The sequence below is a fragment of the Thalia democratica genome, chromosome 2 (genome assembly GCF_965202585.1).
Source record: "Thalia democratica chromosome 2, ktThaDemo2.hap1.1, whole genome shotgun sequence".
Taxonomy (NCBI): Eukaryota; Metazoa; Chordata; class Thaliacea; order Salpida; family Salpidae; genus Thalia; species Thalia democratica.
The window spans coordinates 51,497,838-51,569,926 of NC_139166.1; the positions used below are offsets into that span (position 1 = coordinate 51,497,838).

At 28.1% G+C, this 72,089-nt stretch overlaps 5 protein-coding genes across 5 annotated transcripts in view; 3 read left to right on the forward strand and 2 right to left on the reverse strand.

The window, feature by feature from the left end:
- The first annotated feature begins 9,652 nt into the window (after positions 1–9,652).
- On the forward strand, positions 9,653–22,415 carry LOC145849904 (uncharacterized). Its single transcript, XM_082955007.1, has 11 exons — positions 9,653–9,780; positions 9,988–10,216; positions 13,790–14,157; positions 14,377–14,592; positions 14,785–14,957; positions 16,226–16,357; positions 16,461–16,580; positions 17,802–17,918; positions 18,330–18,450; positions 19,418–19,489; positions 19,602–22,415. Exons 1-11 carry the CDS (start codon positions 9,729–9,731, stop codon positions 19,757–19,759), a joined length of 1,758 nt encoding a protein of 585 aa, XP_082811133.1. The 5' UTR covers positions 9,653–9,728; the 3' UTR covers positions 19,760–22,415.
- A 9,402-nt stretch (positions 22,416–31,817) lies between these two features.
- LOC145828678 (solute carrier family 2, facilitated glucose transporter member 7-like) lies at positions 31,818–37,605 on the forward strand. Its single transcript, XM_082936433.1, has 8 exons — positions 31,818–31,952; positions 32,442–32,566; positions 32,725–32,935; positions 33,034–33,339; positions 33,852–34,032; positions 34,608–34,781; positions 35,040–35,254; positions 37,513–37,605. Exons 1-8 carry the CDS (start codon positions 31,818–31,820, stop codon positions 37,603–37,605), a joined length of 1,440 nt encoding a protein of 479 aa, XP_082792559.1.
- A 487-nt stretch (positions 37,606–38,092) lies between these two features.
- On the reverse strand, positions 38,093–43,476 carry LOC145849981 (dual adapter for phosphotyrosine and 3-phosphotyrosine and 3-phosphoinositide-like). The gene is made up of 7 exons (XM_082955109.1): positions 43,425–43,476; positions 42,828–42,947; positions 40,959–41,092; positions 40,450–40,586; positions 40,230–40,340; positions 39,807–39,980; positions 38,093–38,674 (listed from the first exon to the last, which is right to left on the reverse strand). Exons 1-7 carry the CDS (start codon positions 43,445–43,447, stop codon positions 38,648–38,650), a joined length of 726 nt encoding a protein of 241 aa, XP_082811235.1. The 5' UTR covers positions 43,448–43,476; the 3' UTR covers positions 38,093–38,647.
- Positions 43,477–58,598: 15,122 nt separating this feature from the next.
- On the forward strand, positions 58,599–59,882 carry LOC145828680 (uncharacterized). Its single transcript, XM_082936434.1, has one exon. The coding sequence runs from the start codon at positions 58,599–58,601 to the stop codon at positions 59,880–59,882; it is 1,284 nt and encodes a 427-aa protein (XP_082792560.1).
- Positions 59,883–71,730: 11,848 nt separating this feature from the next.
- Positions 71,731–72,089, reverse strand: part of LOC145828681 (sulfotransferase 1C2-like) — a 4,916-nt gene continuing 4,557 nt past the window's right edge. The window contains exon 7 of the mRNA XM_082936435.1: positions 71,731–71,843. Coding sequence (XP_082792561.1) covers positions 71,731–71,843 — 113 coding nt within the window. The remainder of the gene's footprint in view (positions 71,844–72,089) is intronic.

Sequence of the window (72,089 nt, forward strand, 5' to 3'; positions counted from 1 at the left end):
TCTAGATTATTTTAAGTCGCCCTTGCAAAATGACAGTAAATTTATTAAGTTAAGTTTATTTTTCTGAACTTTTTCGGTTAACCATCTAACAGAGTTTTAAGCCGTGTTTTTTGTCATTGATTTTTTGTTATTTGTTTCACAATGTTTAAAGTAAAGTACTTTAATTTCAATCTACAATATTTCACTGTAAAACAGTTAATCAGGGTATAAATAAAAAAGGTTTTGACCATTGCAATCCATTGAGATTGTCACTCATAAAGTAAAAGTATGTTATCATTAATGTTATTTTCATTGGCTTGCCGGCAGCGAACAATCAATTTGTATGTGTGGCTGGCCACTGACACATTACACCTTGTTAATTAGCTTTGGGGACTTTATAATAGAAACAGTCACACGCACCAGCACAAGTGAACTCTGCGAGCCACCTTGCATTGCAATTGCATGTTTTATTGTTTTACTGTTGATGACAAAGCCAATACGTCAGCTTTTATTCACTTGCCTTTGCAGCAGGCATCATGAACGGAAGCTGACTGATGCTTCCCTTTTACAAAACTAAAGCACAGTCAATTCAGTGCGTGTTTTTTGCTACTTTAGCTTGCTCAAAAAGTAGTTTTTTTACCTTTCTTTTGTCCGTTTTTAGAATTTTGTTTTGCTTTGATCGGCTTTGAAGTCTGTTGTTGTAATTTTTACTCTACCTCTCTGTTACAATACATAATGTTGTTTTCATTGCTCCCATAGAAAAGTTTCCGCGTCGCCAAAACGAAAAAGTTTACTTTTGATGCCATTAAGCACGTTCAGGCTTTTAAAAGAGAAACTGTTTGGCCGTCAACAAGAATTGTAATTGAAAAAACGTTGGCAACGCGGAAACACTTGCGAAAAGCGTTTTTTGCGAGCTGATAAAAACAGCTGTGCTTTTTTCCTGTTCCTTGTTTATTACTCATGTACAACTCTGCCGGTGCTTCCGTTAATTAGTTTCTCGATGTTCAAAAAAAGCTAGCACCTTCTCGTTACTGCGATGGCCCGGCGCCGTTGAAAGTGTAATATAAGCTCGTTGAAAGGTTTAACGATGCGTCTTAAAAAACGCGCTCATGGTTTTGCGTTTGCAAGCAGAGAAAAAGTTGCTTGTGTTTGCCGAACATCATGCCCAGTTCGCCTCTGTTTTTGACCAAAGTTATTTCGTCTGAATTTAAACACACAATGCGCGCTCTCATTCCAATGTTTGCTTCCTAGCAGCTTCTATTGTGTACGCTTCAAGCTACTTAAACTTTCACCTAAACTTCGGTTTCAGCAAACTTGTGTGCTTCATTGTGTTCGAATGACCTTAATTGCCGCTTTCGTTTGCTCGCTCTGCAAAACACGACATTATTCTGTAATCTTAAATGGTCGTCTCAATGCACGGCTTTTGTACACACGAGCTCTCATATGCGAGCACTGGTAATTACTTGCATGTAAATCTTAGTTTGCTCGTGCGAATTTGCTCGCCATTAACGTGTTGGGTTTCGTTGTGTTCTGTGTACAAAGGCTTGGCTAATTCTCGAAATCAAAGATAGAATTGAGAATGAGCTAATCTTTTTTGCAGTACTTAGTGACAGATAATTTAGGGTTGCAATGTTGAAAAAGTGTTTTATTTCAGGCAGAAGATGAGATAGTAATAATATGTGCCACACCAAAGTAATTTATTTTTTTAAACATATTATCACAGTGATACTTGAAAACTGGTTTTAAATATTTTAAGTTTAATTGATCCTAAGTTTCACAACAAGTAAGTTAGTTTGCTAGCTTTGCATCATATTGTGCAGCTAACAGGAAGTGCATCTTTTTTTGCTGCTTAGCTATCATTCTCTGCTCTTTTTACAAAATGTAGTTAAATAAAATTTCTTAAAGAAAAAAAATAGCAAAGCCTGTATGACTTATTTAAATATTCATGAAAAAATTAGTATCTGAAATACCTTAATTAAATATTAAAGCTCTCGAAGCATTAAAGTTTCAAAGTGCGCTCTTAAAAACTTTTACAATCAACAAGCAATCTTTTATCTTGTCGCCTCGACCAACTGAAACAAACATTAGCTACAAACGGTCAGCGTTTGCTAAACAAACAGCTTTAAAGTTAAGTCGTTTAATTTGTATATTTAGCTCATCGCGACTGTTGAAAACACCCTCACTTATGGACTTCAGATTTTTTCCTTAAATAAACCTCTAAATGGCAAATAGCAGCTTTGATCTGTTTTCGTTTTTTTTTTGCAAAAGTAGAAAACAAAACTAATACAATTATAGAAATAGGCCTGGCAGGTAACAGTAGGGTATTAGAGCAGAGCACAGAGCAATGCTGTTGTATTATCTCAGGCAAATGGAATTTTGTTGTTGTCGGCTTTTGCACCCGTCTTACGTGTTGTTTTGCTCGCATTTTCACACACACAGGCTTTCTTGTCTCCGTGAACCCACATTGAAGATTTTCACGGCCGGAAAAGCAAGTCAGTGCTTTTATTTTTATCACATGCATACACGGGTGTGGCTGTTGTTTTGTAGAAATCCAGTTGTTTGTGCGCCTCGCAGTTGAATTTCCGCGTTTCGATAATAAGTGTTCGGCGCCCAGCTCCTTTAAATTTCACTGCGAAATGTAAAGAATCAGATAAATGTGTAGGAACACTGAGTTTTTTATTTCAAACCACACCCTGATAAATTTGCATGTTGTTGCACGTGTGGCCTGCGCTGAATTATTATCCTTAAGAAATTTACCAAAGTGTATCTTGTAATTTTAAGATGAATTATCTCTAGCAACGAACTCAAAAGATTTGCGCGCCATTAAAACTTTAATTTAAAAACCTACTATTGTTTTTGCAACGTGAACCATTATTCAGCCATTATCGGCAGAATTTTTATGTGCAAAGTTTTGATAACAAACTGAAGTCTTATTGCTTATCCTCATATTAAGCCACGTTAAATTGACTATGAATGTTTGAATACGGAGATTAATTAGTTAAAGATGTTTTCGCCGCGGCGTTTCGAAAAAGCAGCTCAGGCATTTCAGCAATTCGCTGCCGCTTTTTGTTTTCGTTGATAGCTCACCATCAAAAATACGCTTCTGTAAAACGAAATTCGTCGAAAACAAAAAAAAAACATTTTGGTGCAGCCAGGTTCAATGTTCCATTGTTTTTGTTGCTCTGATTTTTTTTTTCTCTCTTACTAAATATAAATAATAATATGAATTAATGAATTTATTCATTTCGCTACGAGCGCACAAGCTGTCCGCCTTATCGGGTTTTCGTTGGCACAAACCAAAAAGCTGCTCTGCGCCTCGCTCTTTCGTTTCTCTATCTTGTTTTCCACCAGCCTTCTTCCCTCTCTCTCATTTTTCTGACAACAACACGTTCTGCGAAAATGTATTTTAATGAGCAGTCTAGGCCGTGTAGATCAGCAGTAGCTCTCGCTAGTAGCAAATACTAGATGAACAGTATCAAAGTAATATTTGTTATACTTTAGAGTGATTGAAGTTGGTTTGCAGAAGTTGAAAATATTTTAGTTAGAGTTTAGCTATTTGTAATAAGTTTGTATCAAGCGGTTTTTTAAGTAGAAATGTCACGCTTATTTATTGAGATTTATTTATGATACCTGTGGTTTTCGTCTACTAGTTTAAATACTTCAGTCGAGAAATGAGTTTTTATTTTCATTATAAATATATTTCACTCTAAAAACTACTGTTAAGTTAACTTTAATGATTTTTGATTATAAAAAGTTGAACTGAAGTTTTTACTTGATATAATTGCTAAAATAGATATAACTTAATAATATGAAAAAAATATATTGTTCATTATAATTCATGTTTTACTATTAAAAAAAAGAGTTTAAAATTAAACTCTGTTTGTTTTTTAAGGTTTTTATTTTCATCTTTATTATATTTTAACAATCTTAGCTATAATAAATTTATAGTTTTTAAAACTTGACTGTGCATAAATTTCATATTACTTAGCACATAAGTATATCAATAAAGTTTATTTACTGAGGCCGTAAATAAATTTAAAATCTAGTTTTTTGGTGTTGTCGACTGAAAACAAGTCTAGCTCGTATTAAGTTTAAAGGCGCGCACCGGATTACAGGTGTAGAGTAACTGGAAAATTCAACACCTCGCCGAAAGTTTTCTTTTTCTAAATTTAAACGAATATTCAAGCAAAAATAAGCCTTATTATTTCTCCACGATCAATTTGCACGCATGGTCAGCTATTCAATCAATTAGCCGCTTCCCTCCAACATCTGCCCTTCTCTCTCTCTGCTTTTCTTTCAAAAGCCCGTATACTCATCCAGTTTTTTTATTTAATATCGTGGCCGACATCTGCTCTGTGCTTTGGAGTTGTGTCGTTTTTCTTCAGCGCGCTGACCAACTCGAGTGAAGCCTTTCTTTAGAAAATCGAGTTTATTTCAGCCCCAGCAATTTCCTAATTAAGAATGCGCCTTATTTTTAGAGCTGCTCAACGCTTGGCACATTTCAGATAATCTGCTTAGATAAGCAAGCCGCTGTTTTTGATCCCCACAGTATGACTGCGGCTTACTGAGCGCCGAGGCACGTTTTCATAATTCAGAATTCTTGATACGTTTTTGTGTTCAAGTTTGCCAGCCGCTTTTGCAGAATGCTGCAATGGCCTCTACTGCCACGTATGTGCGCTTGTGTCTCGTAAAAAAGCGGGTTAAGAGTTGAGCATGACGCACAGCCAGGAGCATATGTGCTGAGAACGACCGAGTTGTGCGAGAAATTTTATTAAGATTTGTACGAATGCTCCGAGTGACCCCGCCCCGCAGCAATGCAACTTTTTCACGCCGCTTGAGTCTGACTGCCCAGCATGCATTATCCCATGCCACTTGATGTTTATAGCTGTTTTAAAAATTTTATTTATAAAAGCGATATAATCCATCGCTCGAGCTCCCCGATTACCTCGGCGCGAATTTCGCTGGTAAGAAAAATTGAATAATTGTCCGATTCACGCGCGCGTGTGTGGCAGAGTTTCTTCTGTTGCCAACTGGCTACTTCATTATGTATAATCATCTCGCGCAACGCTTGTTTATTAGTCATTTTCGGCTGCGACCGACCTTTTACCAATAAATAATTGCCCATTATTACGTTGGAGTCTCGCAAGGCAACGCTCCACTGCGGGAGTTCTTTTTAGTCATAGTTCAGCATTGTAAAAAAATTAAAAGCTTCTCGTTATGCAAGAAATTTTTGAATAAAAATGTAAATTGTTATTGCGGTTTTCAAACGTTGCACAAGTCATGACTTACTGCGTCAAGCATCACGATATTTTGTTTCTCATGCGCTGTTGTGCTAAATAAAGCAAATGTTATGTGACCGCGTTGAATAACAGCAGAGAAAATAAATTAAATTATCAACCAAACTCGTGTAAAGCAACTCAAAAATGCTGAATTTCATTCAAGCAAACGTGTGTGAAGCGCCGTGTACAGAGAATTCTCCGTGTTTCGTTTAAATTTAACAACCCCGCTGTTTACCGAAATAAACAGAACAAAAAAGTATTGATCGTTTTGTTTTGCTACGGACGTCAGCTTTAATGCCTTTGTTGTTGTCGTCGAAAAACCGGCCTTTGTGTATTTAATGGTGAAAGGCATAAGTCACGCGCTTGTTTGTTTGTTTGTTCTAGCAAATGTTCGGCGGTGGGGCGAAGTTACCGCCGCTTGTTAAACACCACCTTGTTAAAAAGAGAGCGAGTTTTTCTGTTTCCATGGCGACTAAATGGCCCCTTTCACAGCACAGATCCACACCTCATTAACAAGCTCCACCCTCTTGTTGTTCTTGTCTTGTGACTGGGCGCTCAATGTCCAACACCTTTTGTGTGTTTTTCTCTCTCTATACATTACGTTGGTACTCAATATAATGGCAGTTGAGTCGTTGGCGGTTAGCAAATAACAGCGAAGCTTTTTCAATGTTTTTTGTTGGCTTTTCACTGTGAAGATTTGACGGCTCGTTATCTCTTTTGCTTACTCTCGCAAAAACTTCACAGAGCTTTTCACAGTTGAGATGCGCCTCGGCGGCGACTTTGCTTTCATCTGCAAAAAGCTTTTTTTTTTGTTGCGGAGGTCACGAGAAGTTGTTGAGAGTTGTTACTGTCGACTTGCTTTTGACTTTGCGCTTTTGTTTGTTTGTTTAACCAGCAATCACTTAAGTGACTAGTGTCAGCTAAACAGCTTTGATGTGAGACGCTTGAAAGCCGTGTAAGACGCGCTGCCGAAACCTTTGATTTCTTTGTTCAACTTCTCAAGCCGATGCTTGGCGCGCAGAAAACAAAAAATAAAGCTTTTCAAAAGGAATTTTCAATACGCGTTCTGGTTGCATCGTCACGAGTTTCAAGAAAAGAAAAGTTAAGCCCGTGCATAATGATGTTTGAAACGGGCTGTCTTTCTTGTCAAACACTCTCAGCATCTCCCCGCAGTACACCTTTCCACAATATGTTATTGCACGCACCCTCTTTTCTGTGTGAGCTGTTTTCGTGGGAGAAAACAAAAGCAGAGCGTGTACGGGCTTGTTAGTCGCCAGGCTCAAGGCCGGTGCTTCCTCGTCGCCATAACAACGTCACACATCTCGTTATTCGTTTCGAAGGCTTCTTCCGGTGTTTGTCTCGAAAACATGGCGAGGGAAAATTCAAAGTTGTTTTGCGAGGATGGAATGAAAATACGATTTTGAACGAGAGAGCGAGCCACTCTAAAAAATTCTCAACAAGCTCACACGCCCATTGCAATAAGAAGGCCGCCATACAACCAGCTAAGCTGCCAACATCGCTCTAAGACTAACGAATGAATTGTCTCATTTCCCTTCATTGTATTGAGCTTTAGCGTTTGTTATTGGTTTCTGCAGGAAGCAATAGAAAGTCGTGAAGTTTATTTGAGGAAAGAATAATAAATGGTTTGAGAGCTAAGGACGAACGTATTATTTTACTTAATATGGCTTGATTTGTTATATGTGGCTCATTGTTGTTTGTTTACTCTTTGTATAGCAAAAGCAGAAGAGATTGATAGAAGTAAAAAACTTTTTTTTTCTGGGAAAATCCGGAAATTTGCTGTTGTGAAATCATGTAGCCGTTGATGTTTATGGAAATTTTTGACGGAAAGTCCGCATTATTTTGTTTGATTTTCGTTTTCATCTGCTTTTTAAACATTTCAGAACTCTTTGTTTTATGCTGCACTTCAGCGCTGATAAACGTAAAACCACAGAAAAGATTTCTTTATTTAAAAATAAATCAATGGGAGTTGGTTTTATAATTTTTGCTTTTACTGCTTCATTTATAGTGATAAAATTTTTGCCAAAATTGTAATACGAAAGCTGTGGCTTTAAAAGTTTATTATTAGACCATTAAGTTTTACAGTCAGACTGTCTCAGAAAATTTTACATAAAAAAGACTGTAAAATATTTATTACGTTTGTTTGAAAGCAGTTTTTTTCTGTTGAACCTCGACACAAAGGCTCAGTGTCCATTTAGTTTAAAAAAAAAAAAGAATAAGAGAAATCGCGCAATCAAGCCGAAGAAAAGTTGAAAACAAAAGCTTCCTTGTTAGTCGCTCACGAGTTAACACAATAACGCGCACTGTTGATTTGCTCGAAGTTCGAAACATCCGTGTTTCCATGCGTTAGCTTGCTTTTGGATGGTTGTTTTTTGTTACATAAAAGCAAGTGGAAGCAGGAGGTTGTATAACGTTAGAAAAATTGATTAAAAACAAGAATTGGCAGGCTTATTTGTTTAAATGTAAATTTTGTTGCGAGCATAAAAGAGAAAGGTGCAGCAGTTCTGACCATAACACGCATTGTTTCTTTTCTTGTTAATTTTTTATCAGATCGCAAATCCTTGCATGTCTATTTATAAAACAACAGCGGCCGCTGTGTCTCAATTGCACTCAGCTGACTTTAGGGAACAGGCGGGGTTTAGAGCAGGAGAGCGGCGAGTGAGTTGGTCAGTGCAGTCGAATTTGATAAAAATTTCTTTGTTTGTGCGAACTACTAGTTAAAATTGTAGTTAGTTTGAGCGTCGAAACTAGTTCTGCGCCTTTGCATCGTTGACATTCATCGCCTTAAGGTTTTACTACTAGAAAACAAATGTGCGCAGAGGTAAAGCAGAGCACAAGATATTTTGACACACAAACCTCGTTAACCTTGATTCACTTCAGCTAGTTTAAAGTATGCCTCTGCTCTGCGTTGGTAGTTCAAAGCCGAAATGCCAGCGCTCGATGATGCCAGCAGCGCTGACGTCACGGCAAGTTGTTTTTGTTTATTTATGCTTCGTCTCTCAGAAACTCCCGGGCTCAAACCTCAAGCTCTGAGCTTTTTTTGTGCGCCAATGGCAAATGTCAGAACGGTTTCTTTTTAAACGAACCGGTGGATCTGTTTACCATCTCGAAGTTGTCTGACTGCTTGTTGTTGTCGAGCACAAATTAATTAATGGCTGATTGATTGACGAAGTCATTTAGTTTTTTTAAGTTCATTGTAGTTAAATAACTTTTTGCTCAGACCTTTGCTTTCTTTTTAAGATGTATTTTGTTGTATTTTTTCCTAGATGTTTTCGTTAAAGTATTTTCAAAATAATTATCTTGTTTTTTTTAATACCAGTTAGTACAAGGTAAGTAACAGTTGCTTCAGCCATGTTTACTTTTTTCTGCTGGCTGTGCAAACAAATTTTTGCCTCTTCGCAAATGTAGGTTAAGTAGGACAGAAGTCAACCCTTTCGTGTAAACAAAACCTTAACATAACAAATTATCTAAGAGTTTATGTAATTGTAAAAAAAGACCTCACATGACCGCGGTTTTAAAACAAGGCTCTCAAAAAAGTTTTGTCCATGCGCTTGGTTATGAAATGTTCTCATTTCTGCTCAATTAGGTGAAAGGTGGGGTGAATGCGGCATCATGAAGCTCCATTCCATCACCACATCGATCGTCAATTGCTGCAGAATGCGGTCAGTTTTGCAGTTTGCCTTTCGGTTTTTGTAGCCAGTACGTGATTTTTTGAGTAGTTTGTTGAACTAAGTGTTTTTATTGCACCTGTTTTGACAGACATGGTCAGTTTATTGAAAGCAGTATGGTTTTTCACATTAATCTAGCTTACCAGCAGATTTTATCTGCTAAAAGTTTGTGGTTGTAAATTTATACATTAGGGTAGTCAGGTTAACAAAAAATGTCAACTTTTACGTGTTAATTTGAAAGTTAAAACTATTAGCAGACTTTTTGGCAAAACTTTTTGACCTTCTTAAGGGCAAAAAAGTTTGAAATCGAAATGTTACAAAGTTTTTAAGAATATTTAATATTTACAAATTCAAATTTTAATACGTGATGTTTTTTACAATACCAGTACCTTGTGTTGTTCACACATGCGAGAGAACAAATAATTATTCTTACGTCATAGAGTGACTAGATATATACTTATGCTTATGTAAAAGCCTAATGTTAAGTGTTTTTTTTATCTCGTGATGTTAGTCTAGTTCTACTTTTTTTTCTAGGCTAATATTTACCAACAGTTTTATTACGAGTAATGTTCACGTAGCATTAATTGAATGTAAAAGTTTTGTGTTATTTAATGTTGCTTAGTTTAGATAATAAATTATAGTAAAAACAAATTAATCAAATACTTTTGAACTAGTATAACTGTTTTCTTTATATATAGTTATTTATAGTTGACTTTGTTTAACAATACTATTTTTTTAGATTTTAATTAAAATAGTTTAATTTGATAGTCAATAACAATAAAATATGAGCGCAACCTTATACTCCACTCAGCAGTCTTCTCAACCTTGGTCTACTGGTTAGTAATATCTTTTATTATTAACGATTAATATAAATATATTTTTTTATCTTTATTTACATTGTGTATTTAAAAAAATTGTAAGTATTTACTAGTCTTCTGGTGAGTAATTTTTTTTTATAAAAAACAATTAACATAAATTTTTGATATACAGTTATAAACTTCTAAAATAATATTTTTTCTGTATTTTAAAAGTTTTGTAAACAGGAACTCTGAGCACCACGGGAAGCAAAAAGTCCAACCAATCGCAATTCAAAATGAACGGCGAACTGACGCTGAGCTCGTCGTCCTCGACAGCTTCGGGGAGCAGCAGCTCGAGGGGAGGCAGCCCGACAGACTCTTCAGGATCACCCAACTCTGGCACGATGATGCACAGCAACGTGAATACTATCGGCCAGTTTCAGCCCCGGAGCCAGAACAAGCCCATTCCAAACCAGTTAGTTATTTTTTATCGTTATTAGAAAAAAAACTGCTTGATAAGAATCATAGTTTGATAATCTGTTAAGCGGTGAAACTTAGCAACGGTCTGAATTTGTAATATAAATTTTTTCAATTAGAAAAAAGTGTATTAACAAACTAGTTTTAACTGCTAAAGCGCTTTCATACTAGCTAAAGCTCGTTTTGTTTATGTTTTGTGCATGTTTCTCTCAGCAGCGTCATTCAGCATAAAATCGATATCAAAATGCTAACCGTGACAAAATTGTTTTACAACAAGTGTTAGAGGAAATTATATGCTTAAATCTAAATGTTAAAGCTTTATTTTACTTATACGTAAATGTACCGAATATGAGAAAATTCGTATTACTTGACTGTTATGTAATTAGAAAAAAAAATTAACAAGAAACTTTTAAAATTTGTATTCAAATGTTTTCATATTAAGTTTTTGGATACCCAACGGCTCTATTTTACAGTGGTTGAAATTTACTGACAACAAAGCCAGTATTTCGGCTTTGAATAAATTTGGAACATAAACGCGTTTAAGCCTACTGTAGTTTTGTTTGCCGTCAAATACGTTGCTAAATCGTTAAAAAATCACAAAGGAAAAGTTATATCGAGAACGCTAACGATTACGGTCAACGGCAAAAATTAAAATCACTGTTTATTTAGCACAAATATGATACAAATTCTCCTTCTTTCTTTTTCATATCGTATTTACCTAAAGGGATTTCACCGAACAAATTTTTTATAGATAAATTCCTTTTCAGCCACGTTTACAAATCATTTATTCTATCTTAAGTAATCAGCTTTTAGCATAAAAAATTGTTTTTTGTTCTAAGGTTTTGCTAGCAAGAAGCATATGGTTTTAGTGCAAAGCAAAGTAATTTTTTTGTTGTTGTTTAATAATGACACAAGTGTTATACGCAAAGTTTTTAAAAACTGTTTACAATAAAGCTTATATTGAGAGATATTTGCAAAACTATATATAAAAGCATACTGGTTAAAAAATTAAGTCTTTCTTTTCAATAAAGTTAAGCAATTTTATTTGGGCAAAGCAAGACTTGCCCTTTAATAGCAGGTGCTAGAAAACTTTGTTTGTATAGAAATATTTTGGCCTTTCAGATAGCTTTGTTAACATTAAACAGAACGTTTTAGTTGAAGTTTAGTTCGTGATTAGTTTTTGGTTTTTGAGATAATAATATCTTTTTATACTATTTAGATAAGATTTCCAGGAAAACTATAAATATTTTATAATTTTATAGAATTAAGCTAGTCATATATATTTATTATTATTAGACTGATTAAAATTTATAATAAACTATCAATACCTTGTAAATATAAAACATAAAAAAATAGAGATAAAAATTTACAAAGCTTTCCTAACATCTTTTAAAGCTGTTTTTCTCTTTCGAAACTAGCTTCTAGCACAAAATCATTGCTTCTTACTCTCTTTTAGTACCATGAAATATTGATTTTTATTTAAACAGTTTTTGTTCTTTTATTTTATTTTTGTTTCATAAGAGCTTGAATTTGAAAGTACATGGTTTTGTTAGAGAACATTTAATTAATCTATTTTGAATCAAAATTTGCGTTTTGGTTTATTGAAAAATGATAATTTAAAGCTTTTGCTAATTTTATTTTTATTATTTTATAATCACTCCATTTTAGTTTAATATTGGTTAATTAAGCCATTGTTTAAAAGATTCAAATAAAAACATACAAAAAGCCTATAATTAATGCCTAAACAAAAAATAATTAAGCCATTTAAAGCGGTTTAATTAGTATTGTTTAATTAAGCAAAGCATATATAAGGCAGCAGAAAAATTACCAAATTACATTAGTCAATTTTTTGTGTTACAGCACACAACTAACTTTTAGGCAACTTTTGTTTGAATTAATAGGCAAATATTTCGAATTATCATGAGTAGTTTAATCCCACTCAAAATGCAACAGTAAGTGTTTTTCATCTCTGTTTTTCAAAAAGTAGTATAATTATACTGACATTTGATGTGTTATTTTGAACAGATATTTGTTGGTATTATTTTTTGAAAGTAATAGCATAAAATTTAAGCTTAATGTTTCATACCATTAAGATTGTTGAAATATTTTTATTTTGCAGATTAAAAAGTCGTTAGCCTCGTGCTGTGTATGCAATTACTTTAATGCGGCTACTCAGAACATTTATATTTATTTAATAACAATTAGATATTGACGGTTAGATAATTTTATGTAAAAGTTTTATATCAGCAACTTTTGTAAAAACACCTCGAATAGATTAACAAGTTCATCTGCAATAATATTCGCTTACCAGCAAAAATTCAAGTAGTTTATTGCAGAACAGCATTTTTTCGATATATTTCAACATCTACATTTAGTTTAAACAACCAAACTGCTATCTGTTACGCAAAATCATCAAAACTGGGCCATAAAATAGCTTGAGCATAAGTGATAATTAAATAAACTTAACGAGGAACTAAACTACATTTTAGCTTGAACAAACAAAAGTGTTTGCTTTTTTTTTTATAAAGCTCAGCAAATAAAAGTTGTTATTAAACCACAGGAGTGTACGTATGTCACAAAAACATTTTCATTTTTACTGCCTTTAGTTAATATTTTATAGCTTTTTATTCACAGCCACACACGTACAACTGCATATATAGAAATTCAGCATGCATTGAAATTTGTGTTTATGATTTTTTTGTTTTGAATAGCTTTTTAACAGTGTGGTAGAAAGCGCAGTGATTCACCATACAGCAGCTATATAGCAGCAGTAGCAGAATGAGAAATGCTCACAACGCTCACTTCCGTCTCTGTCATATGATGGTGGTGAGCAGCTTGCTCCATTCGTGCGTTTGTTCACAACTGCAGCTGGCTTGTACACGCACTGCACGACATGTGTGTGTGGATAAATAGCCATTATTAGAAAAAAGTTCAATTTATTGAAATTTGTTTACATGTCGAGCTTGTATTGAAAACACAGCGAATTCAGAGCGTATTAAATAGCCCTAGGAAAGCAGGAAATAAATAGGACTATGTCAATTTCATAATTGAATTTTTGTTGCAGCGGTTTGTATTAAAGGCTAAAGGCTAATTAAGGCCGTTTTGTAGTGTCCTTCAAGTGAAAGTTGTTTAGTTGGTAAAAGCTTGTAAGTAGTGCAGTTACACGAAACTTTCGTGACTTGTATATAGGTTTGCCTTGGCGAAAAGTAATTTAAATCGAGGTTATTGCAGATCGTTCGTTTGAGTAATTATGTCATTTTAATTAAGCTGTCAAGTAAAATCTAGATAAGAGATAGTTACGAGCAGCAGATAATAATGTTTTATCTCCTGTTTTTCAAATTAGCTAGTTTTTAATTATATGTTTAAATTATCTTGTGTGCTTGAATACATTTAAAACTTGGGTTCACCGCAATCTATTTATTTTCAGCATTAAGCTATTTTAAAACACCATCATTTCTTTGCTTAATGTGTCAGCAACTCCTTTTGTGTTAAGTAAGGAGTTTTCAAGGTGTGTTTATTTATAATGTTTAAATCTTTTTGACAATCAAGTAAAACTGTTTTTATTTTGCAGAACGCAGCTGAGGTACAAAACGAACCAGGCCGCCTTTTCAACCGGAAGCCAGTTCTCCGATCACGGTTACGCCAGCGCCAGTCCCGCCGACTGCTTCAGAAAGGCCCAATACCAGCAGCAGAACATTTCTTTTGCCAACGATGACCAGTTGAACCTGGTGAAGGACTACTTCAAGTCACACAGCAGCAAGCAGCAGATGGTGCAAAACAACGAGATGCGCCAGGAGCCGCCGCAACTGATTCCCGACGAGGAGCTGCCAGCGTCTCAGGCCATGGTCGGGTCATCGATGGTCGGCTCCAACCTCAACGCCATCGCTCCCGTGTTCCAGCCCTCCGCGCAGTACCACCAGCACAACGCAATGGCCAACGGTCAGTTTTCACTTCAATTTTGAATAAATTCCATTAATTGTTAATATTGTTGTTTGATGTGTTACGTTGGACTCTGGCATCAACACCTGAACCGCTTAAACAGATGGACACATGAGGAGTAAAAACGAAAAGCGACAGATTATTTTTGACTTATAAATTTATATTAAATAAAAATTTCAAAGTAAAGTCATTAAGTTTCAACTGTTTTTGTTCAACCAGGATTCAGCCCACCGTTTTCGCCGGAACACCACCAGCACCACCAGAACAGGTCGGCTTCGTTCTTCCTCAACAGGGGCCAGCAGCCGCTCGAGTCGGTGAAGGAGTCGGTGATGATTTCCCAGTTCAGCAACAACCAGCTGTTCAACAGTGCCGCTTTCGGCCAGCTCAACCAAGACTTCGGCCAGATGAACATGCAAGAAAGCCAGCAACCAGACGGTGGGTGGTCACTTTAATAATATTGTTTTAGTTTTATTTAATGTTTTAGGTTTTACTTTTAGTTTTACTTCCTTTAAAAAAAAAAGTTTTAAATTATAAACTAAATTAAATTAAAAAAAGTATTAAGTATACGAAAGCAAAACGGTTTATGTTGATCTATGCTATTATATTAAACATGAATAAATTACGCAGCTTTCGGTTCGAATAGAAACAAGAAGAACTTTGGCGAGATCATCGGGCCGGACGGCAAGCGAGTTGGAAACACGACGTTCATGATCACGCAGGAGCTGAGAATGCTCAGGGACAGGGACGTCGACCGTCAGATGGACAACGGAAGCAGCTTTGTGGCGGTGCCCGGACACAAGGTTCGTAAATTTGAATATATGAACAATTTCTGTGATTTTCCTTCTATTGTGAAAGTTTAAACCATCACCTAATGATCTGCTGTTTGTCATGACAAGCATTCATAAGTAACAACAAAGGTAGTTCTTAATTTGAATTTTTCGTATAAGAAACACAATGGCATTTTTGTTGCATAAGAACAAAGTAAATTTTGTGATAACAACATGTGACTGCCCTTTATCATAGTTTGCAAAAACAAAGTAGATTATTAATGTAATAAAACACATGTTTGAAAATTGATGTTACTTGTGATAAAGAAAAACTATAGAATATACTTTTTTGCTTATAATTTTTAACTAATATATTTTTTAATAAAACAAGAGCTAGAAAAATTGTACAATCTCTTAAACTTAAAGTGGAGTTTTAGATTAGTTAAGTAAATTACTCTAATGTTCTGTAAGCTATTGTTGTAATGTATTTTATTTTTTCTTAATCAATAGGTTAGATAATTGTTAAAAGGTTTTATAGATTTAAAATACAATGGTTAAGATTTAGTATAAGTAACTTAATTATTATATAATTAACTTTTAGTTGTAGTTTAATTTATTTAGAAGGTAAAAAACCTCAAAAATACTATTATTTGCACTTTTAATTTTTACTTATAAATATAAAAATTAAGTTTATAATGTCTAGCAATAGCTTTAGAAAGCTTGATAAAAATTAAATTACCTACATGTTTAAACAAACAGTCAGCTCAAGGATTATTATTTGCTTTAATTACTTCAATTAATTGAAAAACCAGAAGTATTTAGCCCAAAAAAAGAGAAATTTTCAGTAATGAACGCATAATTCAGTGAAGCAAAGCTCATTCAGAATTAAAATGCAAATCAAGTGCAAATCAGATTACATTCTTTTTCTGTTTAGCTGATGACAGTAAGCTCGTTTAGCTGATAAATTGAAAATGACATTTAATTCGTTTAAGTGGAAAGGCAAAAATGATATCGCACGATTTTAAGGCAGTAAGTTGATAATAATAGAAACAAAGACGGGGCATAAAGAAGCTATTTGTTCGCGAATTTTGGCTAAATTCTCCATAAAACGTATGGTTTCACAGTCATATGATTTATCGGCTATTGATGAATTAAAGTGATAAAAGCAACCTGCGTCAGTAAAAATATTTTTAGTTCACAAAAGAGTTAAGTTATTTAAAAAATTGACAATTCAAGAATTATATTTATATTTTTCAACAAGATTATCGAAACTTTAAAATTTTTTTTTTTTGTTTTAACAGCAACACCATGGTCAACGCACAAAGATGGTTGCATTAAATGGACGCGGTCAGCCGAAACAGACGACTGCATTCAAGCTGGTCAATCTCAGATACACTCAGTTTTCCCAGAGATTTTCTTTCGACTCGTTCATCGTGAGTTTTTTTTTTCCTTTTTTTGGCTCAACACTTGATAAGCAATAAGCATTTTTGTTTTATCAAAATATAATTTTTGTTAAAAAGTGAATTCTTTTTGCAGAAAGTCTTGCCTCGCCAGAAAGTAAACCCCTACCACATAAAGATGGAAGGCGAAGGTTACGGTTCTGATGATTTGAGAAATTTCATCTTGTCTCAACTTTCAATGGCTTCATGCAACATGGTAAGTGTTTTGTTGAGAATTGTTTCAATACGATGCCAAAGCAATTAATCATTGAATTAATATTTTGAAACATTAAACTGTAGCGTATAGTTTTGTTCAACAATGACTAAGCGATTGTGTAATGCCATTATATTGAGTATTGAGGTGTGTAATATAAAATTTCAAAGAGAAAGTGTGTTGTTGCTAACAGAGAATATTTTACTTCCTTAACGAAAAAGTGCTTTAGAAGGAAGTTTGCGTACCAGCTTAAAGTTTACCTTTTATGACATCACAGCACGTCATTCACGTTTATCATTAATTTGCTACTTTATTTTATTTCTTTTCAGCAGCACATAACAAATTCGCGTTATTATTGCTATTCGGTTCGTAGTATTTCAGTTCGGCTTCAATTGCAAAGCTACTTTTGTTGTTATCTGTTTCAGATCTTGTAAAATGATATAACTTTTAAAGCCCGTTGTTTTCCGTACAACGCCCTAAAGTACATGATTTTTTTTAATGATGCAAGCCAAAATGCGCCGCAGTAGTCTAAAAATACACCGAATGTAACTCGCCCCATTGTTGTATCTTCTTCACAAAAACTTTGAAAGAGCAAACAGACTTGAGTGTAGACTTGTGGTGATTTGAGCAATCACACACTCACATTTCAATATTACCCAATGTATATTGGTCACGCGCCTCCAGTCTAGCCGAATTCCATCACAAAAATATGTGGTTCAGCTGCGTCGCCGCCTCTCACTTACTCGCAACTCTGCCGTGTGTGGATGACGAAAACAGCTTCTTGTTATGAAATTTGTTTTCGTGCCCGGGCAACCTTGTATCAGTTTTTTTTTTGCAGACGCCCATGCCACTTAGCGGTCGCCTTGTGTATTGTTCGCCGCTAATGGCTTGTGCTGGTTGTGTTTTGAGTTTCTTTTTTTCCACTGTGTGTATACAGAGTTTTTTGAAGCAAACTTGTTATGTAAGGTGACCGCTAAGTGCCATGTTGGCATACTTTTATGTAATGTATTTAGGCCAATTAGCGGTAGTTACAAAACTGTAAAGTTAAGTCGTAAGTTAATTTTGTAAGTCGTGAATTAACTCTCACCTTATTATGTAAGCTGAAAAACATTTTCAATCGTTAAACTACTTTCCATATTATGCCACAGATCAATTGAACAATTAAACACTCAAATTAAAACACAATTCCTTATAATTAATATTACCTGAATAATATTTTTTCAGATGAACTGCGTGACTTGTGGAGTGGAGCTTCCAGTGTACGATCACTTCCCGCTGGTCGATGGCACCATGTTTCTCAGCCCAGAGCGAAACCCTTCGCAGACCAAGCGAGCTGTAAAGGTTAGTGTTGTGACGTCATAATATTACCATTAATTAGAACTTATTGTGTTAACAAATATAATTTTTTGGGACTACACAAATAGGAAAGTTTAAGGTCGCGTGCAAAGTAGACTTACTACTTGACTTAATTACACCCGCAAGCTATTACGGCATTCAGATAATTTCTAAACAGCTTTTTCATAGTCAACAAGTAAATAAAATCAAAGTATGTATTCTATCTCGTGAGCCTTATCAGCAATAAAAATTTCTAATTTGGCTCGATGTAAAAGAAGATTAACTTTAATTCCCATACTTAGATATTGCTAAGTTATGCAACGAAGTAAACTTGAGAGGAATTTTGTTATTTGTGTTAGAATTAATCTACGACAAGTGAACATTTTACATAATTTAAATATTTATTTTCAAATACAGATTAGCAGCGAAGGCAAGTGCGAATTCGTGCACGCGTGCTGCGTTGCTTGCTTGGAAGGTTTGAACACCATCACTTGCACTTACTGCAGCAAGTACTGGCAAGGAAGCCATCTCACTCTTGGTTGGTTTTTGAGAACGTTTGGCTGTAGTCCAATAAAAAAAATTGAAAATAAGTTTTTAGGCAATTTAAAAATGTTTTACGATTTTAAATGTACTTAAAAAGCGCGTTTAATAAATTTTACTTTTCTTTATCCTAGTTTTTACAATTATTTAACTGTTCGTTATATAATGAGCTGCTCGTTATTCAAAACATTGTTAAAACTTTGTTTTTGCAGCTTTGCAATCCACATTCCCACTCTCCTCAATGTTATTTGTGCGCTCGTTTTTCACTCCTGTTGTGTTTGCACTCGGCTAACCGCAGAGGCAGGCACATGACCTCTTACAGCGCGACCCCTCCCCCTAGCACACGCTTCTCTCTTTCAAATAAACGGTGTGCCGAACTCGCAGTGTGGATTTTTTTACTCAAAAACGACCATAACAATATTTTCAAGTTCGAAATTGTTTCAACTTTTTTGGAGATCTTATCTCGAACGAGGCGAGATAAGAAGCGATAACGTTTTGAAAGCAGAAAGTCGCTCGCTGTTCAAATCTTTCTGTTAGCAAAGAAAAATTAAATATTTTTTTTTGCTTTTCAACGAGCGAAAACAGTTTGCTTTGCGCAAATAAACTCGGCGATTCAACGGAGGGCGCGTTTGTCTTTCGGGCAAACATTTGCTTTTCGTATCGGCTAATTCGGTAAACTTTCAGTAATTTCAGTTTTATTTTCTTTCTTTTTGTTTTTTATTGTTTGCACGCCCCCACGGCGCACCGCGCGGTGACCGGTCGCAAATTTTTTGTTTTAAAGTTTGCTTTATTTTGCTAAAAAAATTCTAAAGCCCAGCCTGTTTGCCGTTGTCCTTCAAATTTCCAGCCGCATTCTTCATTGTTTCAGTATTTTATTTTTTTTTTGTTTGCGGTTGAACAAATACTCAATAAAATTTCACTTTAAAATGTCAATTCAATTATTTAATTTTGTTGTATTTTTACAGGAACGTTGTACATGTACGACATTTTTGCTGCAAGCCCATGCTGCAACAACAGGCTGACCTGCAAGAACTGCAGTGAGTTTTTATTGATGAATTAAAATTTTATATAAAAAAGTATGTATCTGAAAGTTGCTAGCCAATGCACAGCAATATTATCAGTAAAATAAATTAAATTTAAAATTTTCAGATGTTGCAATTCACGACGTGATGTACACGAGGAAGATGAACTTCAGCGACTTCTCGCGCAAGAACCCGTGCCCGAGCTGCGGCGCAGTGGACCACCACTTTGTCCGGCCCGCCAACAGCTTCAAGGTACGAGGCCTCGTCCACGACCAGAACGCTTAGAAAGCTCAGCAGCGCGGCCTCGTCCAAATTTTTAGTTACAATTTGCGAGGCCTCGCAGTGAGTTGGCTGCCGTCGGCTCAATACGTTCCGAGTAGGCGGTTTTGGCTCATCGTTGTTGACTCTTGTATGTCAAAACACACACATTTTTTGAAAAAAAAGTTATTTAGCAGATGAAGAATTTTTATAGATTTTGTTTATCTGAATCTTTCATTTTTTCTATCATCAACAAAAAAATTCTGGCTCGTTTTTTGTTAATATGTTATTTTATTTCTTGTTGGGTATTTTTCCCCACTTCCTTTTTGTGTTCCTTGGTTGTTTTACGCTGTGATCGGCTTTTAACGTTTGTGTTAAGTTTCAAGTTATGTTTACCCTTTAAGTTTACACCGATTCTCCTTGTATATTATTATAGTTAGATTAATGGGCTATTAAATTATATAGGCATATTTTCTACACTGCCTAAGTTTTCTAGCCCGAGTAAAAGTTATCCCACAATAGTTATCATTCTTACTTAATCAGTTTTTTTAATTAACAAAAAGAAAATATAACCCGTTTACCTCCCTTTTAGCCCTCCACTTTTAGGTAGGATTTTTTTAATTTTTGTTTTTTTTTTAATAGTAGTGGTATTTATACCGGTTAATATTTAGTATTTTTTTGTAGGGATTTCGTGTAGGTTGAATTAATGATCCCTCAAGTTTTATAAAAATTTTATTTAAAGTTTAACCGGAGTAGTAATTCTGTGTAGGTAACTCTTTTCTGTACAAAAAATATGAAAAAAATCTAAATTTGTCTTTGGCTCTTTCGAATTAAATCTCTACCAGTAGGTTTTCATTCCTACGATTTTATATAACTCTTTGTTTTCGTTCTTTTGAATACATATATATCAAAATTTCACACAGCTTGCGTGGATCTTCGATTAAAAGCTTTGCTCTGGAAGTTGTTGAAGTTGCCGGTTATTTTATGTTGCCTGGTGGATTTGACATCCGAAGTCCGACAGTTTTGTTTGACGCTGAAAAAAACATCTGAGTTTTCAACTCAACCATTTTTTCGCTAGAAATTGTTAGGCAGACGTTGTCAGGCTGTGTTCGATTCAAAATAACTTTCAGATATCTTTTTCTAAGCTTGCTTTTATATAATTTTAAATTATTACGAACAGTATATTATCACAATTGCAGTTTTTTATTCCATTTGTGTTTTCATATGCTATTTTATCAACTTCTATATTGTATGTGTATATAAATTTCTTGTTTTTATACATTTCTGAAATACTTTTAAGATAGATCTTGCTACAGTTATATACATGATAAGGTAAATACTTGTGGCTTGTAACTTTTCAGCTCTGACCTATTTTTGTAAGTTAAAGTTGTTCACTATTATAAATTGCTTTAGTTATATAGTCTTTAGTCTTTGTATGGCACACATGTAAGTGTTCTGAGTACAAGTTTGCTTTTAATGTTTTTTATTTGTTTTTATCTTGTAAAGTCGCGTGCTGTAAAGCACTAAATTCAGTATATGTAGGTAATTTAATATATAAAACAGTTATAAAATATGTAAAAATTGTATATAAAAAACTAATAAATTTTTTGTTTTGTCCTTCAGTTCAAGTTTGTTTTTGTTCAATTTTATTAAAAACTTTCCTGAAATTCTAACAAGGTCTCAAAATTGTAACTGCTTTGTTCCAAGCCATGTTGCTTTGTCAGGACTTAACGGAATTTAAACCACCACAGAAGGCATTATTAAAGTGTGGAGTGTTTAGAGCGAGTTGATTTTTGTTTTGCTGTTTTGGAAGGTTGCAAATTATATTGCGTTGTTCTGTTGTTGATGTTTTTTTTTCAATGGTTTTTGTTGCGTTTTACATTTTGATATATTTTTTTGCGTGTATTGCTTTCTTTTCCGGAACTAACACACCATTTTAGGACGAGAAGGCGGCACATGTATATCTGTGTGGAGTGAAAATAAGAAATGAGGGAAAAATCGTGAAGCTCTATAAATCTGCTGTGACGTTTTCTCACAAAGTTATACAGCAAAATTTCGGGTTTGTCTTGGGAAGTTTTTAAGAATCTTGACCCAGTTGTCTCACACACAGCGATGAAAAAGCCGGTCACAAAACCCATATTTGTACCTATTTTTACTGTAAACTTCCCCACGACCCCAGTTTGCCCTTCGAGCGTCTGTTGTACTTCTGATTCGAAGTATTCGAAGCAAGCTTTTCAACAAAAAAACAAGCATACACACTAGCTAATTCACCAGTAGACTACATTGAATTTCTCACAAAGTTCCATTATTTATTTTTTTTTGTTACATGTTATATAAACTCATTGGAAAGCTTGTTACGAGCCGAGAAACTGATAAAACGGAAACGCATTCGCTTGAACATTCGTATATATATTTTCTATTGTTAAATCCAAGTTAGTATAAAGTTAACTGTTTAGAAAATTCTATCCCTTCCTTTCTCTCCCCATTTCGCTACTACTTAATGCCCAATAAACAGGATTTATATAGTTGTCGTATTTTTTCTCATTTCTTTTCATATATACCACTCTCTTCTTGAAAAAATTGAGCACGTATTTTATTATTATATTCTAGTTAAGTAACATTTATTATAGTTCTTCTTAGAAGCAATTCGCGAATTAGTTAATTGTTCAAATAAAATTCTAACTGCAAATATGTGTTTTTTATATTTATGTTAAAGTTTTTTTTAAATAACCACTAAGACTGGTAGTTCTATTAAGTTTTAATATATTCATTATGTAAAGTTAATATTCTGAAAATTCAAGTTAATTATTTTCGAATAAAAAAACTCCACTTTAAAAAAATAAGTTTTGAAAATCTCAAGTAGTTTTCAATCCTGAAAATTTTATAACATTTACTGTTAAAGAGATAAAAAAACTTGATTTTTAATAATTGTAAAATAAATGAAATGTTATTTAATTTCAAAAACTTAATCACCAAAATAGTTAATTTTAGAAAGAACTGTAAATTCAAAAATAATTACATATGAATCATTTTTTAAAACTTTTAGTAGAAGTTTGAGATAAATTCTAAAAACGTAATCGTTTCAAATAATTCAAGTATTTAAAAATTGTACATCTAAAGTATTTAAGTTGTTTTTATTTGTTTCATTGGAATCAAAATAGGATTTTAAATTAAAAGAACAAAAATTTAGTAATTCAAATAACACTGACAAAACCAAAGTTAATGACTTTTCAACAACGAAAAGCTAATAGTTTAAGACATAATAATTTTTTTAGACATTATAGTTTTATAAGATATAATTTTTGTGTGTATGTTCATTAAATATTAAAACTTCACGTTGTAAAGCATTTGTTATTTTTTTAAAACTTTAGGGTTTTTACTGTACGAAATTCAGGTTATTATAATATTTAACAAAATACTTACAAAACAAATGTTTTAAGGATCATTAATAGTTGTATTATGATGTTTAAAAATCATCATAAATGCATAGTTAGACTGTCCTTATACACTTGATAAACTGATTTTAACTTCAAAGGGTTAAATGAAAAATTTTAAACAAAAAAAGTTTAATATGAAAATTGCATAATTAGAATTTTAATTTGAAACAAATGCAGCTGAAATTGTCACTAACATAAAAACAAATTGTAGTTGACAAGCTTATAATTATAAAACAAAACTTGTGTTCAGGTTTACTTTTTTTTAAACATATAATGTACACTTTAAAAATTTAAATATAAGATAACTTAACAAAATTAGATTCTTCTTGCTGCCACAAAAGTAGCCTTACTTTTAAAACGGATTTTGTTAAAAGAAATACTATAAAATAACTAGAAGAATGATAATAAATTAAGTACTTTATTATTTTTAATCAGTTTTCGGCACTAAAAAGTACTTTTTACATTGCTAGGTATGTAAAATATGTTAACACATTTAAAAAAATAAATTCTTAAGTTATAATTTCATTATTTAACAGTTTATCATCTATATAACTTAGTTTAGAGTAAAAATTTAAAAATAGTAATCATACAGTATATTGAATAATTTTACGCTAACATAAAATAATTATATTTGGCAACTTGAATAAAAATTATTACATCTTTTTTTCTTTTCAAAAAATATTTAATTCTAACTTATTTTAAATACCATACTGGAATTTTTATTTATTTTTTCTTAATTCTATTTGGTTGTAAACCATCTTTTTTGACATAATTTTTTTTATTTAAAACTTAGCTTAATTTTATTTTACTAAACTAATTATATTTAAAAAATCATTTGAGTTTTTTGTTCAAAACACAAAATAAATACTTTAAAATGAATAGCTGATAGTAAAAAAAAATTTTTTTATTTTATTTTTTTCAACCGTGTTAGGAATTCAGCATGATTAATGTCAAACACTTGTACAGTACTTATGCCGCGCAATCTAAGCCCATTTGAATCAAACAATGCGAATAAGTTTAGACGAGTTTGTTTACTACAAAATAAAAAAACAAGGGGTAGATGCCTCGGTCCCCAACAAACTGGGCAGGGTCCATTGTGGGGGCGTGAGTCAAGTGTGAGGGGGTCTGTGCGGAGCGTGGCAAACAACAAGCCACTTAATCATTGTTGTACAAATTGAACGTGACAAACGGTCACTTGTCAACCTGCCCTGAATGTCAATTGTTTTCGCGATTAGACCAGCATGACAATGGAGCTGAGAGGCCTCTCGACGGCATTGTGTTGTTTATCAAAAATTTGGGCTAATTTTGTGCCGTGCGCTTTTACCGCGCTTACAGCTTTATTGAAAAACTAAAAATCAAAAGTTGATATAAAAAGAAAAACGGTTATAAAGGGTTATTTTTATTTTTTAGTTATTAGCGTTTTAAAAAGAAGAAGTTTGAGTTTTGACATAAAAAATGTTTGCAGCTGAGGTGAGTGGCTTAGTTTTGATAACAGCTGAGAATTAACTACAAGATATTAAAACTTTTTTCAAAAGATGCAAGCTCACAACATAAAGTTTGCATTAGTCTTAGTCGGATTTATTACAAAAAAAAACGTTTGTTAATTTCAATTATAGATAACTTGAAAATAAGTGTGTCTCGAGAAGTCGACACAATGTAAAAAATAAACCGACAAACTAAAAACGTGTAAAGTTGTTTGTAAACAGTTTTAGTACATTAGATTTATCTATACTTTAAATAAAAATAGAACATTTTATCTTACAAAAAGTAAATTTTGATTCATGTAGTATCATAGCACAGGAAAACAATTAAAGAGAGGTTTTTAGATATTAAACAAAACTAATTAAACTTTGTTAAACAATATATCTTTATCATAAACAATTTTTATACATACAAGTTTGTACACATGACTCAGAAGTACAAGCTAATGTATTAAAGCTAATAACAAGATGTTATAACACGTTTTGTAACTAGTATAACGTCTCTTATGATAATTATTTACAACAAAATCTTTTGTTTTAAAGACTAGTTCTTACCTTAGAACTTAATAAAACTAAAAAAAAACCTAAATCAAATTTAATTTTGGTTTTAGTATTATTTTGACATACAACTTTATTTTACTTGAATTAAAACATCTTATTTAGAAAAAAAATATTAAAAAAGTTGTCAACAATTTAAACTTTACATAAAAATCAACAGTTTTATATTGGTCCTCATGTAGATTAAAAAAAAATTATGTAAGTGAAGTGAGAACATGGGGTATTTAAAATAAAGGTTGACAAGAAAACTTGTTTAATAAAAGTTTATCGTTTATAAAGTTATTCAAAAAAGATTAAAACAGTTTGATTTTCTTAAAAACTAAAAAGTTATCAAATAATTGTACTTTCGAATATTAATTAAAATAAACAAAACAGAGCTTTATTTTTAAAAACTTTAATTCAAAGATAATCCTTTTTTAATACTAATATATTACTCAACAATACCTAAAAAAACCAAGACTAAAAATTTCATAACATTTTTTACAAACCTTCCTTACTTATCAAATTTAATTTTTAATAGTAGTTTAAAAAAAGTTAGCATATGTTTGAGAGATGTTGTCAGTAAATGAAAAATTTTAACTATCTTAATGTAGTATGTACATAATATTAAGTACATAAGCATGATACAAACAAAGTTTAAAATATGATTATCTCACAACACGTATAAGAAGTTGCAAAAAAAAGTTATTCAACTAAACGTGGTTTAATGGTGACCACAAAACGCACTTACTATAGTACATAGTTTACTTGGCAGTTATTTTTCAACATTGTATAGAATTAAGAAGTTTTTTAATGAAAACTAATATGTTTAGTTTAATTTTTCACATCAGCTAATTTAAATCTTCTAGTTTCTTCTAAAAAGTTAAAGCTTTTTACGAGTTCCTCTTCAAAGAAAACTTGTTTCATTTTTATCTGACACAATTAAAAAAGTAACTTTTGTTAAGACAATAGTAAAGTTTATAAGTTTTACGTTTCAAATTTTTCTAATGTAAAATATAAATGGTTTAAAGATTTCTTTTACATAATTGTTATTTATAGTTTACGTAAAATTATCTTAACAGATTTTTTATAATGATTTTTTTTACAAAGACTTTTTTAAATGTTTTATAAAAGGGTCTAGTAATACTTTCAATCAGCTTTTGTTCAAAGTTAAGTTTCATAGCTTTCCAAAAAAATGCGGTTTTCAATTCCATTTAAGAATAAATTTACTTTGAATTCAACTGTGTTACAATTTATGACACATCAACAAAAACATCACTCCAAACGTGTGACCTAGTTCTATTTTTAACTTTCTTCTAAACTCAATGAAATAATCGCACGATTTAAAATTTTCTATGGCTACTTAAAAGATTAACAAATTGGATTGTTTTAGGCAAAATATACAAAAGTAAGAAAATACATTTAAGTAAAATAAAGAATATCAAGATATAGACTATTGCTGTAAAAAACACTATAATCTGTAAAAAACTGCAGCTATCTTTTAGTTGATATGTCTAATTTTTAAATGTCTTTTCATTAAAAGATCTATTGTTTTTTTGCATTTAAAACAAGAATAGCCACATTGATATAAAAAACATAATTAGGATCAAAAGTTAGTTTTTAGTAGAAATATTTTTTAAAGAAATATAAGTTTTAATTTTATATTTTTCTTTATGGTAACATCATTTCAAAAAATATTTCTTATAAAGTTACGACACTAATACAGTGAAGTTTTGTGATCTATAGTTACAAAATACTAATATACTAACTTTTATATTTTTTCAAATATAGTCTACAATAGTTTAATTTTTCAACTATAAAGATATATATAACAAAAATTTACATTTAACTTATACTTTTTAAATTACACTTAAGTTTATTCGCCACAACTGATTTACAACGTGCTAATTCTTTAAATTTTATTATTTGTAATAATCCGTATAGCTAGTTGGATCGTGCAAAATGAACCCTGTAAACAATTAAGACTCTGAAATCGTCATCTTTTGTAGCTTAATAAAAACAAAATTTGTTTCGTATATTTAGTTACTGAGCTAACAAATCATGTATAATCGGTAAAAAAGATTAAACATGTTTTTTTTTGTACTGTCAGTAATTCACTAACGCAGGTAAATTAGCTAGGTTAATTCAATTTAAAAGTTTTAAAACTATAATACTGGGAAATTTTAAGAATTCAAAGTAGTTTAACTTTCAATATTAGATAACAATATTTATTTAAAACTATTTTTTTTTTACTTTTCTACCCGAACCGCAAATTCCGTGAAGCTGTAAAACAACATCAATCGGTTTTGAGTTCACATGAACTTTATGACTACAGGTTAGTTAATTACAGCACGACTATTCATGTTCAGATAAATCAAGTTGTTATAATTTTGTGTTAACAAATGAAAAAAGAAAAATATTTCACTACCTTATTTTTATCAGTTACATCCACATGGTCATTTTTTAATTTCTAAAAGTTAAAACTATTTTTTAAAGCATGGCTAATTCAAATTTAAAATGCATTAATTTGTAGTAACTTTTAAAATTCTTATTCAATAACACTTTTCTAAACTTCTCCTACTGTCATTATCATATTTATTAGACCTACAAGAGCTTTTTTTAGTTTTTTGTTTCAACATATATTAATTTTTTAAGTGTCGTCCCTTAAATATTTTTTAATATTTTAAAAGTCAGAGTTTTCGGTGTAACCATTTTACGATATACATGCATATAGAATATATTTAAACATTTTCTTACTAGAGTAAAGTAATTTATGTGTTTAATGTTTTTGAGTACACTAACTATTTCATACTTATTTTTATGCGAATACAGTTAAACTTTTATCAACATTTGAACCTAGATAGTTTTTATAAGTTACTACCTTTTGAAGCAAATTAATATCTAAGTTATTAATCAATGACTTAATAAGTGTTTCATTAAATTTGAAAGAATAAACGAAGTTTAATAACTATATATTTAAGTTCAATACGGATGTAAATGTCATTTTAAAAAATATAAAAAAACTAAAAACTGAAAAAATTAATAAATACAAAATATTTTTTGAAACTAAATACGAAAATCACTAGTTTTAGTAAAAACTTCTTTGTTCAAAAATGCTTGAAAATATGGAAAGATAAAAAGCTGTTGTTTACTTTCTACTTTTTATAGACTCAAAATTAAATTTATATATAAAAGATGAAAAGGTAAGCTCAATTAATTAACCATTTAAAAAAATTCAATAAATTCAAATGATAAAAAGTCACGTGTTAAAGTCAATAAGGTAAAAAAAAATTCAAATAAAAAGTAAGTTATTAGATAGATTTATATTTTTTGAAACCATAATCTTGTATTTCAATGCATAACAATTTTTCTTAGACTAAAAACCATAAAAACAACATATTTTTACTTGTTGTTTAAAAATGCTGTGAATGTCTAACTTAAAAAAGTTTTTTGTACAAAAATCAATATTTACATGTTATAATATGTAATTTGTTTACTACTGTTGAATTTTTTTTTTATTTACTAGTAACTTTTAAGTAACTAATTTAGTTCAAATCAAAACTAAAACTAAAGTATTTTGAAAAATATTTTAAGCAAAATCGTTTATGATTAGCTTATTAATAGTTTGTAACTTTAAGCTTAGAAACCAAAAAAAAAACTACATCATCTTAAGTAAACTTTTGAGCTATTTTTGCTTAATTTCAATATAATTATTATAGAAATAAAAAAAGTGTTAAAAAAGTTTTAATTAAAAACAAAGCGAACTATCTACAAAACATTTCAAATTGTGAAACAATATCTTGATTTAAACTATTATGTTTTTTTTTACTTTAAGTTTATGAGCTATAAAACTAATAACTATTTTAAAATGTTTAGTGTTGTTAAGTAAAATATTTAGAATTTTTTCAACAACATGAAAACTAATGAAGTAAGACAGTAAAAAATCAGTTGCGCAGATAACATTTTTTTAAGAATTAGTTATGTATAAAATAATTCTCTATATCAAATTTTTTCTTTAACTTGTACCATTTGACAACAAACTTGTGTAAAGTGGGTTTTAAAAATGATTTAGTTCAGTAAAATTATTATTTGTTGTGTTTTGTGACAGTTGTATAAAATAAAGCGTGGTAATAGTCTATATTAAATCTATGGTTATTTTGTATTTCAAACACAGTTTTATCAATAAAATTTGCACGATTTTTTTCTAAAACACAATAATGTGATCTCTAACGTGAAGCTTAAAAAAAAACTCTTAAACTGTGCTTTATATCTTTATTATTTGAATTTATATCGAAGAGTTTAGACAAATCTCAAAGTAAAAACTGATTATATTAAAAAACTGTCATTTGTATACAGCTGTGTTTATTGTTAAACAAAAAAAATTCAGCGATTTTAATAAATCATAACAATACTACTAAATGATTGATAAGTACCGAACATAAATCGTGTAGGCTAATAATCAATCAATATCGAATAATAACTTACACATTTTTATAATAATTCTGTGTGAAATTGTTATAAGTTTTTATTTAGAAAAAATTATTGAAAAAAAAAATTAGCACTTATTAAGAGCAATATTATAAATCTACAAAAAGTTTTATATGAAAAAAAAGTAAACGGATTATTAATTATAGAGCAAACTTTTATTTGAAAAGAAAACGTTTTTAGTTTAAAGATAACCATTAGAAGCTATTTTTAAACATTGCTGTAAACAAAACCTATTTTAATCAAATCAGTCTACTTTTAAGCAATTGAATAAATATTAAACGAATTCAGCACAAAATAAATGCATAATTATATTGTTATTTTTAAACTTTCACTTCTCTATAACACTCTGCATTAATTTTGTAATTATACTGAAAAATTAATAAAACTTTAAAGAAAATGTATTGAAACAGTTAAAAAAAACTGCGTTAAAATATTGAATTATTTCTTGTAGATGAATCGTGTAGATTAAACTAATTTTCCTGACGTTTAATAAAAAAAACTTTTGAAAACATAATAAATAAGTCCTCATGCTGAAATAATTCTTGTTATTTTCTTATAGACTTTGGAATTTCGTAGTCTTTTTTTGGAATCCTTATTTTTGCAATTGGTTTTTTCTTTACGCCTGTTTCATCTTTTTGGAGCTTTAAATGCCACTTTTTGCCTATTTTCGTTCTGCTTAGACTTTGTGGTCCTACAGAGGTTCTAAGTTTATTTTCTACTTCATTGATAAGCTGACTCTTGAACTGTTCAGCAACTTGCAGAGTTATTAAACTTAGTTTAGTTTCCATTAAAATTGTTTCAAGTTTGAGAAAAAGCAACTGTTACTTGAACAGAATTTAAAGCATTTATTTGCTTGAATGAGTACCACGTTTTTTTCCCTCAGTTTAACAAAATAAGGTTTTGGTTTAAAAAAATAACTTCATGCTACAATGTAAACCATGATATGTAAAACACTGTTAACGCATAAAATACGCAATTTTTCTGTGTTGTAAAAGTATCAACTTTTTTTCATTTTATATAAATTAATAATTCATAATACCTTGATGCATTATTTTTTAATGCGTTCAAGCTGGAATTAAAATTAACCTTGCAATACGAAGGAAATAATACCTTATCTTATAAAGTATTTTGATACAACACAAAAGCAAAACTTTATACCTAGATTAAAAAAAAGTCTTTAATCAAACCGAAACAAATATGTTCATTGTCTTTATACATGTTTGTGTCAGCACATTTGTAAACGTATTAAGTCAGCAGTTATTTATTAAATGTTTTATAGTCCGAAGCGAAACCTTTTGTACGTGTTGTAACTTTTTTAGTAATATAGTTGGATTTATTTTTATAATTTAGTTTTTGTAGTTTGTTTGAATGTTCTAAATATTATTATTTAGAATTAATATCATAAAGTTTATTTTCTTTACTTTTCTAATATTTTTAAAACTCTTTAAATTTTCAATAATCATTGTTTTTAAGCGTATGTTTACAATATCTCAAATTATAATATTTTTAAGTCTTTATTGCACTTAACTACTTCAACTAGTTTAAAAAAAAAACTTGTTAGTTAAGGTACTTTAATTACTGCTTTTTTATTTTTAAAAGTACTAGTCTTCTCTATAACCTAAAACTAAAACTAGTTTATTACTAGTAAGACTATTTATATACGATTTAATTAGATCATCATTTGATATAAAATTATATCTACAATGTATTAATCTTTTAAAAAACTTTGGTTAAAATTTTTGTTGGTAAATCCAAAAATATGAAAATTGAGTTACAGACCTTTAAATTCAGGCTAAGTATTTCTTTTTTGTTGTTTTAAATATTATTCAAAAAAGTTTTGAGTTTTTTTTTTCTGAATTTAAATTTTAAATTGTTTCAAGTCAGTGTAAAAGGTAACTTGAAGTACATAACTAGTATCCAGTAAGCTCAAACTTTATGGTATGTTTGATTAGGAAAGTTATTTACTACGGTTTATCTAATCTTCTACCAAAGGTTTTATACACACGAATTAAAATAGAACAATTTTTTTTTACCGAAAAAAAAATTCTTGCATAAAACGAAATTTCTAAGTTTATTTAGATTTAAACTATTCAATATTTTATCAATTATTCTTTAAAATAATTAGAACAACAGTTAGCTAACATGATCAATTCTTTATTGGCTAAATTTACTATCTTGTGGTTGGAAATAACAACTTTAGCTCACACTGGAATCTGTTTATCAATACTAAATCCTTCTCAACCAGCACTTATGCAGTTTATAGATGAAGTTTACAGAGTGAGTACCTAAAATCTACCGAATTAGTTTTTAATCTTAAAGCAGTTTTTTGATTTCTAGTAATACTATTTTTTAAATTGTTTACAAATTCAAACTTCAATTAAGATGTTATATCTAAATTTTGAACTATTACTTTTGCATATAATTTAAATATTATTTAAGATTTAGATCATTTGAGTTCTATGAAATTTAACTTTAAACCTTTGTTATATTAATTTGTTATTTGTAAATTTCAATAAAGTTAGAAAATTTAGTTTAATTGTAAATTAACTAATCCGTAGTTTTATAAATTTTATCATTGATAAACCTAAAGTTTATTTTGTATCGGTTTTAATAACAACACAAACCTTCGAAATTTTGATAATTAAAGCAGCAAACAGTTTGAAAACAATAGTCATGCTTTTTTTTTTGATTAAACTATCAAAATAATATTAATATTTTTGTATTTATCTACTAAATATACAATTTATAAAAATGTTTCTTAAATAGAAAAGAACTTCATTAACTTCGACAGTTGAATTTCAAAGTCAAATAGCAAATTTGTGTCAGGTTGGTTTTGATGTTGGGGCCGGATTGGGTTGTATTATATCTCGTTACTCAGTGCAGTACTTGAGGTTTTTACACATAAACAGTCTTTTTTGAAAACAACATACTTTTTACATAACTGAGAAGTGCAAGTTTGAAAAAAATCAACTTGCTCTTTTTATTTCAGTTTTTTTCTTTTCATACTTTTCATTATTTGTTCTACATAAGCCCAAAATCAACTTTACAGTCGAAGGCAAAATATTATCCTGACCCATTCAATATGGCTCGTTGCCAGTATTCTGATGTCGCCAGTGGCGTTCGGCTTTTCCAACTATGAAGTGTTAGTAGCAGCGAGAGTCTTGCAGGGACTGGCCAGGGGCATCAGTTACGTCACACTTCCTCTCTACATATCGGAAGTGACGACGAGAAACAAACTAGCTTTTTTCCAAGGATTGCAGGTTAATAAGTTAAACCTTTCAAGTGTGAACCAAACTTTCTAATTTGTTATTTTTTAAGTTTTATTTATTACCCTAGTATCGACATTTTAATTTTCCAGGGTTACACGCTTCAGATGGGCATGGTCGTCGGTGTGATCATGTCGCAACCGTGGGCGCTCGGGTCACGTGATAAACTCCCGCTGCTATTCGCCCTCCCTTCGGTTCTTCCCCTCGCCATGCTGGTGTTCACCCCGTTTCTGAGGGAAACCCCCTCTTATATGATCCAAAAAGAACTGAGCTGTGAAGGGAAAAAGTGTGAAGGATCTTACGAGGTGTTGCGCGCGTTGAGACACTCTTCCGTGCCTGATTGCGTCATAAAAGATGAGTATGACTTGATCAGAGACGAAATCATGATTGATGCGAAGGTTTCTGTTCGCTTTAAGTTAATTTTTTGTTGTTTACATTATTAATTAAAAGTTCTATAGGTTGCTAAACTGCTTAATGATTAAAAAGTTATTTGCTCGAAAATTTTGTATGCATAAGTTTGAAATTTAAATTGGTTTTTCGCAGAACCGGTCCGCCACTTGTTTTTTAGCTTGAAACAATTTGTGCAAAAAAAATAAAAGGTTTGGTTTAACAAATATTTACAAATAAATTCTCAATTAATCTTTGAGTCAATAGTAGTGATTTTTTAATGTTTTTTATTTATTTAGATTTAAGAGGGTTGTTTTGATTTTTTATTATGGTTCTTAAAACAACGGTGGATGGTGAAAACATTTTTTTACAAATCCGGTCCGTGAAAAAAAAATTTCAAACATAATTTTGCCGATATTAATAAAAGAATACCGCTTCCTACTTAAAGCACTTGACAATTTATAGATTATTTTCATTAATAGAAATAAGATACCTCGTAAAAATTTTTCTTTATTAACTTTAGCTCAAGAAAGCAACCATTAAAGATATTCTTTCTGTGGAGAGTTATAAGAAGCAGCTTATATATTCGGTTGTTTTATCAGCCAGTGGACATCTAACACTGCTCACATCTTTCAGCTTGTATTCGAGCTATTTGTTCTTACAAGCTGGAGTCTTGCCTCAACACACTTCTTACTACACATTAGGTTTGCTTTAAAATCTAGAAAAATCTAAGAAATAAAAAATAAAGAATGAGTTTAACAAAATTTATTTAACTAAGTGTTATATTGTTTGTCAAAGAAAAAACACTGTTTCAAACTTTGATTTAAACATAAACTATTCTTTTTATAAGATAATCGGTTATACTATTACAACTTTTATTACATTTAAAATCAAATTGAATTCTCAAATTTAAACTATTCACAGTAACTAAACTTAAAGTTGAATTACTAATATTTGACTTACTTAAGTGTTTGTTTACAACAAATTAATGCTTAAAAAAAAACTTTTATAGTTTCAGTATTCAAAACTTTAAAAAAGTTAATTAAGTTAGAAATTAAAACTTTTCCGAATAAAACTGCTTTCAAAATTTTTAAGAACAGTCACATTAGAATATTCAAAACTAATTAAAAAAGTTCTACTTTATACTTCTCATAAATGTAAGTATAGCTACTATTAATCTACTATTGAACTGCTACTTTTGAATTACTATTAAACTCAAATTAAAGTGAATAAAATGTTTTCTAACCATACCTCAAAACTCTTTAAACTTGATAAACAGGTCTCTTTGTGTTTGGGTTGGTTGTGCAGCCAATACTGATATTTTGGTTGACGAAAAAAGGAGCGAAACAGCTGTTTCTGTGCAGCAGTGTTTTCGTTGTCATCGGTCAGATTCTGCTCGCCCTCTCTTCGCTCCCTCACTACAATTTTCCAAGCTGGATCAGCTTGGTGTCAGGTTTGTGTTTTTCTTCTGTTGCAACCAAGATAGAATTTGAATTAATTTAAGCGGAAAAACAGTTTAATAAAAAATCATAAATAAATTTACAATGACTTTAAGTCAAATTGGTTATGTATCTATTAAATACGTTTAAAAAAAAAAATGTACTTAAAATACTAAAAAAAACTTAAAAACTACGAAATGTGTTAATTGCAAAAGATAGAAAACAAATCTAAGAAATAATATTCTATAACAATCAACTAAAAACTTCAAAAGGGTTCTTGATAGTAACGTTCGGGACGGGCACCACGACCGGATGCTTGGTCCTTCCCAACGAACTGTCCACGTTTTTGTCGCGTCCACTCGTGTTGTGGGTTTCAAGTATAACCTTCTACCTATCAGCCACCATAATTTGCTTCCTGGTTCCAACCTTGCTGCAACTCGTCAACGGATTTGCATTCATTCCGTGTACTGCGGTCTTTCTGATCTTGGTAAATTTTTATATTTTTAAGACAAGTTCTCTTACGGGATTTTTAAGTAACTATAAACGTTTATTTGTTATTCGATTTTATAAGAAGTACAATTTGTGTTTAAAAAAATATTTCAGGGATTTTCATTCAGATAGAGTGTTCTAAAATTATTATTACTATTTTATAGACCTAAACAGTGGCACCAAAAAATGGTCCTAAAAAGCTACATTGAATCAAATCAGTTTGGAAAAATCACAAATGGCCTGTAAACTTTATAACAAACAAACTCAGAACATGAAGGCATTAAAAATTGCATTAAGTATAACCTATCTTTATGATTACATTAGATGAAAACTTAAAATATTGTTTTTCGAAGGTTTGAAAATAATTATTTTTATTAAAACAAAACGATAACATATTTAACTAAAAATCTATCTATTTCTTTTTACTAAGATATAAAAGCCACGAGCTTAACAAGTTTTGAAAGTGTCTTGTGATATCTATAAACTGAACCTAAAATTTGTAAAAAGGTAAAATAAGGTAACGCACATAAAAAAAATTCTTACATAGTTGCTCTTAAATTTTTTAATTGATTTCGTGAGGGTTAGTTAAGTTATAAACCTACCTAAAGGTAATTATGACATATGGTTACTTATAGTTAAAGAAGTACAAACAAAATAAGATACAATCATAAGGGTGACCACTAAAACATAAAAAAAGTTTGAAGATTATCTTGTCCCAACAAAAAAATTAAAAAAAAATCTGTAAAAATTTTAGATTTAAAAAATAATAAATTTTAAAGGCTGCGATAAACTGTAAATTAGGTATAAATAAGTGAAAAAAAAGAGTATTTGAGTATCTAAACTGTATATGTTTAAATTTAATAGAATATAATTTTAATAATTCTTAACTAAAAATTATAATAAGGTAAAACACAAATATCTAATTTAACTTTTTAGAACAGATAAAAAAGTATTTAAAATTTAAAATTGGAGTCAATTTTTTGCTACTTGCCTCAACTTTGGCAAAAAAAAAGTATTTATTTGATCTTTTTCATAAGTTTATGTCCAGTTTTATACTGAAAAAACTTGTTTAGCAGCTTTGTAAATTATTTTTAAATGGAAACTTCAAATTTAATACTCATCTAGTTTAAAAGTTGAGCTGGGGTATTAGAGTCAAAATGTTTTTTAGTTCCAAACTAAAAAAAATTAAAACCTTTTAGTTAAATTTACTCTTTTGAAAGTGTTTGAAGACAAATTATGTTGATTTTCAACTTCAACAAAACTAATTTCCTCATCCACTTCGAAGCATTTTTGCCAGATTTCAATCAGAAGAACACACGCAACTACTCACGCATTTAATTTCTAAGTTATTAGAAACAAATGCTTAGTCATTATTAAGAACTCTTTATTTTTGGAATTCTGGAAACTCTATTTCGAAGCATTCATAGAAAATCAGTATATCTGAAAAATTGTCATCAAAGTAACACGCTACTAGCTTTCCAAAATTAAGATAAAACAGCTTGATCAGTGGTATATTAATATATATTCTTTTGTATAAAAGATTACTACCAGCTACAGTTTAAAAAAAGGTTTGTTCTTCATCAATGAATTAATCTTTGAATTATTACTGATTTGAGTTAAAATATTAGTTTAAAAGATTTTAAAACAGTAAGAACAACTTGTAAATGTTTTTTTTTTACTTTATTTTTACAAGAAAAAAAAAACAATTTATATATATTTTTTTTCTATGTGATTTCGTCATAAGTTAAAATTATAAAAGTACTAAACTACACCACACGACAACCAATAGTATCGGAAAAAATTTACCACCGGTTTCGTCCTTATTAGGATTCATCAGGTCAAACTAATATTAATTATAATTTTATATTTGTTATATAGTCTTGCAAACATAATTTTCAAGTATATAGTGTAATTTTATAAATTGTTTTATTTTTGGTTATTGCCTTTGTTTTCAATATTATAAATTATTTTATCTATAATCCTAAAAGCTACAAATCATAAATAATTAAACTAAATCTAAAACTGTTGAAGTTGTTGATAAGTACTTCTTTCAGATTTATATACATAAGTTAGCCAGTAATACTTTAAATCATCATAAAATTGTAAATGTAAGCTGTTTCTTTAAGTTTTCGTTTGATTTACTCAGCTATAAAGTTTAGTTGCGAAGACGTGAATATTTATTTATACAACGGTATACCACTCAAAACACTTTAACATCACAAATAATAAAAAATAACTATATATTATTATTTTTAGATTTTGTACGTATACAAACGCGTACCGGACACACACCAAAAAACATCAGCGGAAATCCAGGCATTACTATCAGGTGGTTACCAAAGAATCTGATGCCCTCAGCATTAAATATTTTTCTTGTTTGTGAAGTTGTTTATAAGTGTATTGAAAGTTATTTTTATCACTTTAGTATAATAAATACTAGCTCATTAGTATTTCTTAAAATTATTTACTTTTTAGTCAATATCCATTGACACAAGCTATTAACATTTTTTAAAACTAAAAGAAAAAGCTTAGAATTGAAAAATGTTTAATCTTTTTGAACACTCTCAACTTTTCACAATATTTCAATATTTGTAGAATTAAAAAATGCTGATAAGTTAAATAATCTTGTAAGTCAAAGTTTAATTTCTCAATATTACCACTAAAGTCAAACTATTGAAATTAAATTTTGAAAAGTACTAACATAAATGTATATTTGAAACGAAATTCACTTAAAACAAAATTCAAAAGCAACTTATATATGAGTAATAAAACAAAACCATTATTAATAAAACTTACGTATTATAAATTTTATTTTGATACACTACAAAACAGAGAAAGCGAAAAATCAGTACTAATCCAACAAAAACATTACTTTTAATGTTTATAAAACAAAACGTATCAATTTAAACTTGGATTATTCTATAAAATGCGTTTATACACGATTCAGACACTATATTAAGACACTAAAAATGAATGTAAATGCATAAAAGTAAAATACTAAAGCTGGAAAAGGCTTTATATAAAATGGAGTGCAACAAAGCAAATAAATGCTCACATTTAAACTAAAAAAGAGCGGCAAATGTAGTTAGAAATAAATTTTACTCATAATCCATAAGTCACCTCAGGCGGTGGTGTTTAAACCATAATTAACAGTTACATTTTTTTTAAACAAAATAAAGCATGTTTTCTGTATAAACAGACACATTGTTAAATTTTAAAACGAATAAACTTAACTCAGGTGTAAAAAAAGCAAGTAAGATTGAAATGAAAAATAAAATTGCAACAAGTTTTTGTGAGCATATTGATAAAAAACTGCAACATTTCATAAAGTGACTTGATAAATTCGAAAATGCTGAAATCAGAACTTTGTACCTTGGTTGATTTCAGTTCTTCACGTAGAAAATTTTTTAAGCTCTTCCTGTTAAAATTAAAAAAAAAAGTTAATTAACTGTTTATGGTGAAAAGAAAATTAAAAATAGAATCCATTACACAAATTTCTTCAAGTACATAATTAAAAAAGGTTATTCTTTATAAAGTTAAGCAAAAATATAGTCTTTATTTTAATACTTTTAACTAAAAGGTTTCACCTTTACGTTATTTTTTTATATAATTATGTCAATTAATTGTTTTGTTATATATGATAAAAAAAATATACATGCAAATTTTCTCTTTAAAAGTTTTATTAAAAGTACTATTGCAGAAAACTATTAGGCCAAGAAGAAAATGCTAATAGAAAGTAATTTCCGTTTGATCGTTACAAACGTGTATTAAATGTTGAAACATTTTTAAGTTTAAGTGAGCCTAACAGTTATTTGGTCATGAAATACTAGCACGAAGCTTTGTCTTAATATTTTAACAAATTTTGCAATATATCTTAAAACCAAATAGTAATTTTCTTATAACTTTAATAAACAAATTCATAGTTTTATTTAAAAGCTAGAGTTTATCTAAAAAAAGAGTGCAATTAAATTTTTTAAAAATTCACGCTTTGCTGACCAAAAATTTCATTAGAATATAATTAAAAAAACGCCATTGGTTTGAATACATTTAATTTTTTTCTTAAGAACAGTTTATAAAACTTATTCAAAGTTGCTATAGCATACAACTTATACCTTAGATAAACATTAAATCTAGTTATTGCAGCTACACAGTGTTTTTATAAAATTTAAAACACTTAATAAACTTTGATAATAAAAAACATATACTTACTTTATACGAAAATATGTTCTGACATTTAAAAACAACTTAATATACATATATTATTTTCACTATTAATTTGTGCAATCACTGATTCATTACTTACTCATTCCCACATTTACAATGCACAACAAGCTCGTCAAACTTACACTTTTCACCATTAAATTGCCAGATTAACAAACTCACCATTTTACCATTTGAAGATGAAAAGTAGTTTTACATTTAAGTTTTTTCGAGTCTTTTAGCAATTTTTGTACAATATTGCAGGTTTTTCTTTGTCATTTTTTTGCCTGAATTGTCAAAATCCAGGATTCCAGGTTTTATGGCAACCCTGCATATTGACCAAAACTCACCATCTTCCACTTGATGATGGACACCCATTCCTCCTGTTCCTGGGCGGTGGTGGCGTACATGAACCACGTCCTGTCGGGAAACACCAGGCTCAAGCAGTTTTTCCTGCCCGTGGTGTCGTCGGCGCAGCACGCCTGACAGTCCTCCAGGTTCAACGTCCTTATCGGCTTCTTTTTCTGCGGTAAAAGTTCTGATTTGATCAAATGACTCGTGAGAAGTAGATGTTTACTTATGCAAGAACATTGACTTGCAGTTTAATGCGAACTTGAGTTTTACTTTGCAGTTACAAAAAGGAACTTTTCGTTAAACGTATTATCAAGAGAATATTTTTTAAGTGATCTTATAATTAATGTGCGCATTTTAACTCCGTAAATTTATTGTTATGTACATGTAAACTTCTAAAAACAAAAGGACAAGTAACAAACTCCTCTGTCGGCAAAGTAGCTGAGTTCGTACTTGTTCAGTACAAACCATCTGGTCTTCCAATTCTTCCTTATTTGTCCCAACTTTGTCAAGAACCCTTCTTTAGATGCTAGCTGCAGAGCAAAACAAACTTGAACAATTAATTGGAATCACTTAACTTAAAACTAAAGCAACGTAATTAAATTTGCATGTAACAACATAAACTAAAAAATTGAAACTGACCGAGTTTGCTTTTGCCTGATCGTCCAAATCCTTCTCAGTGGCACCGCTTCTGTAAGTTGACTGCAGCACTATGCTCTCGTAATTGTCGGGTTCTTCCACCGTCTTCGGGTACGGGTGGGTCAACAAGACGAATACACCTGAATGTTTTGTTACCTTCAGTACGTAACAGTTTTAAAGAAACAAAAACTTTTCAACATTTATGTTAAGTAGTTAATGGTAATTAGTTAATGGTAAGTTTAAAAAACAAAATACTGCTGAGCAGGGTTGCCAGAAATAAACAACTCTGAACATTTGATATACGTTTGTTTGTTTCAAATAATATTTTAAGTTTGAATAATTCTTTTTTGATCAAACAAATTAACAACAATTTCTGCGAACACATAAAAATCTAAAATAAAAATGTTGTAGTAATTTAAAAAAATAACCATTTAAAATATTTTCCTTTTTGGTTACAAAAAACTTTAAATTAAACATAAAAACTTAAGCAAGTACACAAAAATCTTTATCACCTGAAGTACCGCCCAAAAGCGGTTGATTTGCGAAATGCCTGATCAGTGAATCTAAAGTGTCGAAATTTGTTATTCCAAACTTGAATCCAGAATCAAGTTTTTCTATTTTGAAGTGCTTCACAGACTCTTTGCCCCTTAAAAATGGTTATTTTACCAAATATTGAAAACTAGAGTTTTGTAATTAGTGTTTAAAAGTAATTCTTTAAAATATTCGTAAAATTAAAAAGCAATGTAGTTTGAGTGCATAAATTATGCACAAAATAAAGTTAATCAGTGATTGCAATGAGCTATAAAATTATCTTTAAACAAAAAATAAAAAGTCATACTTAACAAAGAGTGTAACTTAATTTTCTAGCATTATTACTTTTAACACATAAATCTTATGTGAACAGCTTAACATAATAATTCAGTTTTAACAAATTTATTCAACTATCGTAGGACTTTAAAAGTTTATAAAGATATCAACCTGTGGTTTTTAAAAATGTAAAAAAAAACTAATTTTGTCGCGTGTTGAATTTAAAAAAATATTAAAATTTCAAGTACTTAGAAAACTTTACATGGTTTTAACAAAAATAACTACCTATGTAAAATCTAAACTTTTGGTTATAACATAGTCTATGAAAGCTCAAACAACTAAAAAAATTCAAATATATATTAATAATATTTTAACATTACAGTAATAAAATATTACATTTTAAATATTAAATACAACATCATATACAAAAAGGAGAGTAATATATATTGATGGGTATCTTAAACAGTATTTTGATTTGTATGCTAAAATAAAACATAATGAGATAAACTTCAAAATAAACAAAGAAAAAAGTATTAAAGTATTAAGTGGAGCTTTTCCTAAAACTAAAAACATTATATGCGCTTTGTTTATAGTTAGTGTTTGCTATAATTTAAATGGTTATTTACCTATCAAACCAATTAATTCAAAAGATAAAAATCCCTTTTAGTTAAATTTAAAACAAAAATAAAAGTATAGGATTCAAATGGTAAAAAAAAACATTGACTGCAACTTATTTCTAAAATGTTTAGTAGGAAAGTTATGAAGTATACTTTTCTACACTTTGACTTTTTGACCCAGCTACTAAACTTTTTTCATAATTAAAAAAAACATTAAGAAATTTATATATCTTTTTACTCGGACACTCAAGTAGTTTATTTTTATTTAAGCAAAACTTTTTGTAAATGAACAGTCTTTTTATCAGAAAACTTAGAAGGCATTCATATTTTTATCAATTAAAAACGTATATAATAAAAATAAATATTTGAGTAAATTTTTTAAGCGTTAATAAAATTTTTTAACTCGAAAACAAGGCTTTAAAAAAAAAAAAGATTATTTTAACTACATTAAAAAACTATAAAAAGATGTAGAAATAATCCATTTCTATAACATAATTTGAGGACTGAAAATTACAAGTTGATAAATAAATGCAAATAAGATATTGTAATTGGTAGCAAGCTTAAAAAAGTACAATCCAACAATTAATGAAAAAACTTTAAGTTTAATTTTAATTTTAATCATTTCAGTTTTAAACTAAAAAACGAAACGTCAGCAAAAGTCTTTAGAGCCTAAGCCTTAACTTTAGTATGCCATGGACAAGCTCAAGTTAAAATACCGTTTGATCACACCAAATTGATTATCAATCTGATGATCAATTTGGTGTGATCAAACATTTTGAAAAAATAAAAAAGGATAAATTATTAAATAAAATAATACAATACAATAAACATTAAACAAACAAAAGTAATTACAGGTTCTTATTCGTATTTTACTAATTGAAGAACTTTATTAAGTCTACTAAGATTTAAATACAAATTCTAAAATTTACTAAACATCGGATTATCAAAAAAACATACCTTACTGATATTGAATAAGTCTTTGGATCAGATCCGTCTCTCAGCAAGTAACTTCCTTCTTGGCCATTTGACATCAGCAAGGCTTCAGCAATGTGTCTCGTAATGTTACCATGGTACCAACTGTTAGATAAACATGGTTTAATTATTTAAAAATATAGTCACTAAAATAATATACAATATTTGAAATAAGTTTAACAAAAATAGTTTAGAAAAGATTAAAAAGCATTGTGTTGTAACAAATCATCAGTTAAATTATTACATTTAATACCTGAGATTACATTTAAATATATGAAGATGTACAACACATGAACTCTACTAACAATATAAGTAAATTATTATTTAATTTCTTTAATAACAAAACACTCTTATACAAGCAGTAAAAATTAAATAAATATATATCTAATATACAACATCAAGATAAAAGAGTTGACATAAGTCTTAATTTTTTAATTTTAAGAAATTTGAAAAGTAATTCATAAATAGCTTTTACTTTTCCAAATTTAGTCAAATTCTTAAAATAAATTAAAATTAGAGAAAGTATCTAAACACTTAGTAATTAAAATTAAATTCTGTTGATAAAGTTTTCCGTAAAATTACCTGACTGTTTTTATATTGTTCATATTTTGTGAATAAACTCCTCTTTTAAAATATATCTGTAAAAATTAGGCTAGTTAGATGCTTGATTAAATGTTAACACATACTTAAAATAAGTTAACCTAGAAAAACTAGAATATTGTGTAAACTATAAAAAACTTCCAAAAATACTCATGAATTTTACTTTAAACTTTTACTTATTAGTAAACCATTGAAAAAAAGTTAATGTAGTAAATTTTTATTATAAAAATGTATCAAACTTTATACAACTTTGAAGGATTACAACTTTAAATGCAAAAATTATTGAAAAGAACAATACTAAAACTTAAAAATGTAGTATATCTTTATTAAATTAACATAATTATTTTTTAAACAATGTGAATTGTTTATCTGGTCCTCACTTATCTAGTCAGTTTCAGTAGAGAAGTTAATTTAAACTTTTCATAAAAAATCAGTGTTTTCACTTAAAAAGTTTAAATAAATACAAACTATTTTTGATGGTGTAAGTTTGTTTTTGTTAAATTAGTTTCAAACTTTATCAAAATCTTCTGTTTATTTTTTCTGTTTTAATTGATTGGTTTTCTTAAAAAACATGAAAATTAATTAAAATACAAGAAAATTTAGTTGCGGTTTATTATATGCTTTGCACAATAGTAAATAGATATATTAAAACAAAATAAATGTTATGTTCTTATTCGGACATAATTACAAAAATAGCTTGCCTAACATGGTCCGATAAGTGAGGAAGCATTGTACTACTATATATGTTGATTTAAAAAAAAAAAAAAACTGTTGTACATTACTAAAAATTAACAAGCGTTTTTATTTAATACACTGATCCAGTGGTTTTAATAGTGTTCACCTGTGAACAGTAGTGCGCATTAAAACTTTTTTACTATGCCAAGAAAATTTAGAAATGAAAAAATGTTTTTCAAATGGTGTTTGTTTTGTCTTTTTATATTACAAGTGCTAGTTATGACATAAATTGATAGTGTATAACAAGTTATTTATATATTAAAGCACTCAAAACATATAAAAAGTAGTAAGTTTAAAAAACAGTTTATACTTTTTATAGTTTAGTGTGCAAATAATTTACTTTTGAGTTTACAGTTTTTAAAAAAGTTAAAGAAATAAGAAAGAAAAAGTGTTTTATATAGTAATAACATTTTTCAAACAATATAAAACAGAAACTTGGTTGAGAAAAAATAAATATTTTCATAATTACTTAAACTTTTGGAAAAATATTAAAATAGTATATTTAAGTCAGCTTTTAGTTATATACTAGTTTTGTTAAATGTTTATACACTTTAACTTACTAGTGATAAAAGTTTTAGCCCTAAAACATCATACTTAATACAATCCATATTGGCTAGTGGGTTAGTGGATTAAAAATGGGGTCAAGCTGAGACTAACTTTTTAGTGACTAAAACACCAAAATAATTCAAGGAGAAAATTCAATAAAATTTTAACATATTTTCAAAAAGAGTTTTGTTTTTATTTTCTAGTTAAAGTAAGCTTTAGTTTTGACATTAACTAAAAAAGCATTTTGAGAATTTTCAAACAGAAAAATTAACAAAACTGGCTACATTTCAACTATCATAACTTCTGAAATAAAGCAAGAAAAGAACTAAGTTGCCACTCTTTGAATCAAAAAACTGTCCTGAATGACCAATAACTGTCCTAAGTCATCCTGAGTTTTGTTTTCAAATCCTTAAAATTTTTTCTTTACTTTAGAAAATTAATAAAAACAAATTTCTGCAATAAAGCTGATTATAAAGTAACAAAGTATTGAAACTAAATCTCATTTAAAATTTGTCATGATTTCATCCTAAGATTTTAAAATATCCTGAGTGTACGGCAACTCAGAAAGAAACAGAAACAGTTTTGAAAAGAACCCTAGTTTTTATCAACAATTTATAATTCATAGTTTATTTTTTAGTAAACAAGAAAGTAAATTATACTGGTTTCCAGACCATAGTGTAATTTAAAAAAAAACATTGCTTTGTGGGTAATAATTTATTTATTTTCAATAACTTTAAAAACGGGTATAAAAACTAATTGATGGCTTAAACAGCCTATATCATCAACAAGAAACTAAGTGAAAGAGATAAGCAATCTTTTGGAGAAAAAAGACAAGGAATGACAAAAAATAACCTAAGTTACATCAAACAAGATGAGTTTTGTAATCAATGAGTAATCAGAATTTTTTATATTTTATTCAAACATAATTTTCAAAACAATTTTTTTATGTATGAATTTTCTGATTATAAGTGGACTGATGGTACAGGGCCTGATGGTGGTGTAGGTTTCCAAAAATATTTTTCAAAATTTCCCCTTTTTCAGGAAATTAAAAATAATTGTCTCTACTCAATACAAACCAAAGAACAACTAATTAAAGTTTTTTATTTCTTATGGAATATATCTAGGTATCCTCTTTTGTCTCCTTTACTATTTAATTTTCCCCCATTAGCTCTTTTGCAGCTTATTTCTCCTAACTTTCTAAAAGAAAGTGTAAAGCCTAATGATGAAAACTCTCTAAGTTGATCATTACAAGATCAAAACTTGGTTATTAACACTTATACAAAAAATAAATAGATACTTATATCTGAAATAAAAAGCAGTTTGTAATCAATTTACGACATGAGTCACAAAAGAATAACTTATATTATTAACTATACCTTTTTTTTTAAATTTTAGGTCATTTTACTTACCAGTGGGCAACAAACAGTTGCAGGGACCTGGAAAAGTACCCTGGAAAGTATTTCTATCTTCTAACATGGTTGCCACTGATCAAGGTGAGAAAAATTTCCTGACTTTTTCCTGACTTTCTACTAAAGTTTTCCTGACTTTTCTTAATCAAACTCTTAAATTAAACTTATTCTAAAATACATAATATAATACTTGAAACTATATAAAGCTTTCAATCTAATTTCAATACAGGTTAAAAACAACAGTTTTTTGCTGAATTCTATCATCAAACTTCCAGTACATCACTTAAACCATATGTGTATGATTGATGTTTGTAATAAACAGCTCTATCAGCAAAATACTTGTATTAATACCTTATAAAAACAGCTTGTCTGAAAAAAGACACAATTTTTTAGCATTTCCTAGCATAAATGTATCTAGATAAACAAATGACATACAAGGAACTTTTACAATCAAAACCTTGAATTAATAACGAACTTTCACAACTAAAATCTTAAAACAATAACAAATTTTTACGGTTGAAATCTTAAAACAATTAAGAACACATTTTTTTTAAATTTCCTAGCATAAATGTATCTAAATAAACGAAACGACATATAAGGAACTTTTACAATTAAAACCTTAAATCAATAAGGAACTTTCACAACTCAAACCTTAAAACAATAACAAACGTTTACAGTTAAAACATTAAAATAATAAAGAACTTAATCAAATACTGTTTTTTTAAATGTAAGTACTAAATTTTTTTTTTCTTTTTTTTTATTAACTCTTCAACCTCTTCATCTAATGAAGATATGGTTTCCTTCATCTGAACTGCATTCCGCTTCATTTTCTTGGCAGTTAAAATAATTTGTCTAATTTTATTAAATCGCTCTCATCTGCTGCCCCTACACTTGTTGAAGAGAATCTTTTCTCTAAATCAAGCCACAACTTGTGGGCTTCATTTCTTTTCTTTTGGCACTCATTTATTTTTACTTTCATTTATAAAATATTTCCTCTTATCATTTAGTATAAAATTTGTAACAAATAAATAAACTCTTATTTACTTTAAAAACTTAAGTTACTCTACAAAAAATACAAATAATAAGTAAACTTAATCTTGGCATATACCTCTCTTATAACTTATTTTATAAATTTAAACAACTTCAAAAAAATTATAAAAAGGTAAAGTATACACATTAACTTGTTACATAAAATACTAAACTAACAACTTAGTTATAAAGAACTCAATTATTTACTTGAACAAAAACACTTGATTCTAAAATTATGCTAGATAAACTTTTGTGCATATATCACAGTTTCACTATGGAAGTGTCCTTGCGACAGATAATCAATACTAAAAAGCTTACAAAATCTGCTTGTTCAAGTAGGGTACTTGTTCAATATGTTAATTGAAAATTTTTGCAGTTTTGTAAAGGATATTTTACTAATTTATACCAGATGAAGGCTTTGGAAATAAGATTAAATACATTTGTAAATTTATAGGAAATTTTTGGATTTTTTTTCTGACTTTAAAGGACTTTTTATTAATTTTTACCATTTGAAGGCTTTGGAAAACAAGGAATTTTGTAAATCTAAACTGACAAAATCTGAATTTTTTTTTAATTTTATCAAATTTCCTGACTTTTTTTCAAAACCCCCCATTTTTTCCTGACTTTTGTCATTTTTTTAAATTTTTCCTGACTTTTCCTGATTTCCAGACCGAGTGGCAACCCTGTTTTAAACATAATTTGCAAAATATTATCTTTTTTTTAATCTGAAATGAGTTCTTAGATGGACTTTTAATGCACAAAATTGCATATAATATATCTACTTTATTACAATCAACTTTATAAAAAATATTTATATACATTTTTTGAGACTACACAATTACCATTAGGAAGAACTGTTTTTAATAATTCTATCAAGCAAAATACTTTTTTTTTATCTGGCCTGTTGAGAAGAAAAAATTTCCACATCTATTTAAATTATAGTTTATTATTATATTCAAAAAAACAAAAAACAACAAATTATTATAAAAAAGAAACATATTAGAGATTTTTTAACAAAATGTTAAAAAAAGAAAAATATGAACACTCACAACTATGGCCAATGGATTGGTGTGGAGAAAGACCTTTTAATCATCAAGCCTCACACCATATATTTGTAAATAACTTTAAAAACTTGATTTAGAACTTAAATAAAATTCAACTTTTAGATCAATGTAAATGATTTATTTTAAAATAAAACTAAGTAAAGAAATTAATTCTAAAATAAAAAAAAGGTATGCAATTATTTTTAAAACCCATTACTACCCATATTGACTATGATAACCATAGTCTACCTTGGGCACCACATAATCTCCTCTCAAAGATTTTCATTATGTACGTTCACATTTTTCTTGTTGCCCTCTCTAAAAGAGTAACCATGAAAAATGCAATAAAAACGTCAATAATAAAACAAAAAGGGAGAAGGAAAAAAAGCTTAAATAACATTATAGGAATTGCACAAAGTTTAGAAGAAAATCCTAAACTTACTTTAAGAAATATAATTAATTGACTGATTAGAACAAATATAGAGACTAATTGAATGCATTTTACACACTTATCTACCAAATAAATTAAAAAAAGTTTTATTTATTAAAACTTATAATGAAGAGAAGTAAAACTTTAGCCAATCAGAAGCTCTTGAATTTGTAGCTGACAGAATTGTAGTGACTACAAGTTTGGATTTGTAAGCATCTTTTGATTGGCAGTGCATATATTTTAAAACAGTTATAAGTAAGGGAAAACTTAAAATACTATAGTTTTACTTTTAGTGTTCAGTTTTTAATTTTTCACTACGAATATAAACACCAGATTGAAAGCATATAATAAGATAATAAAGTTAAAAAGTACATAAAATTAGTAAATAAGTTATAATAATAATCTAATTTATTATAATTATACATTATTTCTAAAAGATTAATAAAAATTTCGTTAAATTATTATATAGTTGATTTTTTTAGACAAATTTTTTTTTGGTTTCTGCAATTGTTTCGCTACGTGCATTTCTAACACCCCCTAAAAAACCAATTTTTTAAAACAAAAATTTAGTTTTTCAGATTGTTAACAGGCGTGAGTAAGCTTTCATTAAAAATAATTAAAATCTACAAATAATTGATCGTTTAAACAAGTTAATTTTGTATATCGTAATACTATGTTAGGTAAGATTATTTATAACATAGTAATATTATAGTCATACAATGTTATGAATACCGTAACTGTTTTCAAAAATTGTTATTTATAATTATTCGCCAGTGACAAAAAAATTACAAAACAACTCATTGTTTTCTTTTCCTGCCTAGGACTGGTTTTTTTTTTTTTTGAGGTAACTGAAACATTTATAATACGAAAAATTTGCGATATCACCTAACTCATGTATGTATAGTATTATACAAGCTTTACTTCTAAGTTTTAAATTATAATTTTTTTCGAAAATTCATTTGAATTTTGTTAAAATAGTTCAATAAAGTAACAACTTAGTCTTTAGTTTCTTTAGATTTTAACTGCCTGTGTAGTCTGTTAGTTAACAAAAAGAAATGCTTTAAGAACTTATTTTAAGTACATTTATATTATAATATTTATATTTAAAATTTAAATACTTTTAAGAAAAAAAACTAAACTAGTTATTGTTTAACAGAAGTTACTAAATAATTAGTAATTATCATGAGTCTTACTTAAATACAAATATACTTAAGTAAACTGCTTGATAATTAAAAAGTAGTTAAAATTTTAAAATCTAATTTTATTAGTAATTTGCTGTTAGCATGAAGAAAAGTACTAAATGGATATTTAAAGTCTTTATAAAAGAAAATTCAAAATGAAAAAATTCAGAGTTAGTAAATCAATGTCGTTGGTATCTTTTTCCGGTGTTTAAACTTTAAAAAAATCAAATATAATTTTGTATGTTAAATTTATTTTAAGGTTAACTTACATATGTGCTAATACTTTCATTTAATTTTTTTTAGAAAAAACAAATGATTAATGAAAGTTTTTAGCATCTACTAAAATTAATTACATTTTTTTAAAGAACACATTTCAAGTATTTTCTGAAAAATTATGTTTTTTATTTTAAGAGTTTGATATGGTCTTTAATATAAAACAAAACAATCAAAAGTCATACATAGTTTTTATAAATAATATAGAATGCCTTAGAGCAAAATTTAGTTTTAAGTTAAGTTCAAATTAAGTTATGGTTTTTGTGTGGTTATACATTACACTTTAACCTTACTACTGTTTTTTTTCTTACTTTTTCTAAATCTTATACTTTTTCAATATTTTTATTCTAAAAATTATTTATAACATTTGAAACCCTTTCGGATAATTTTTCAGATTTTTACTTGTTAAGCTATGGATACCTATTAAACAGAAAACTTAAAAATAAAATTGGAGCTATTCTTAAAACTATGTGATTGTTATAAAATTGTACAGTTTGTTTATGATTTTTTTATCTATTGATCCACATAATATTTGCATTTATTTCAATATATAACTCTTCCTTATTGTAATATTTTTTGTTGTATTAAAACAAAAACGTCTTTTAAAAACACCATTTATTCTTGACTAGTGTTTAAAAGAATATTAGGCTTAGGTGTTGCTCTTAATTAAAGAAAAAAAAAACTGATACTCAAACTAAGATATCTAATATATTAGAAGTTATATAGAAATAAATGTTTGGTTAATAACAATTAAAAAAAGGTTTTTTCAAATTACATTTTTTGAAACTTGATTGCAAGAATTAAAAAGTTGTGAATACTGAACATTTAAAAAACTTTTTGTTTTTCTAAGTTACTTTAAATGAATTTATAAAGAGATTAGTTTATTGCCAAAATGTTGCATTTGCTTTCAACTAAAATTATCGTTTCATATATAATTTTATTTATTTCCAGCATAAATTGACACAAAAAGTTTAACAATACAAATATACTAAAATGGTTGAAGAAATATGTTAGTCAAACTTATCTGTACATAAAACTAGAAGTGTTTTAAATATTTAAATAAATGTTAATTTAAACTTTTTTATTGCTTTAAATTGTTGGTTTAAAGCAATTTTAACAAAGCTCCAAAAATAAACTATATATACTGCTGTTTTCTACTTAAAAAAAAAAATAATAATATACAATAATGATATTAAAAATATATATCTATGCTTTTAGAATTATTAAGACATTTTAATAATAAACATTAAAATAAACACCTGTTTGAAACATACTTGGCATCTTAATGTTATAAGCAAGCTGAGTTGTATATTTTTAAATTACAAATATTGTTTTGAAATGTGGTAAAGATTATTATTACCTTTAAACATTACGAAACAACATGTTAAATTGCGTATAAGATATTCATGAATAAACAACCATTCTAAAAACCAGCTGAATAAAATGTAATAAACCAATTAAAAACGCTAATTATAATAATAGTTTTAAGTTTTTGATTTTTGAAGTTAATATTAAAATTAATCGTTTAAAGGTTGCTACATTTGCCTGGATAAAGGTAATGAAAAGTTAATATTTCCTTGTAGATGCAAAGGTAAGGTTGATTTTATTTGTATTATTATTTGTGACAAAATTATAACCATACCTGTTGGCATTTTTTAAAACTCTTAAAGTATCTATTTTATGTGCAAAAAACTGCATTAAAAATTATTTTTACATTTTTATCAAAAAAAATCACTAACACTTTTCGTAGTATTTGCCATTTACTTACAAAGTAGTATAACTACTTTGTTATTATGACATAAAAAGTCTCGTTTATAGTTTTCTAGTAATCTTTAATATTTTAATTATAATCTTTAATTTTTATTAACTTTTAAAAGGCTTTTTTAGTTCTAGTATAACTATTATTTTAATACTACAACCGAAACTGTAAATTTCAGTTATAAGCTTTAAGAAATTGTTTGATTTTAAATATAACATAATTTATTATAAATGAGCATCAACTAAGGTGGCACAAAATATGTGCATGAAAGTTGTTTGACAAGATGGATTGAAGAAAATGACAGAAAACGATGTTACATATGCAATTACAGGTTTATTTGTATTTATTTTGTTTTCGAAACACTTCAAAAAGTTTTAACAAAGTTTTACTAGTATTTCAAAGTTATATGACTATCACATTCTAAACAACCAACAATTCTAATTAAAACAACGAAAAAAGTAACAAAGATTTATGCATATTATACTTTATTCCAATGTGTTTCAAAAAAGCATGTCTGCAAAACTATATTGCTCAAAAATACAGATGTTTTTATTTAAAATACTTACTAAACTGTTACTTCGAACTTTACTAACCTACTTAGCAATTTTAAATGAACACAGGTACAAGTTCAACCACAAGAAAGTATTTAGTTTTTCGGGACTTTGGAAAATTTTGAAATGGAACTTTTTCTATTTTAAAGCATATTTAACGACTTTTTTGGTTTTGGAGTTAAGTAAATACTTTCGTATTCACACTTTTTCACACATAGCCTATTTTATTTTCGCTTCCAGTTTCATGTTTAATCTTGGTCTTGAGCTGTATTTTGACAGGTAAGATTCAGTTTGTTTCGAGTAAAGTTACACAGAGTACTTAAATTTATATCCAACCCATAGAAATAAATTTGTTGTTTTAAGTATCATTAATAAAAATAAAATATCGTGTTTTTTAAAGTAACTAAAACTTAATATTATTTTTCAGAAAACTTTTATTTGTCACCAAAATAGCTAGGATCAGAAATTACGAAGAAAAAAACTGAAAAACAAGTTTATAGAGGAAAATTTCAAAACTGTCCAATTTCAAATGCGTAAAACAAGAGCGTTATTTACTATAATCGCTTATTAAGATCGTTTTTCCTAAAAAATAAAATACATTTGTATATCTTTCGGTTTATTTAATGTATCTTTGTGAGTTAAAAAAACTATTGTTTGAGAATTTGCTTTAACACCTGGTTATTATTAGTAGTAATTTAATGAATTACATTTTTTAATTAGAAAGGTAGAGCATGTTTCTTTATTTTATTATTTTAAATGCCTCGAAACGTTCTTTTATTGCAGAAAATAAAATAAAAAACCTTTCGTGTTTAAATGGTTTTAATTTAAACAGATTTAAAATAATTAATATTTTTATTAATATTTTTAATTAAAATTAACCGGAAGCAATTTGTATTATATTGAAAAAGCCTTATTTGTGTACCCAAAAATATTTCGACTACAATGTTTCTTTATTTTCGTAAAATTTAATTCTTTATAAGCCGTGTGTTTGTCATTTTGTTAAAATTTTACTATAGGTATTTTTTCTAAACAAGTTTAATTTTGTCTAACTGTTTTTGTCTTTTAAACTCATTTGATTAATATTTTACTCTAATACTATATTAGTATTAAACTTATTCAAATAAAAGCACCCTCGTTTTACCCCATAGGGATCTTCAGCCCTGCATAATAAAAAAAAAGACGATGGATATTTTAATAAATAGTGCAAAACAATTAGTATAACCAAATTATTAAAAAATAGTATATCAATTTACCATTATTGTTAAATTGAACAAAAATAATTAAAATAACGAAAATACAATTTTTAAATAGATATCTTTATACTTACAATTATTGATATGTTTTATACAGTTCTAGATAAAGATTATAACGACACAAACCAAAAATGACTTTTAACGAATAAGAGTATGGTAAATACGCTAAGTTTAAAAATAGAATTTCCTAAAGTGCAGATAGGTGTAAAAAAGTTCTTGTCCTCGTTTAAATTTCGCTTTTTATCAGCAAAAGCTATCTCAATTTTTTCCAGGTTGCAAGTTTTACAGATTTACCAACATTTTTTAATTCTCCAATCTCATGCATGATGCTCCGTTTTAGTTGGTAGATGTTTTAGTTTTTTAGTTTCCAAATGTACTTGAAAAGTCCTGTTCCTTTTTTTTCTTCATTTTTAATGTCACTAATGTACGCGTACCATTTTTTTTTGAACAGGCCTCCCGTAGATCCTATGTAATCCTTGTTTGGTTCTGAGTAGTGATTGTCGCCTTGTAAACCACATTCTGCTGCAAACACTTTCTACTTAAGGGACAGGAACTTTTGTTGCGGCAGTTGCACATACTATTCTCTTGATTTTTCTTATGCTTCATTTTACTCAGTATCTTCTTGTTGTGACCTTACTTATAAATGATTAAACACATTTCATACAACAGTAAGATACTTTGTAGTTGTTTTTTATAAAAACTTTTTCATGATTTCGATTTTAAAATGTTTGTCAATTAGGTTTAAGAAATTTTTCCAAATGTTAGTTTTAAATGATTGGCAGTATGGGGGATTGAAGAACATAATTTTTCGTGTTTGTTTTCGATTTTTTATTGTCTACAAGGTTGGTTTTGTTTTCATATTCAAGTTCGTTTGAAGTAAGATATGCGTAGAGCAACTTGGTAGCTATGCTTTGCATTATCTAAGGTTTTCGGGTAAAATTACATAATTTTGTTTATTTCTGCTTTGAGTAATATTTACTTTTGACATTAATAATGAAAGCAATTTAGGAATTTTCGAACAGAAAAATAAAGAAAACTAGCTACATTTATACTATCATAACTTCTGAAATGCTTAAAGCCAGAAAAGAACAGAGTTTCCATTCTTTGAGTCAAAAAACTGTCCTAAGTCATCCAGATTTTTTTTCAAATCCTTAAATTTTTTTCTTTCATTACTTTAGAAAATTAATAAAAATCTCGTTCTGCAACAAAACTGATAATAAAGTAACAAAGTATTGAAAATAAATCTCATTCAAAATCTGTCATGATTTCATCATAAAATTTTTTAAATATCCCGAGTTATCCTGAGTGTATGGCAACCCTGAAGAAAACAGAAAGAGTTTTGAAAAGAACTCTAGTTCTCTTCAGCAGTTTATAGTTCATAGTTTATTTTTTAGTAAACAAGAAAGTGAACTACTGGTTTCCAACCTACAGTGTAATTTTTGAAAAAAAATACACTACTTTGTGGCAATACTTCGGTTTTTCTTAATAATTTGAATAATGGGTATAAAAGCTATTCGATGACTAAAACAACCTATATTATCAACAAAAAACTAAGTGAAAGTAACGTAAATTTTTTTGAATAAAAAGAAGAATCCCACAAAATAACCTAAGTTACATCAAACTAGATGAGTTTTGTAATCAATGAGTAATCAGAAATGTTTATACTTTATTCAAACTTATTTTTCAAAACAACTTATTTATTGATTTATAAATGTTCTGATTATAAGTGGCCTGATGGTACAGGGCCTAATGGTGGTGTAGGTACGAGCGTTCAATTGGTTTGAATGGCTTTTTTTGTAATTTTTTTTGTCTAACCAAACTTTAAAACCAATTGTTTTCAATTTCTTTAATGCTAGCTTGGAACTTTTTTTTTATTTTAAAGAACGCTCTTTTGCTTAGTTTTTCACAATAATTTTAATCGAATTGAGGTTTTACTTTTGTAGTGGGGCCCCTTTAAATATTTAACGTTTTTTTGCATTTTTTCACTTTGCAACGTTTTTCTCTAAAATTTTATTTCTTTCAGTTTTTTTTAATAATTAACATCCTTATTTAACTGAGTTTTATTACCTTAATTTTTTTTTTCCAATAATCTTTTTTATAATATATGGTTAAATAAATTTTTCAGAAAATTACTAAATTTGCACGGTTTTGGTTCTTTGTTACATGGTTTTGTAGCAAAAGTAAATTGTTTTTTTAATAAGTTTTTTTTTTTAACAGAGTTATATAATAAAGTTTTATAACGTTATTATATTTTTTTCCAACGTATTATATTTTTTCAATAATATGACCCATACAAATTTTACCCAAATTTTTTGTTTATGTAATTTTAGGAATTTCTTGATCAAATACTAAGAATTTAGGTAAAACTTAAGTGGGTCATATATTTGACAAAAAATAATAAGTTGGGGAAAAATATAATAACGTTATAAAACTTAATTATGTAAGTCTGTTGAAAATAAAACCTATTAAAAAAATAATTTACTTTTGCTATAAAACCATGTATAAAATACTTTTTTTTTGATCTGGCCTGTTAAGTTCAACACCTATTTAAACCTTAGCTTATTATTATACTAAAAAAAAAACTTAATATTATACAAATATAAATATCTTGGAGAATTTTTAACAAATAAAAAAAAAAAGTTTTAAAAGCATTATATGAATTGCATAAAGTTTAGAAAAAAATCCTAAACTTACTTTAAGAAATATAACTAATTGACTAATTAGAAGAAATATAGAAATCAGTTGATTGCATTTTACACACTTACCTACCAGATAAATCAAAAAAAGTTTTAATTATTATAACTTATAACGAAGAGAAGTAAAACTTTATCCAATTGGAAGCACCTAAAATTTGCAGCTGATAGAATTGTAGTGACTACAAGTTTGGATTTGTAAGCATCTTTTGGTTGGCAGTGCATATATTTAGAAACAGTTATAGGAAAGGGAAAATTAAAATGCTGTAGTTTTACTTTTAGTGTTCAGTTTCTAGTTTTTCACTACGAGTATAAAAATCAGATTGTAAGCATATAATAACATAATAAATTAAAAAATACATAAAACTAGATAATTGAATATATTAATAATATAAATTATTATAATCATATATATTGAGTTCCAATGTAAAACATGTTTTTATAACATCGTTATTTCCAATAAATAAATAAAAATATTGCTAATTTATTATACAATTAAACTTTTTTGACAAAATCAGTTTCGGTTTTGCAATAGTGTCGCTCCGTGCATTTCTAACACCCTCTAAACAACCAATTTATTTTAACAAAGGTATAGTTATTCAGGTTCAAAAGAGGCGTGAGTAAGCTTTTATCCAAAATAATTTAACTCTACAAATAATTGATCGTTTCAACTAGTTAATTTTATATACCTTAATACTATGTTATGTCAGAACATAATATAGTACAGTGGTCGGCACGCTACTTCGAATCCGTGAACCCTAAATCATAAAATTAAAATTCTGTGCACCCCAATTTGCATTCGTTAGCACCGCTAGTGTTTAAGAATATGTAAACACTTTTAATCGTTTTCTAAACTAATAATTTGGTAAAACTCAGTTAATTTTTACACGCTAACTTTAAATTGACCACTTTACCCTATCCATTTTAATAAACTTATACCGATGATCTAATAGTAAATAACATAGTATATTATAATAATACAATGCTGTGAATACCGTAACTATTTTTAAAAATTGCTATATATTTTTATTTGTCACTGACAAAAAATTTAGAAAAATCAATTTTATCTTTTCCATATTAAGAATTGATTTTTTTATGAATTAATTTAAAAATTTCTAATACGAAAATTTTTCGATATCCCCTAATTCATGTATAGTGTTACTAAACCTTAACTTCTAAGTTTTAAATTATAATTTTTTTGAAAATTTATTTAAATCATGTTAAAATAGTTCAATTGTGTAACAACTTAATCTTCAGTTTTTTCAGAACTTAACTGCCTGTGTAGTCTGAAATAGGCAAAAAAAATGCATCAAAAACATATTTTAAGTACATTCTTAGTATAACATTGTAAAAATTTATATTTGAAATTTAAGTACTTTTAACAAAAACAAAAAATAAAACTAGTTATGGTTTAACAGAAGTTACTAAAAAGTTTAGTAATTATCATGAGTCTTCCTCAAATATATGTACTTAAATAAACTGCTTGATAGTTAAAAAATAGTTAAAGTTTTAAAATCTAATTTTATTAGTATTTTTCTGTTAGCATAAAGAAAAGTACTAAACGGATGTATAAAGTCTTGTTAAAAGAAATTGATAAAGGAAAAATCAAAACTAGTAAATCAATGTCGTTAGTATTTTTTTCTGATGTCTTAAATTTAAAAAATCAAGTATAGTTTTGTGTGCTAAATTTATTTTGAGGTTTATTTATATATATGCTTATACTTTTGCTTTATGTTTCTTAAAAAAAAAAAGGTTTTTTTATACTTGTTTTGAAGCTGATGAGTGCATAAGCACGAAACTCGAGTTCTTTGAGTTTTACATCTTGAAATAAACCTTTTTATTAATAAAGCCATTAAGGTGGGCTCAGTTTGAAAGACTTGATTAATCAAGTTGAATAGCTTATTTCTATATATATATAAAGCTAAATTAAAAAATAGGGAACAAAATACATTTTAATTTAAGTTAGTGACTTATAAAGTAAAGTCAAGTTATTGAAAGTTATAATTTGGATATAATAATATAAAACTTGGGAATTTAATTTTTAAGTTTTAATAAATTTTTACATACCTTGATAAACTTCTCAAAAATAATGTTAGTAAATTCAAGTTAAATAATCGGAAGTTAAAGTTTGGTTATACTATAAAATTCTTTTTTTGAAACTTTTGAAAACATCCTATTTTCTTTGTAAAATTCTCAAACCTCTCCTGAATTTTTTTAGGTTTTTAAGTTCAGGTATAAAACAAAGCAGCAAAAAATGACCTTTGTATACGACAAAGACATCCAATCACGCAAAATTTTTGTGGGTGGCCTAGCCACCACTACAGATGACATATCGTTAGTCAAATACTTTGAGCAGTACGGAGACATCTCTGACAGCATAGTCATGTTTGACAGGCTGACAGGCCAGCCAAAAAGGTTTGGGTTTGTAGTCTACGCCAAGGTAAGCTCAATGGAGAAGTGCCTTGCAGACTGCCCTCACAACGTGGATGGTGCTGATGTTAATGTAAAACATGCAGCCATGCCCTACCCCAGCAAGGAAAAAGATGAGAGAGGAAACTGCCAGATCCACGCAGTCTTTCCCTTTGGCTCCAGGATGGATGAGGGACAGATAAAGCTGTACTTTGAACAGTTTGGTGATGTTGAAAATGTCAGAATCCCCATGGATACTGCTTTAAATAGACCCAAGCACTTTTGCTTCATTGAGTTCAAGGAGAGGACTTCAGTTTTGAAGGCTTTGGACAAGAAGCAGCACAAGATGGGGGAGAAGTTAATCAAGGTGACAGAGTTTGTTGAGAAGAAGGATAGAAACAAGAACTATGGTCGTTGCGGCAGGAAGCAGGACATCAAACCTGTGGCTCAACACAGGCATCAGGACAACTACCGCAGCAGGCAGAGTTACCATGACAACCCCTACAGTGATTTGAAGGACAATTACAGGAGCGGTTATGACAAGAGGGGCTATGATGAACCAAGGCACTATGGGGAAGGTGACATCCCAAGGAGCTTTAGGGGTCCAAGTGAAGCGCCTGAGGGATATGAGTATGTTCTTGTCAAGAAAGAATCATCAAGAATGGATTATTTTAGGAGGGGGCGACTAATACCATCTCCAATAAGAAACTTTGAGGACTACTCCCAAATGCAAGTGGGCAGAAACTCCCCAATGATGAGAGGAAGACCTATGAGGAACAGGAATAGGTTCAATCCGATGGGCAGGCCCCAGCAACTAGGTGAGCAGCAGAGACAGAGCAAGCAGGGACCGCCAGCCAAGTTTGCTTTAATGCAGGATACCAGACTCTTCTGTGGCGGTTTGTCAAAGTTTACTGATGTAAAAAGCCTGGACAACTACTTCTCAAAGTACGGGGAAATCAAAGACCAGGTTGTCATGTACGATAAGGATACTGGGGTGTCTAAGAGCTTTGGCTTTGTCACCTTTGCCAATAAGGACGCCGTTGAGAATTGCTTGCAGAACAGGCCGCACCACTTAGACGGTCATGACATCAGTGTGAGAAAGGCAGAAGTCAACCCAGGCAAGAAATAAGTGAACTTTAGCTCAGAAAAAGATTAGTTGGTAATTGTGTAAATGGTTATCTTGATATTTCAGTGTTGTAATTTTTAAATTCTTACGAGTCAATAGACTTTAATTTAGGGTTTAAGGTCTTCTTCATTTATAAAAAGGTTAAAGGAACTTTATAAACATCTGTTTTGTGGTTAATTTTGAATTGAAATCTTTCACTTAACTTAAAGTCTTTTGAAATGATCTTACCTGTTATAGTTTAATTATTTCTTGAGTGTAAAATAGTTTAGTAAAGTTTGTTGTTAATAAATTCTTGATTAGTGAGGACTAAATTCATCTTAGTTGTTTCCGTTAATGTAATAAAAATAGGTATCACATTCAAATTCGGCCAACGTTGGATAAGAACTTTAATTTTAGTACAACATCAAGTATAAAAGAAAATTGATTTAAAAATTAGTAATGTTGGCTATTTTTATAATACCAAAAAAATATAAATTCAAATTAAAAAAACTATTTCAAACGAATCTAAATTTTAAAGGTCTTATACATCAGTGTTAAAAATTCCCACAATAGAACTGCATCAGCAAGTTATTGCAATATTCGACTAAAAAAGTTGAAAAATTATATTTGGATTCTGTAGTAAAAAATAAATTTTTGATGAATTTGTATTAAAATAATTAATTTGTTTTTTAATTTTTATTTTTTGAGCTTCGCCCTTTTGCAGGAAACCTCCAACTTTCAAACTCTTAACCCTTAAATCTAGTCAACTAATTTGAACTAGAAAAAATTAAAAGTTAAATATCTGTAAAAAGTAAAAAAAAAACTATGCATATTTATATCCTTTTATAAACACTTAATTGTATAAAAGACTAAAATTTAATAAAGTTACTTATAAGATGCTTCTAGTTTAGATTTTCACTAAATTTTAAAACATTGTATTTTTTGGATTTAAGAAAACAATAAAGAGATTTCAACTACCTCTTTATTCAAATTTATACTTTCAAGAATTTATTTAACAAACTAACTTTCGGTCAAAGACCTCGTTAGTGCTTATTCAAATCTAAAAAGATATGTAACAATCATAGAAAACAGCATTTTAACAATTAAATAAAAACAAATGTTTATTTATAATTTTTAGTTAAAAATTTATCAAACTAAATTTTAACACAAATTTAAACAAAATTAAATTTAAGGTAGAGTTTAAATTTTAGTTAAATTTTAAAGTCAATATAACAACAAATATAATACTAAGCTGAAGTTTGAACGATATATAAATATCCGTTATATACGATATATAACTGTCATCTTTATCTTCCAAGACAAACCTTTATTTTATGCTCTTTTGTTCTAATAAATTGTAATTATGTTCTGATAAGTCGTCTTAGAAGACCAAGTAATTTGCAAACTAAATAAACAAATATTGACGTCATAATCGACTTATAAAATCGAAAAACCCGTATAAATCGTAAATATACGTCTTACCTTCAACGACAAACTTTTTTTTATGTTGTTTTGTTTTAATAAATTATAATTATGTTCTGATAAGACGTCTTAGAGGACCAAGTAATTTGTAAACTAAATGAACCAATATTGACGTCTAATCGACTTATAAAAACGAAAAACCCGATTAATAATAACTTATAATTAGCTTTGGATGCTTGTTTTAGCAATAAAAATTTCAAGGATTTCATTGTTTTCAGCTTTCTTTGTATATGACTAACAAAAGTTTATTTTTTGTTTGATTAGACTTAGTTATTTCAGTTTTAGGAATAAACGTTTTATTACATTACATTATACTTAGTTATGTAAGTTTTTAGTTTTCTGCATTTTAATAATAGTACTATAAACATGCTATACTAAACAGAAAACAGCTTTATTTTAAATAATTTTTTGACCATGAATTATACAAAAAAGGTTAGGAAAAAGTATAAATTGAATCATCTAAAAAAAAATAAGCATTTTTTTTTATTGTTTTAATAACCTTTAGCAGTAGTTTATAAATAATGTTAAACTTGAAGTTAGGATTAATATTATAGCTTTAAGTTTTCAGCTTATTCTTTTGGCACTTATTCTAAATAGACAACAACTGAAAGGCGAAAAAAGTTTATTAAAAAAAGCACACCAATTTCGAGCTGTTGGTTTTGAGCATAGTTTACAGCAAGACGGAGTTAGCTGTGGAGTACACGTAATGGAGGTATATTTTAGTACTTTATTTAAGCTTTTGAAAAACTAACAGTTATTCTCTCTAGATTCTATTTTGGCAGTTTGTTATTATATTAGTTATATGATATATTTTATAATATTTTCTTAGTGCTAATATAACTTTTCAGGCAGCAGAACAATTTATATCTTGCTTTCTTCAGTCTGTAACAGACATACATGTCGAAACTAACTGCGAACAACTTAATTCAAAGCGCTTAAAAATTGCCACAAGCCTAATAAAGGACGGAGGTAAACTAATAAAATTTAAACAACTACTAAGCGAAATAAATAAAAATTTTGATCAGGCATTACATTTTAAAAGAATATATAATGATCAAGTTCTACGTAAATTCTACTTACAGTCGTGAATCAAGTTAAATGCTACAAATGTAGAAGAGATGAGCCTGCGTTGCGTAAGAAAAAAGAAGAACGAAAAGGTAAATTGGATTAGTAAACTTTTTTTAATTTTGTATACAGTAACCTCTCGCTTATTTACGAACATTGTGTCCACAGAAAAAGTGCGTAAAGATACGAGAGATCGTAAAGATACGAGAGGTACCAAAAATACTTACTATAATGGCTGTTTTTTGATATTGCTTCTAGTTAAAAGCAGACTGGGGACTTTCCAACTTTTTTCAATTTGTTTACTTTGTTTATGAATATGAAAACAAAAGATGAAACTATACATATTTAAAAAAAAAAGATTTAAATTTACATAAAATAATTTTACTAATTAAATTTATTAATTTTAATAATAAGTAGATTTTATCTTTATTTATATGTGACATATTTGATATTTAACGATTATATTCTATTCTATTTAGCAATTTCAATTTATAATTAAGCATTTGCTTACAATTAAGAAATGGTGTGGTGTCTATATTTAAATTTGTTTCTATAGCCTAAAAATATGCATTTGGTGCTGTAATGGATGTCTTCTTTTGAACAAAAATCTATAAAATATAAGAAAAATGTTTAATAGAAATTGTTTATGTTCTTACAACTTTTTTTAAATTGTCCTTTTCCCACATATGAACAAACTTGTCTTGCATTGTATCAAAGATATATTAATGGATTTTTAGAGTAGGAATGTCATAAGAATTTGAGGAATTGAATTTTTTTTATTTAAAGGTATAAAAAGAGGATTATTCTTAAGACACCTAAGCTATAAAAGTCAAAGCAATAGAGTTCAGTAGGCTCCTTATGAAACACATACTAAAAATTTTAAAATAATAATTTAACTTAAAAATATACAATAAACCTAATTTATGCAATATTAAATAAATGAAAATTTTTGAATTTTTTAGAATTCTAAAATGCGTAACTAAACGAGAGTGCGTAAAGGTGTACGAGAGGTTACTGTACCTGTCAGTCCGAACTAAAACATAGAATATCAATAGTTGTTTATAACTAACGTTCTTATTGATTAACTACTCAGACTTTAATTTTTAGTTGGGATGTGAGAATTAAAGAAAGTGGTTCTATTTTAATTGCCTTCCTTACAATGATTCTTCATTCGAGTTTTTTAAGAACGTTAAGTGGTTTTATGGACATTGCGGTTATTTGAAAAATGGTGATGAAAATTCTTTTCATGAAGATTATTATTTTTAATTTCTTTTAATTTAATTTTTAGTTTAATTTAATATAAAATAGTTTCAAGTGGATATTTTTATTGCATTATATTTCATTTCATTAAGTTTGTCAAAATAAATTCAACTTTCTTTTTATCTTAGGTCGTAACATACCGATTAAAATTGTTTAAAACTTGTTATTTTATACACGTTTTTATTGCTATACTTTTATAAAGGTTAGATAAATAAAACTATAAAACTTCATTAAGTTTATGTTAAAAAAGTATGAAAAAACGTATAAGAATCTTAAGTGGTTCGATAAAGTGTAAAAGTCTAAAACGCCTTTTTATAAGATCTCTGATTATTTAAGTACTTAAAGTAAAACCTTCATAGAAGAAACATAAAAAAGTCTATTAGTTTATGTTGAAATAATATTTAAAAAACGCAGTAGTATCTCAGGGGCTTTTAATAAGGTCTAAAAGTACAATACAGAAACACGCGTTTTTATTTGCTCCTATTTATCTAAGTTAATTCTTTTATTTGTATGGTATTCAACCTTAATTTATTATTAAATCGTTAAACATGTTTTTTAATCAGTTAACTACAGTTTTGGCAACTTATATTTACGATTTATACGGGTTTTTCGTTTTTATAAGTCGATTATGACGTCAATACTTGTTTATTTAGTTTGCAAATTACTTGGTCTTCTAAGACGACTTATCAGAACATAATTACAATTTATTGAAACAAAAGAACATAAAATAAAGGTTTGTCGTGGAAGATAAGACGTATATTTACGATTTATACGGGTTTTTCGTTTTTATAAGTCGATTATGACGTCAATATTTGTTTATTTAGTTTGCAAATTACTTGGTCTTCTAAGACGACTTATCAAAACATAATTATAATTTATTGAAACAAAAGAACATAAAATAAAGGTTTGTCGTGGAAGATAAAGAAGACAGTTATACATTGTATATATCGGATATTTATATATCGTTCTAACTTCAACTTAAGAATAATAATAAAAGCTGTATATAGCTTTCTTTTTTCTTATAGCTCATTTTCAAAGTAACCATTGCTTAAGTAAAAATGTAGCTAAAAGTACTATGTGAGCTTAAAGTTAAGGTGCATTTTAACGTAGCTTATTTTAAATGTGACGTAACTATTGAAAATTTAAATAATCGTGTACTTGTAATAGCTATGTAAATTCGAAATCCTTCCCAATTGCTTTTTATAAAAACTTTTAGTTGAAAAAAAAAATTACTTAAAAATAAAACAAGTTAAATTTTAATATCTAGATTGAATTTATGGTAAATTTAAAACTTAAGTTAAGTTTAAAAATTAAAAAACAACACAAATAATAATAAAATAAATCTGTATGTTGCTTTCTTTTTTCTTCTAGTTGATTTTCAAAGTAAAAATTACTTAAAAAAATGTAGTTTATAGTACTATGTGAGTTTTAGTTGAGATACATTATAATAAAGCTAATTTTAGTTGTGACTTAACTATGTATTGAAAGTTAAAATAATTTTCTACTTGTATTAGCTACGAAAATTTGAAACTCTACTTGAATGATTTTTATAAAAACTTCAAATTTACAATAATTTAAATTTTCAATAGTTACGTCACATTTAAAATAAGCTACGTTAAAATGCACCTCAACCTTAAGCTCACTTAGTACTATTAGCTACATTTTTACTTAAGCAATGTTTACTTTGAAAATTAGCTATAAGAAAAAAGAAAGCTACATACAGCTTTTATTATTATTTTTGTTGTTATATTGATTTTAAAATTTAACTAAATTTTAAACTTTACCATAAATTTAATCTTGATATTAAAATTTAATTTATTTAGTTTTTCAGTAAAAGTTTTGAGTAAAATTTGTTTTTATTTAATTGTTTTAATGTTATTTTCCATGACTGTTACATATCTTTTTAGACGAGCATAAAGTTAATTTTATAGGCAAATTTATTAATTTTTCAAAAAACAAAACTTTAATGTCAATTATTTTCCTTATCTTAAGAGCCATCTAAAATTTTTTTATTTTATATTAGAAAACGCACCTTTGTCTTTAATTTAAAAAATAAAAAAATTTGGTTTGGGGTTGGAATTATTTCATGGGGTCCCTCCAAAAATAAAGGTTTTTTTTTTTGTTTTTTTCATTATTATTGCCTTAAAACCAAAAATAATTTTTTTTTAAATTTTTTTTTTCCCTTATTTTGCATGTTATTAAAACTCTTAAATGTTTATTTTATAAATAATGTTAATATCTTTTACGATTTGGCCCAAAGCAAAATGATGTATATTACACTATCATTTGCCTTGGCCATTTCCTAGATAAAAAAATTGATAAAAGAAAAAAAAAATTAAAGATTGTGAATTACAACAAATTTAATTAAATTATTTTAGTTTAATTGAATTTGTTGTAATTCACATTCTTATTAATTTTTTTTTTCCTTTTATCAATTTTTTATCTAGGAAATGGCCAAGGCAAATGATAGTGTAATATACATCATTTTGCTTTGGGGCCAAATCGTAAAAGATATTAACATTATTTATAAAATAAACATTTAAGAGTTTAAATAACATGCAAAATAAGAGAAATAAAAACAAAAAATATTTTTGGTTTTAAGGCAATAATAATAAAAAAAAACAAAAAAAAAACCTTTATTTTTGGAGGGACCCCATGAAATAATTCCAACCCCAAACCAAATTTTTTGTTTTAATTAAAGACAAAGGTGCTTTCTCTAAAATAAAAAAAAAATTAGATAGCTTTTAAGATAAGGAAAATAATTGATATTAAAGTTTTATGTTTTTTGAAAAATTAATAAATTTGCTTATAAAATTAACTTTATGCTCGTTCTTTTTAGATTTATTCAAGCACTGACGAGGTCTTTGACCGTAACTTAGTTTATAAAATAAATTCTTGAAAGAATAAATTCAAATTTTAAAGTTTGTTATCGACCATAATATATTTAGTTTTATTCTTAACATTGATTTGGATAATTTCCTGTTATAAAAACATTATACACTTAAAAAAGAATACTAACATGTTATTTGCATTAATTTAGTAAAGTATCACTTAACTTTCTACTTCAGTAGTTTATTTTTTATTATTTGATGAGTTATAACTTAATAAAAATAAATAAACAATAATAAAATTAAAAAAATGTATAGTTATGTGGATTTTTCATTGGCATTATAAAATATTTTGATAGGTATAAAACATTGAGCTACGTTATTTTAAGTGTTGAAGTGAGAGAATTTAAAGAAAAAGTAGTGTGGTTCTGTTTATAAGATATTGAGGCTTTAGGGGGCTACAACATTTTTCTAAATTAAAGCGTTAGAGCTTAGTTGAAACTTTTTGAATACCATAAACTAAATAATCAGAAAAAACATTAAGAACATTGTTAGTTTTTACAATACGTTTAAAACTTGAAAGAACATATTTAGAACAAAAAACTGTTACGTATATAATGTTTTACATGTTTTTTGTATTAGACTGTTTTGTGAAAACTATTACTAAAAGTTTCAAAATATATCAAATAAATAAACTTGTAACTTTGTTAGTCTATCTTTGTATTATATAAAAACCAGCCGGGTATTATATAAATGTCAAAACTGCGACTTTATACGGCTGTATATAAAAGAACCGTGGAGTTACAATGTAAAATATATCTATCTTTTATTAAATAAACAGCTTTACTTAACTAAGTTTAAAATAAATATAAATAGATGAACTTAAAAGAAATCATTATTAATTAAACCATTAACCTAACAAAAAAACTATATAAGAAAAACAAATATACAAGAAAAACAAATTACCTACTAAATAGACTTTAATTAATTAAAATCTCAAACGTAGAAAGTCATAACTTATACGTTCAAACATGACAACGTTTTCAGTTAACTTTAATTAGGATATACCTAGTATAGAATAAAATGTTGAACTAAAAGTTAATTTTTGATAGCTGAAGAGTCATACAGCAGGTGCAAAGTTATGCAGCAGGTCTAATCAAAACGTCTGTAAAAGTTATTTTCATTCATACACTCATGTATACGTGAATTATTAAGAAAAAGTTAACTATGTGCATTACTTATTTGTTATGTGTGATTAAGTTTAAGTTTTTTTGTTCTTTCTTTATAACTTAAGTACTCTAAACTTAAAGGAATAGAGTTTAAATCAAAAAGTTTTTAAAACTTCTATGTTTTGATTTTCTATCAAAAATAAAACTAAACTAATGTAGTTTACAGCAGGGGCGTGTTTTGACTGGTTTCCTGTTTCCTGTGAACCCCATGAAAAAAAGAAAAAAAAATCGGGTTAGAAATGATCGGGTTAGAATTGATCGGGTTAGAAATGATCAGGTTAGAAGTGATCGGGTTAGAAGTGATCAGGTTAGAAATGATCGGATTAGAAGTGATCGGGTTAGAAGTGATCGGGTTAGAAGTGATCGGGTTAGAAGTGATCGGGTTAGAAGTGATCGGGTTAGAAGTGATCGGGTTAGAAATGATCGGGTTAGAAGTGATCGGGTTAGAAATGATCAGGTTAGAAATGATAGCGAGTTAGAAATGATAGTAAACCCATTATTTATAAAATAAACATTTAAGAGTTTAAATAACATGCAAAATAAGGGAAAAAAAAAAAATATTTTTGGTTTTAAAGCAATAATAATGAAAAAAAAAAACCTTTATTTTTGGAGGGACCCCATGAAATAATTCCAACCCCAAACCAATTTTTTTTTTAATTAAAGACAAAGGTGCGTTTTCTAAAATAAAATAAAAATTTTTTAGATGGCTTTTAAGATAAGGAAAATAATTGACATTAAAGTTTTATGTTTTTTGAAAAATTAATAAATTTGCCTATAAAATTAACTTTATGCTCGTTCTTTTTAGATTTATTTAAGCACTGACGAGGTCTTTGACCGTAACTTAGTTTGTAAAATAAACTCTTGAAAGAATAAATTCAAATTTTAAAGTATGTTATCGACCATAATATATTTAGTTTTATTCTTAACATTGATTTGGATAATTTCCTGTTATAAAAACATTATAAACTTAAAAAAGAATACTAACATGTTATTGGCATTAATTTAGTAAAGTATCACTTAAGTTTCTACTTCAGTAGTTTATTTGTTATTATTTGATGAGTTATAACTTAATAAAAATAAATAAACAATAATAAAATTTAAAAAATGTATAGTTATGTGGATTTTTCATTGGCATTATAAAATATTTTGATAGGTATAAAACATTGAGCTATGTTATTTTAAGTGTTGAAGTGAGAGAATTTAAAGAAAAAGTAGTGTGGTTCTGTTTATAAGATATTGAGGCCTTAGGGGGCTACAACATTTTTCAAAATTAAAGCGTTAGAGCTTAGTTGAAACTTTTTGAATACCATAAACTAAATAATCAGAAAAAACATTAAGAACATTGTTAGTTTTTCCAATACGTTTAAAACTTGAAAGAACATATTTAGAAAAAAAAACTGTTAGGTATATAATGTTTTACATGTTTTTTGTATTAGACTGTTTCGTGAAAACTATTACTAAAAGTTTCAAAATATATCTAATAAATAAACTTGTAACTTTGTTAGTCTATCTCTGTATTATTTAAAAACCAGCCGGGTATTATATAAATGTCAAAACTGCGACTTTATACGGCTGTATATAAAATAACCGTGGAGTTACAATGTAAAATATATCTATCTTTTATTAAATAAACAGCTTTACTAAACTAAGTTTAAAATAAATATAAATAGATGAATTTAAAAGAAATTATTATTAATTAAACCATTAACCTAACAAAACAACTATAAGAAAAACAAATATATAAGAAAAACAAATATACAAGAAAAACAAATTACCTACTAAATAGACTTTAATTTATTAAAGTCTAAAACGTAAAAAGCCATAACTCTTACGTTCAAACATGACAACGTTTTCAGTTAACTTTAATTAAAATATACCTAGTATAGAATAAAATGTTGAACTAAAAGTTAATTTTTGATAGCTGAAGAGTCATACAGCAGGTGCAAAGTTATGCAGCAGGTCTAATCAAAACGTCTGTAAAAGTTATTTTCATTCATACACTCATGTATACGTGAATTATTAAGAAAAAGTTAACTATGTGCATTACTTATTTGTTATGTGTGATTAAGTTTAAGTTTTTTTGTTCTTTCTTTATAACTTAAGTACTCTAAACTTAAAGAAATAGAAGTTAAATCAAAAAGTTTTTACAACTTCTATGTTTTGATTTTCTATCAAAAATAAAACTAAACTAATGTAGTTTACAGCAGGGGCGTGTTTTGACTGATTTCCTGTTTCCTGTGAACCCCATGAAAAAAAGAAAAAAAAATCTTAGAATATCATTAAAAACGTTGTTTATAAACTTTGTTTTGCTTATTTGATAAACTTAGAATAATGAATCTTGAATTTATAACACTGAAAGATGAATAAGTTTCCTTAACAAAAAATGCTCTTTTTTGCCCAGCTGAAGTAGATTTTAAATAAAATTTCAATTGTGACGTCATAATAGGTAAAAGTTATAAAGTAGCATTTTCTATCTAGGAAACTTTTTACTATGATGCTCTTAGTTCTCACTAAAAATTGTTAATTAGTGTAAATAACTTTTAATACAGTATTGTTTTTGAACTAGTAAGTACAATTTTACTTAAAAAATATCCAATACAATCACTAAAATTTTATTTTACTTATTTATTTGTATATAATAGTGTTGTGTGAAGGTTTTGTACTTTGAAATTTATATTTTTTGTTTATGTGTCAACCAACTGGGTTAAACCGTGAAAAGTTCAATTTATAGAGTTTTCAAAATTATCTTTAGACCTGCCAATTTATTCTTTTATCATTTATTGCTATTTAAATATTTTTTTATTTAAGGTTTTTTATTTTTGTATATGTGTTAGCCACAAATTTTGTTCTTGGTATTTAAAATTTTTAACTCAGAGAGATTTCAAAATCATTATTAGAATTCTTGCACCATCTGGCTAACATTTAATTATAATTTATAGATTTTTTAATTTAGTTGTAAAAGTCTAAACATTTTTTGGTAATTACTCAGGATGAGGTCGCACCAATATCAAGCTGAAATTATATTATGTTTAATATCTTTTTGAACCATGATTTTAGGCTTGTAGGCATGTATGTTTGATCTAAAATTATACTTTGTTTTAAACAAGCTATATAAATACATAGTTAGAATTAAATTCATTTGTTATAAACTAAAAAACTTAATTGATTTTATTTTACAGTACAGTAATTGTATATAAGTTATGTATCATTTGCTTTGTTTCAAAATAAAAAGGAGTTAAATATTTAAGTTTTATTGGTTTATGATAAATAAGTTTTATTTATATACTTATAAAATATAAGTTTTAAGCCTATAATTATGGTAAAAAACAACAATGTATTTAATATAAATTCAGCTTAATATTGGTGCGACATCATCCTAGTTAATTAATTATGTTTTTTATTAAATTTAAATATTTATAGTTTAAATTACTTAAAAAATAATTTTTATTATAATTCTAACTTTTCCGGCTCTTTTAGTTTTAATTTATCTAAGTTTAGTACAATATATTAAATAAAAATGTATAATATTTTCCCATTACTACTTATATGTTTTTTCTTATTTCTAAGCAAAAAAATCATTTTAAACAAACACTTTTTCGGCTAAATATTGCGTACTTAACTGGCAGTGCATACCTAAGAAATGCGTACTTAAGCGGCAAATTAGGAACAAAAAAATTGTGAACCCCCTTTGAAAAAAGCCTAGACACGCCCCTGGTTTACAGTCATAGAATTTTTGAAAGTCCAATACTTTTCAAATATATACTTTTATATTAGCTAACTGTTTTTTATTGTCTAATTATTAGCATACATAAAAAATTATGCAAGAGTTAGGTAATAGTTTTTATTAAGAGATGAATGCATGTGAAGTAATTTAAACTTAATCAGCTTTTTAAATATAGCAAATTTAAAAAAATGAAAAGCCAGCTGCTTAATGCAAATAAAATTAAAAAAAAAAGTTCTTAAAGTTTTTAAAGTCAAGGCTAAATAATATTTATTAGAAATGTATAACTACTTTGTATATATAAAGTTAAGTTTAAGATCTCCCATGTCTTTTTCAAAGCATTCATCAACAAATTCTGACAAGTTTACCGTAAAATGATCTTTCCAGCCTCCAATGCCTCCTATAAAATTTTTAAGTATAAAAGTTCAAGTTCTTTTATTCTTACTTTTTTATTGAGTTAAAGCTTTTTATTTACAGTAACCTCTCGCATCTTTACGCACTCGTGACGTTATGCACTCTCGTTTAGTTACGCATTTTAATATTCTAAAAAATATAGAAAATAAAAATCTTAATTTTTTTTTTGCACAGATTACGTTTATTGTATAATTTTAATTTAAAATATGTTTTTATATGCTAAATCACCTCT

What these genes read in the sequence shown, in the direction of transcription:
- LOC145828680 (XM_082936434.1), top strand. Translation starts at nt 58,599, where the DNA reads ATGACCTTTGTATACGACAAAGACATCCAATCACGCAAAATTTTTGTG.
- LOC145849904 (XM_082955007.1), top strand. Translation starts at nt 9,729, where the DNA reads ATGAGCGCAACCTTATACTCCACTCAGCAGTCTTCTCAACCTTGGTCT. An exon ending in GCACAACGCAATGGCCAACG is followed by an intron (nt 14,158 to 14,376) that starts GTCAGTTTTCAC and finishes TTGTTCAACCAG; the next exon opens with GATTCAGCCCACCGTTTTCG. An exon ending in AGAAAGCCAGCAACCAGACG is followed by an intron (nt 14,593 to 14,784) that starts GTGGGTGGTCAC and finishes TAAATTACGCAG; the next exon opens with CTTTCGGTTCGAATAGAAAC.
- LOC145828678 (XM_082936433.1), top strand. Translation starts at nt 31,818, where the DNA reads ATGATCAATTCTTTATTGGCTAAATTTACTATCTTGTGGTTGGAAATA. An exon ending in TTATAGATGAAGTTTACAGA is followed by an intron (nt 31,953 to 32,441) that starts GTGAGTACCTAA and finishes TTTCTTAAATAG; the next exon opens with AAAAGAACTTCATTAACTTC. An exon ending in AAATCATGATTGATGCGAAG is followed by an intron (nt 33,340 to 33,851) that starts GTTTCTGTTCGC and finishes TATTAACTTTAG; the next exon opens with CTCAAGAAAGCAACCATTAA.
- LOC145849981 (XM_082955109.1), bottom strand. Translation starts at nt 43,447, where the DNA reads ATGAACAATATAAAAACAGTCAG. An exon ending in GCTTTTGGGCGGTACTTCAG is followed by an intron (nt 40,587 to 40,958) that starts GTGATAAAGATT and finishes CAAAACATTCAG; the next exon opens with GTGTATTCGTCTTGTTGACC. An exon ending in GCTACTTTGCCGACAGAGGA is followed by an intron (nt 39,981 to 40,229) that starts GTTTGTTACTTG and finishes CTTTTACCGCAG; the next exon opens with AAAAAGAAGCCGATAAGGAC.